This window comes from Pinus tabuliformis, chromosome 3_1 (assembly GCF_031772625.1).
Source record: "Pinus tabuliformis cultivar Carrire ecotype Pingquan chromosome 3_1, CPIR1, whole genome shotgun sequence".
In the NCBI taxonomy this organism is placed as follows: domain Eukaryota; kingdom Viridiplantae; phylum Streptophyta; class Pinopsida; order Pinales; family Pinaceae; genus Pinus; species Pinus tabuliformis.
In genome coordinates this window covers 352,406,517-352,478,605 of record NC_142301.1, presented here as the reverse complement: position 1 = coordinate 352,478,605, position 72,089 = coordinate 352,406,517, and the positions used below count along the sequence as shown (strand labels likewise).

The following is a 72,089-nucleotide window of genomic DNA, read 5'->3' as shown; positions in this document are numbered from 1 at the left end:
AAATTGTAGAAGACAAGCCAAGACAAAAGGACAGAAGATGTGGTGCTAGCCAGGGACAAACCCCAATGTGGGGAAACCCTTGATCAATTCTTCTTATATGTTCTTCAATAGTTCAGCAGAGAGAGAGAGACAGAGAGGTAGTACATATACAACTGAAGTCAACACTTTGACTTATCTAAATGAGAGCATAGATCATCTCTAAGAAGATGATGCATGAGATCAGTTGAAGACATGTTGCTTCAACTGATTCTCCAATGTCACTCCTTAAGCTATCATCATGCTGCATCTCGTCATCATGCTGCACCCATCATCACAATGTTGGACCTCATGACTACTGCACTTAATGTTGTATTGTTGTCCCATGTGTCATGGTTGAACCATGTTGTCCATGTTTTTTGTCCCATTGCTTGCTTGTTGTCCCTTTCATGCTTGGTGTACTTGTTGCTAAGTACCATACAATTGTCCCAATGTTAGTTTGATGTCCCTTACATGTTGATGTATCATTGCATGCTTGGTGTACTTGCTGCTAAGTACCATACAGTTGTCCCAATGTTAGTTTGTTGTCCCTTGCATGTTGTTGTACCATTGCATGCTTGGTGTACTTACTGTTAAGTACCATACAACTGTCCCAATGTTAGTTTGTTGTCCCTTGCATGCTATTGTACCAATGTGCTATACTTGCAGCACCATGAACTTGCTATATCATACTACTGCACCTCACCATTGTGTTGCCCCTCATTATGCTATGATACACTTCATCACTATACCCATCATGTTGCAGTGTTCATCATCATGTTGCTGCAATATATCATCATCATGTTGCTTCAATGTATCATCATCACTGTTTTGGGGCTTTTCTATTTGCTGCATTGCTGGACTAGTTAGGGCATTCTAACAGCAGTCCTAACAGCCTTCAAAATGTGGCCAGAATAGCCCTCCACAACTGCATCTTCCTTTCTAAGAGGGGAGGAAAGCCTTGACTGCAATGCTCGGCTGTTCCAACCCCTATTCCATCCTTCGGCCTCCTCTTATCTATTGTGGCTTGCTACAACAAGCTGTCCCTTAGTTGTGGTAGCCCTTCTAGGGGATATTCCTTCACCTAACCACCCCAAAACAATCCCCCTACCTCTCAACCTCAAGATGTGGGTTGCGGCCTTCTTCAACAGCTCCTCGATCTCCTGGAATAGCCCTCGAACTCCTCATTGTTCTCTTCTAGGCTTGTTGCGGCTAGGGTAGATCCATACCACCCTTAGGACATCGTATAAGATTCTTCATAGGCTACGTTAGGGCTTCTCCATAGGGCAGTGTTAGGGCTTCTCAATAGGGCAGCGTTAGGGCTTCTCCATCCGGCAGTGTTATTCCTTAGGATCTCTCCTCCTACTAAAACCCAAAGACAAGTAGAGAGGAAGAGATCCCAAGTGTTTGTAGAAATGACTTGAAGGCCACCTCTATTTATACTAAAACATTGGGCACAAGTGGGGTTTATTTGGTTGTTGGCCGACCTTGACAAATTGTCCCATAACACAAATAAATTTAGATCTCCATGAATACTTATCGGAATCGGATGATCTTTAGATCAATCCTACACCTCTCCATGAATACTTATCGGAATCGGATGATCTTTAGATCAATCCTACACCTCTCGATGAGAGGGATCCAAGAAAAATATCAACTACCATTAATAAGATGACCCACATGGAGTTTGGCGCTAGTTTCCAATTTTAACAACATAAAAACAAACACATAAAAACATTATAGGGTGAAATAAATCTAGCATGTGCTAGAATTATGTTTAGCAAAAATAAAAACATGTTTCCAACGACAATATTACAAAGAAAATTAAATGTAGCACATGCTAGATTTATTTTTAGTACAGACAAAAGCACATTGCCAATAACAACATTAGAAGGGGAAAGAAATTTAAGCATAAGAAAAAAAAGAAAAACTCATATCAACATTGGTAGGTGAAAGAAATCTAACATGTGCTAGAAAGTAATAACAACATTAGAAGGGGAAAGAAATTTAAGCATAAGAAAAAAAAAAAAAAACTCATATCAACATTGGTAGGTGAAAGAAATCTAACATGTGCTAGAATTACTTCTAGCACAAACACAAATATGTTGTCAACAACAACATTAAAGCAAGGTAAAAGAAAATCTATCTAACATGTGTTAGATTTCCTGTTAGCGCAAACACAAGTACATAGCAACAATGTAGAGTGAAAAATCTAGCAAGTGCTAGATTTATGTCTACCACAAATACAAGCATGTTGCCAACAACAACATTGTAGAGTATAAGAAATATAGCATGTGCTAAAAAAAATTCCAACACAAACACAAGCACATTTCAATTTGAAAGAAATCTAACGCATGTTATATTTCCTTCTAGCACAAACACAAGCACATAACAAAATTATACGACTAAATAAGTCTAGTGCATACTAGATTCATTTCTATCACAAACACAAGTAGATTGCATGCTGAAGGAAACAAAACACATGCTAGATTCCTTCTAGCCATTGTTTTAAAAAACAACCAAGTCTAGTTTGACTCGGCCGAGTTAGACCGAGCCAATGCCTTGTTGGGTCAGCTCAGCGTCCAAAACGGAATGGCTGGTCGAGTTGTTATCGAGCCAGTCATTGACTCGATCAGCTCGATAACAACTTGGTCAACTCGATAATGACTGGGTCGGCTCGGTAACAACTTGGTCGGCTAGCCTCTTTCACAAAAATCCTGAAGCACATTTGTCAAAAGTTTTTCCGCCTCCTACATATCAATGGTTGGGTTGTTGTTTATTACATATTTATAGCCCTAAAGTAATCTATCATTGTGAGAAAGTTTTGAAAATTACAAGGCCCAAGTATGGTTATCCTAGTGGCATGAATTAGAAAACTGAAACAATGCATTAAGCCATACAATGTTTTTAAAAAGGCAAACGTTCTGGCAATGGACTAATAAATACATATTTACCTCCAATTGTTCTGGAGCTTGACTAGAATTAAATCAAGGGTTTTGGGACTTCATTAGGGGCAGAGAATTGGTATTATTGTTGTTGTATTCTAGTGATTGTCCTTAGGCTGAGGCAGAAAAGAATCCTGTCAGTGGTGGCTAAGTATGAACTTTGTATTGGATAGTGCACTGGGTGCCATTTTGTTATAATGGATACATTCATGAGCCTACTTTGCTCATATGTTGTCTTCTCTCTATATTCTAAAGCTTTGTGTTTGGAAACATGAATGAAAATCTTTTAAATTATGTTTTTTATATAACAAAAAAAAATATTCAATGTATTTTTTACAACTATCGAGTCATTGAAATCAAACCAGTTGAGTCGATACTGAGTCGGAGTCGAAGTCGGAGCTAACCCTCGACTATTTCTGAACCAGAGTCGAAGTCGTATCTAACCCTCGGCTTTTTCTAAACCGGAGTCGGAGTTTTAAAACATTGCTTCTAACACAAGCAACCATATTTCCAAAAACATTGCATTGTGAAATAAATCTAGTGCATGCAAAATTTCCTTCTAGCCCAATGATAAGCACATCGCCAACAACAACATTGCAAGGTGAAAAAAATCAATGTGTTTTAGATTTTCTTCTAGTATAAACACACGCAAACACAAACATTATAAGGTGAAATAATTATAGCTCGCGCTAGATTTACTTCTAGCACAAACACAACCATGTTGACAACAACAACATTACACGGCAAGGAAACCTAGTGCATGCTAGATTTCTTTCTAACACAAACACAAGCACATTATAGGATGAAAGAAATATAACCCGTGCTAGATTTCCTTCTATCACAAACACAAGAACATAACAACATCGTAGGGTTAAAGAAATATAACACACTAAATTTACTTCTAGCACAAACTGAAACATATTGCCAATAACAATATTGCAATAAAAGAAATCTAGCGTGTGCTAAATTTCCTTCTAACACAATCACATGCAAAATTCCAATAACAACATTGCAAGGTCAAAGAATTCTAGCATATTTCGTTCTAGCACAAACAACCAAATTTCCAACCACAACATTACATTATGAAAGAAATCTAATGCATGCTAAATTTCCTTATAGCTCAAACACAAGCACATAAAAACAATGTGAGGTGAAAAAATTCTAACATGTGTTATATTTACATTTAGCAAAAACACAAGCCTATTGCCAACAACAACATTATCAAGCAAAAGAAAGCTAACACATGCTAGATTTCATTCTATCATACACAAGTGTATTGCTAATAACAACATTGTAAGATGAAAGAAATCTAACGAATGTTAGATTTTCTTTAGCACAAATAAGCACATAACAACTTTAACCCTTAGTAGCTCCCACACACATACTTTTATTTGCATGTTTGTTTTTTGACACCTAACACCCCTGAAGTCATTTCATGGAATTTTTTGAGAAGCCAATGCACTTTTATCATAATTATTAAGTTATGTGAAACCCACTTTGTATGCACATGGGGTCTTACCCCCCATACTCTTTTCATCTTATTTGGTCTGCAGTGCTAATGTGTTTATTAGTGTGCATGAAATATCATATTTGCAACACCAGACTTTTAGCCTCAAAACATATAAAAGCATATGCACATCGATACTCTGGTCCCAAAACATATACACATACATACAAATGGGCATGATACCCCCACTAGCCTAATCTTTGCATGTACATATTATTGAGAATCGAGGGGTTGGAATTGGGGTGTTAGAAAAATCATCCAACATAAACAAAATTTTAGAACCTAAAATACACTAGAGGATGTGTTCCACAGTTGGAACAAGGTTATATTTATCTAATGCTTTATTGATATTTTTGAAATCAATTAAAATATCGATTTCTCCATTCTTATTCCTGATAAAAAATATTTTTCCTCTTATATTCATTTTCATTTGTTATTATATTGTTGAATACATATCTAAGAATGTTTGTTGAATAGGATTTATATATTTCTTGAATGATATCACATCCTAAATGATTTTAGTGTCATGGGTCTTTGAATCAGAGTAATTCTAAGAGAAAAAAGTCTTTATAATTCCTTAAGGAAATGAAAAAATGTAGCCCTCTCAATAGGCATGTATCCAATACCTAGATTAATATTTTGTGGGTATTATTTGTTACAGAGATTTGAACTACATATTTAAGAAATAAGTTCTCACTCTTTGGTTTTGCATCTAGAGGCAATATATTAATTTGTTGATCACAATTTCAATTTTCATCAATGGTTGATCCCCTAAAAGTATCTCCCTATGTGAGGAATTCTAAAATAGGGGCATCATCATCAAAAAATATCTAGTTTGTAATATTGTTTGGTATAGAAGGTCTAGAAAATTGTTCATTAGAAAACATGTCCATAAAAAAGTTTCCCAATGGTATAAATATAGGAGTTGTGTTTGAAAGTAAATTTGCATTTCCATTTTGACTTCAATGTACATAATTAATATTGAATGTTTCAAAATTAGAAATAATAAACAATGCCTCATCTCTATAATTCTTAAGGTGATTAAAATACAATGAATTGAATTTCCTAAATGTTTGATAACTACTTGTAAATCCTTATTAGTTGGAGCTATTTAACATCCAAATCTATCACTTTTTTAAGGCATTGTATCAAAGCCTCATACTTAGTGACATTATTTGTGCATGGGAAATACAAGCGACAAGACATCAAATATTTATACCATTTAAGATCTCTACGAGTGCATCTAGACCTTGATCATGAACTCAACTTAGAGCCACCAAAAAATAAAAACCATACATTTTAATTTACATCTAAATTTAGTAATTTTAAAGACCTAAGTTCCTCTTCTCCCCATTGATTACCTTTGTCTTCACTATTCCAGAGCTCTGACGCAGGTGCCACGAATACGGTTAAGATTTTTTCATCATAAGCCTTGGATTCCCAATTTCCCATTACTCTTTTTTAGAATTGCGATTGATAGGTTTAGCAATCTCAGTTTTTGAGCATCTGGGTACTCAACAAACTATTGATTTACTGTGTGAAAAGGAAGTGGGTCTAATCAAGCACATCTTCTACAAGATAGAATTTGGGAGGGTTTTCATCGGATTTGGGCACCTGCGGTTGTTTGGCACGCTGGGGAAAATTGCCCTGTTCTTTTCCTTCAGGGCCCAAATACCTCTTTTGTGATACCATTTTTATTGTTTGGCATGCTGGGAAAAACTGCCCCCATTCTTTTCCTTGAGGGCCCAAATAACCCTTTTGTGATACATTTTCGATCTGGAAAAACAACCTTCTGCCCTTATCAGTATCAGTTCTTTGTTTCTTGAAACCCTCTGCTTCCCATGGTAATCTCTCCTTCTGCTGCTGCAACAATCTCTTCCTCTGATATCAGCTACAGAGGACAACTTACTATGCAATGCTATAATTTTACTACTAGTGTTCGGGATTTAAAAAAGGTTTGGTGCAGCTAGTTTGGTAATAAAAATATGTGTAGAAAGTAGTGCTTTTTCTTTATACGCCAAGTTTGGTCCCTTGGATCCTAATATAACATGCATTGAGTTTCAAACGACCTTGCCTCCAAGGAAACAGGAAGACCAAAGAGTCCTAGATGTTGAAGCCCTAAAGGCCTTATAATTTGTTCCTGAGATGAAGCAGTGTTTGGCTGCGAGGTTTAGTTTGAGATTAGGAATGAGGCCACATGGTGTAAGTTTCCTAGGTAGCGTGAATATAATATAACCCACTGCTAAATTTTCAGCATATAGACAGGTAGATATACACATAATGCAAATCTAAATTGTGTCATATCTTTCCTTCCTGCTGTGAGTCAATTGCATTAAAAGATGCCTTCGTTTCAGCAAATAAATGACACCTTTTCAAGTGCATGTAGCACAAACAGCTGGCTATAGAATTTCCAAGCCTTTCTAGTGTAAAAGTGATGTTACGTTCTGAACTTAGAATACCTGTGTAAACAAAGATAGAAACCCAAATCTAAAGCCCTATGGCCAACATACAAGTATAGACATGAACACTGTTATGTAGATGCAAACCAATTCTTTTAAGCATTTTGTAAAATAGTTTTCATTCAAACACATAACAACTTCAGAGTTATAAATTTTGAGTCATAATTAAGAGAGGATTGTTATTTCCAGGCATTAAGAAAAATTCACAAATGTTTACTTTGCATCTATAGTCATCATCAAAAGAATAAACCAACTTTGTTGTGCATGTACAAGAAAATTCATTCAGAAAATTCATAAAAATTTAAGTCTCTTGTCCAGCCAATTAGGGCCAGTCTGTACTGGTTAGGTACCAGTCTAGTCAGCAGGCTGGTTCAATACCATTCCCAGTCCAATGGGGCGATTTGACTAGTTCTGATTCTAACAGGACCTACATATGAAAAAGCATTCAAACAATTGCATTCCTTTCTGGTGTTGAATAATAAGACCCTAGTGCCTATTTCTACTCAGACAAAGCACTAGAACACTTGCATGATAAAGATAGGATAAACACCCAGGGGGTTCTATCAAAAATTCTCGAGACCTAAAGCTAAATTACTGGCACTTTTCATCGTCTGAGACTGAGAAAGGGAAGCAAAAACATAGACTGAAATTTCAAATTGTAAACAATGAAAAAACATGGAAAGTTTTACTTCTACTATTGTTGGCATTATGTTTCTGGTATGGCTATATGTTACAAATGTTGTACTTGATGGCAACTCCCGTGGAAAGGCCCTCATTTTGTTGAAAATATAGAAGTACGCAGGAAATCAGATCATAAGGTGCGTACCCACAGGTACACCATGCAGGGACCGCATCCAGATACGCAGGCCAGCCGTTCAGGAGGTGCGTCCCCCCAGTGCACACATTTCAAGGCAGAGAAAAGCACACCTAGGGTTTCTTATGTTTTACTCTTGGTATTTAGCCGACGGTTTTGGGTTATTATGGTGTCGGCTCGTGGTATTGTTCCATGATTTTAGGAGGAGCTTGCATATATAAAGCAAAGGAGATCATTTGGCTTGAACATGTTTGGGTTGAATATCTTATGAGGGCTAGATCTGGTCTGGATCTAAACAAGGCAAATCTACTGATGGACCGAGATCTCTTCGGCGCATGTTCGGATCTGTAGATCGGACTGTCTGGGTTATTTCTAAAGTCTTGAAATCATCTATGCCCGAAGGTACGCAGGTACAGTGAAAGAAAAGTGCGTACGGACGCAGGAGCGAAGCGTTTCAGGTGCGCCGGTACGCAGGCACAGAAGGGGTGCAGGTGCGGGGTACGCAGGCACAGAAGGGCTGCAGGTGCGTACATACGCAGGCAGTTCAATAGACTCAGAGCGAGGTACGCAGGCTAGCAGTTGAGCAGGATGTGTCCGGGACGCAGGCTAGCAGTTGAGCAGGGTGCGTCCGGGACTCAGGCTAGCAGTTGAGCAGGGTGAGTACAGTAAGCAAGCCAGCAGTTGAGCAGGGTGCTTACGTAAGCAGGCAAGCAGTTGAGCAGGGTGCTTACTTCTCTTAATATCTTTGTTTATCATTGTTGTGTTCTGGGTTTGGTCCTATTATTGTTGATCTGGTTACTATAGTTGATTGGGTGATTCTCTTACACTTGATGATCAATTGATGCTTATGGATCCAGTTTGAAAATTTATGAAAAGTGGTCCTTGTATGAAAAGAAGTAGGGGGTTGTAGCTCCCTTCCAGGAGAGACTGGAAAACGAGAGAGAGTTGTAGCTCTCTGCAGGTTGCAGCTTGCGTACTGGTAAAGGACTGCACCAGTACAAAACCATTGTAAAAGGAGTTTCTAATTTGAAAGAAGATAGAGATATATTGCAGCAGGTGGTTTTCACCCACATTGGGTTTCCACCTTACATCTTGTGTTCTTTGGTGTGACTATCTGTTTTCTTTTGTTCATGCTCATTATTTTATGGTACTGACATGCAAAAATAATTCAAAGAACAAATAAAGAAGATTTATTAAAATAATTATATAATACTGATTCACCCCCCCTCTCAGTATTATTTCCAACAATTGGTATCAGAGCAGGTCCTTCAGAGAAGCTTGATCGCTTGAAGGTAGATCGTTCATCATGAGCATCTACGAGAGAGAAGCATCAATCAGGCCACCGGTTTTTGATGGGACAAACTTCAATTATTGGAAGGTAAGAGTTACTGCCTATCTTCAATCTCTTGGTACAGAAGTTTGGGACATCGTAGAGACAGGCTATGCTTTTCCTTCAGCTACTCCTACAGATGCAGCCGAGAAAAAGAAGTATGAAACAAATGCGAAAGCAGTCAGTACTCTATTAGGATGTATATCTCAATCAGAATTCATGAAGGTAATGCACTATAAATCCGCAAAAGAGATATGGGACAAAATTGTCACAAGCTATGAAGGAGATGAACAGGTAAAGCGTGCTAAACTTCAAACTCTCAGAATTCAGTATGAGACTCTCAAAATGTATAATGATGAAAGCGTGGCTAACTATTTTCTTCGAGTAGATGAGGTTGTTAATTGTATGAAAAATTTGGGTGAAGAAATAAAAGAGGCTATTGTGGTTGAAAAGGTTCTAAGATCATTGTCCCCCAAGTTTGAATCTAAAGTATCTGCAATAGAAGAAAAGGAAAATCTACGAATTCTTACTATGTCTCAGCTACATGGAATTCTAACTGCTTATGAAATGAGAAAGGGAGGTCCATCAGACAGAAGAGAAGCTGCTTTCAAGGCATCAGGCAAAGGAGATTATTATGAAGCAAGTCATGTCCCAGAAGAAGAGGAAGAAGAATCAAATTTTGTCAGAAATATTCAAAGGGGTTCTGGAAGTTTCAGAGGTAAGTTACCTTTTAAATTCTTTGCTTGTGGAAGAGTAGGTCATTATGCTGCAAAATTTCCTTATAAGGATAAAGGAAAGGAACCTGCTAGATGGAACAAGAAACAGAACGCAAATAAGAAAAGCTACTACACTCATGAAGATAGTGATGGTCTATCAAACAGTGATGAAGATGAACAAGGTAATGAATATAAGTTGTTAATGGCATTTGAAGATGATGATTATATGGATGCTGTAGATGTGGATAACCTTTATGATGAAATTACTAGACTCAAGAGATGTATAGAAGAAAAGAACATGATCATTGATACTCTACAATTTCAAATTGATGAAAAGGAAAAACATCTTGAAAAATTAGAAGGTGAAATTGTTGGTCTTAGAAAAGAGATTGAGAAAACAAAAGCTATTAATCTCAAGTTTGTCAAAGGATCTGAAACTTTGGATGAGATTATCAATGTGCAGCGGTCTCCTCTAAACAAGACATGTCTGGGCTATAATGGAGAAACTTCTCAAGCATCCACCTCAAAAAGTTATCTTGATGCAGCAAGAAGAAATGAGCAAAAGAACAATGAAGATCAACAGGTAAAGCAGGAACGAATTACAAACAGAAACTATCAAGGGCAATCCATCTTAAGGGTGAACAAAAGCTACAACCAGTCACAGGTAAAATCTTCTCAATTTGGTTCAAGAATAGATGAAAATAGAAACTACAATCAGTTGGCTGGTAGATTCAATAACCGCAGAAGTTTCTTCAATGGACAATGTTTTTCTTGCCATAACTTTGGTCACAAAGCAGCTCAATGTGTTGCATATAAAACGATCATGACTAGAGAAGCTCAAAAGCAAAGAAGTATGACAGGGATTACAAAGAGGACCTATAACAACTTTTCGGTTCTTGAAAATGAAGTTGAATGTTCTATTTGCAATAACTTTGGTCATGAAGACTCTGAATGCAGGAGCAGGTTTCAGCAGAAAAAGGAACAAGCCTCAAGCACCAAAACATGGAGAATAAAGGAACCTCAAACAGAAAGATGTGGGATAGCATTTTATGCAGAGGGACAGGAAAATCTATGGTACATTGACAGTGGATGTTCGAAGCATATGACAGGTGATAAAGAAAAACTTGAGTCTTATTCTGCTCTAGAAAAGGGAAAGAAAGTCTCTTTTGGAAATGATACTCCTGCAACTATAAAAGGAAAGGGCATTGCTCAGTTAAAAGAAAAGGTCAAGGCTGGAAATGTTTTGTATGTTGATGGATTGAAGCATAATCTTCTAAGTGTCAGCCAGATGTGTGATCAAAGAACCGAGGTTATATTCAGATCAAATGGATGTCTTGTTCGTGATCTTGATACAGGTAAAACAGTGATCAAAGGCAAAAGAACTCCAAATAATCTGTACATATTTGAAGAAGGACAACAACAATGCTATCTGAGCAAGGATGATGAGCACTGGTTATGGCATCGGAGGTTGGGGCATCTAAGCTTTTCACAAATAAGGAAAGCATGCAAATATCAGGCAGTTCGTGATCTTCCAGATATCAAAATTCTTGACAACACCATATGCAAATCATGTCAGTTTGGAAAACAAACCAGAACTAACTTTCCAGAGAAGGAAGGATCAGCTAGCATGCCTCTTGAGCTAGTTCATACAGATACATGCGGTCCATTCAGGAAAAGAACACTTAGAGGAGAAGAATACTTGATATTATTCATTGACGATTTCTCCAGGTTTGTCTGGCTAGGACTTATGAAGCACAAAGATGAAGCATTCGAAAAATTCAAATCCTTCAAAGCCTTGGTTGAAAATGAATCAGGTCACAAAATTAAGTGCCTCAGATCCGACAGAGGTGGGGAGTTTACCTCAAATGAATTTTTCGATTTCTGTGAAGAACATGGGATAAGAAGAGAATTCTCTACAGCTAGAACTCCTCAGCAAAATGGAGTTGTGGAAAGAATGAACAGAACAGTCCAACAAATGGCTCGTGCTATGCTTGATGAATCAAGAACTCCCGCAACTTTCTGGGGTGAAGCTGCACATGCTGCGGTTGTTATTCTCAACAAAAAAAATGTCCGGGTGAACAACACTCAAACTCCTCATGAGCTCTGGAGTGGTAAGACTCCTTCGGTAAAGCACTTCAAAATCTTTGGGAGAAAATGCTATATCAAGAATACTGATGAGAAGCTTGGCAAACTTGAACCTAGAGCAGATGAAGGCATTCTTCTTGGTTACTCTCCACATAGCAAAGCATACAAATGCTACAATAAAAGACTTGGCAGAATTGTTGACAGCATTGATGTAGTGGTTGATGAGAAGGGATACATTCCTAGGCAAGTACATCATGAAGACATCGAAGAAGATGAAGGCTACCCTCAAAGACAGAATGATGAAGAAGAAGAATCCCAAGAAGAACCTCAAGAAGAGCCAGAGGAGCAGACAAGAATAGAAGAAAAGACTCCATCCAGATATGTTCAGAAGAATCATCCAGAATCTCAGATTATGGGGCAGAAAGAAGCAGGTGTACAAACAAGAAGAACAGTTGCAGAAGCTTCAAGCTATTTGGCATTACTCTCCTCTACTGAACCACAAAGTGTGAAAGAGGCATGCAAAGATGAATGTTGGGTGAAAGCAATGGATGAAGAACTTGAGCAAATCGAAAAGAACAACACTTGGGAGCTGGTTCCTAGACCAAAGGATAAGAATGTTATCGGAACAAAATGGGTCTTCAAAAACAAATTGAATGAAAATGGAGAAGTAATTAGAAACAAGGCCAGACTTGTTTGTAAAGGGTATGCACAGCAAGAAGGAATAGACTTTGAAGAAACCTTTGCTCCTGTTGCAAGACTTGAGGCCATCCGAATGTTCCTTGCTCTCTCAAGTTTTCAAAACTTCAAAGTATTTCAAATGGACGTGAAATCAGCCTTTCTGAATGGAGACTTGGAAGAAGAAGTGTACATTGAACAGCCAGATGGGTTCATTCTTGGAAATGATCCAAATCTTGTATGCAGATTGAAAAAGGCTCTCTATGGTCTCAAACAAGCTCCAAGGGCTTGGTACTACCGTTTGGACAAATATCTTCATCAACAAGGTTTTTCAAAAGGATCAGCAGATAGCAATCTTTATATAAAAGTTGAAAATGACAAATTGCTAATACTTGTTGTGTATGTAGATGACATTATTTTTGGGAGCAATGAAGAAGCTATGAGTCAAATCTTTGCCTCGGTCATGCAGAAAGAATTTGAAATGTCTTTGCTAGGAGAACTGACATATTTCCTTGGTTTGCAAATCCAACAAAAAGAAGGAGGAATCTTTTTATCTCAAACCAAGTATCTCAAACAGATTTTGAAGAAATATGGTATGGAAGATGCAAAACCAGTATGTACACCCATGGTCACAGGATGTAGCCTCAGTGAAAATGATGAATCTGCAGCAGTACATCAACCAACCTACAGATCTATGATTGGAAGTCTACTTTATTTGACAGGTACCCGACCGGACATCATGCATGCAGTTGGAATAGTTGGAAGATTTCAGGCAAATCCGAAGGAGACTCATCTTCAGGCAGTGAAGAGAATTTTCAAATATCTTCAAGGGACTCAAAATTATGGCTTATGGTATCCTAGAGATACAGATCTTACACTTCATGCTTATACAGATGCAGATTGGGCCGGAAGCGTGGATGACAGGAAAAGCACAAGTGGTGGTGCGTTCTTTATGGGTTCCAGACTGGTATCTTGGTTCAGCAAGAAACATAGTTCGATTGCCTTGTCTACAGCTGAAGCGGAATATGTTGCTGCTGCATCTTGTTGCACTCAACTCCTTTGGATGATGCAGACTTTGCAGGATTTTCAAATCACTTGTACACCACCTATCCCCATCTTATGTGATAACACAAGTGCAATCAGCATCTCAAAGAATCTGGTTATGCATTCAAAAACCAAGCACATACCAATCAAGTACCATTTTCTCCGGGAACAAGTACTTGAACAGAAGGTCAAGTTGGAGTATGTTCCTTCTAAGGAACAAGTTGCTGATATTCTCACCAAACCATTGCCCGGGGACACTTTTGAATACCTCAGGCAAAAGCTGGGGGTTATTGATGCATCATCTTATTGTTGAACCTTTCTGATTGATGGTACAGGTTCAGGGGGAGCATATATAATGCATTGTTGGCATTATGGAGGATGGTCAGAAGGAGATCTTGGAAATAGCTGCAATATGTCTCTATCTCTTTCATGGTGGATTATGGTTCTTTGCTGCAGATCTGGTTCATTTTAAGGGGGAGCATGATCGTAGGGGGAGCATACCCCTTTGCCCTTGATGTCAAAGGGGGAGAATGAAGCTGAGGTTTGTGAGGTTGCCATCAAGTCCAAATGAGAAGATTGTTGGCATTATGTTTCTGGTATGGCTATATGTTACAAATGTTGTACTTGATGGAAACTCCCGTGGCAAGGCCCTCATTTTGTTGAAAATATAGAAGTATGCAGGAAATCAGATCATAAGGTGCGTACCCGCAGGTACACCATGCAGGGACCACGTCCAGATACGTAGGCCAGCCGTTCAGGAGGTGCGTCCCCCCAGTGCACACATTTCAAGGCAGAGAAAAGCACACCTGGGGTTTCTTATGTTTTACTCTTGGTATTTAGCCGACGGTTTTGTGTTATTATGGTGTCGGCTCGTGGTATTGTTCCATGATTTTAGGAGGAGCTTGCCTATATAAAGCAAAGGAGATCATTTGGCTTGAGCATGTTTGGGTTGAATATCTTATGAGGGCTAGATCTGGTCTGGATCTAAACAAGGCGAATCTACTGATGGACCGAGATCTCTTCGGCGCATGTTCGGATTTGTAGATTTGACTGTTTGGGTTATTTCTAAAGTCTTGAAATCATCTATGCCCGAAGGTACGCAGGTACAGTGAAAGAAAAGTGCGTATGGACGCAGGAGCGAAGCGTTTCAGGTGCGCCGGTACGCAGGCACAGAAGGGGTGCAGGTGCGGGGTACGCAGGCACAGAAGGGTTGCAGGTGCGTACATACGCAGGCAGTTCAATAGACTCAGAGCGAGGTACGTAGGCTATCAGTTGAGCAGGATGCGTTCGGGACGCAGGCTAGCAGTTGAGCAGGGTGCGTCCGGGACTCAGGCTAGCAGCTGAGTAGGGTGAGTACAGTAAGCAGGCCAGCAGTTGAGCATGGTGCTTACGTAAGCAGGCAAGCAGTTGAGCAGGGTACTTACTTCTCTTAAAATCTTTGTTTATCATTGTTGTGTTCTGGGTTTGGTCCTATTATTGTTGATCTGGTTACTATAGTTGATTGGGTTATTCTCTTACACTTGATGATCAATTGATGCTTATGGATCCAGTTTGAAAATTTATGAAAAGTGGTCCTTGTATGAAAAGAAGTAGGGGGTTGTAGCTCCCTTCCAAGAGAGACTGGAAAACGAGAGAGAGTTGTAGCTCTCTGCAGGTTGCAGCCTGCGTACTGGTAAAGGACTGCACCAGTACAAAACCATTGTAAAAGGAGTTTCTAATTTGAAAGAAGATAGAGACATATTGCAGCAGGTGGTTTTCACCCACATTGGGTTTCCACCTTACATCTTGTGTTCTTTGGTGTGACTATCTGTTTTCTTTTGTTCATGCTCATTATTTTATGGTACTGACATGCAAAAATAATTCAAAGAACAAATAAAGAAGATTTATTAAAAGAATTATATAATACTGATTCACCCCCCCTCTCAGTATTATTTCCAACAACTATCACTTCAGTGATCAATAAACAGCCTCCTCCAGTCTCTTAAGAAGACCCTCAAGTCTGTCCAAGATTTGTTAGTGATTGTCCTTCCATATCTCTCAACGTGGCTCTCAAAGGTAGAGAGTGCAATATTGATATGGAAATATGCATGGGTAATGAAATTTCTTGAAATAAAGATGCACATTTAGCACCTAGAAACATCGGAACCCACAATGGAAAGCTCACATATAGGGCATATATTTCTTTGTATGACTGGAAGAAAGCATGTTGTACAATATGGATAGGACACATCCTTCTGATTGACCATGGTATATAGGTGTAAAAGTTGCTGCACCACCAACAAAAGGATTTCTGAAGTCAAAATCATAATTCAATTTTTTGGCATCCTGCAGCTGCCTTTCACATGCCTACAGAACTTGTTGTACCTTTGTTGAATGGTTGCAGGGGTTCACTTTCCAATAGTCATCAAGCAAAGTTAGCTGTTGTACTAAAGCTCCATCCCTTATAACAAACACCCATGGTATTCAGCAAAGCCAACCTCAAATGGAATTTTTGAAGGTTGCTATGACTAAAATAAACTGCAAGCTCTTTCTGTTGAACAGTATCATCCTTAACTTCCTTTGTCTTGAACTGCATCTAAAGACCCATAACACAACCGCAAGATCACATATAGCACATAGATTTCCCTTTATGATTGGAATAAAGTGTGGTGTACAATGTGGACAGGACACATACTTCTAACCACGGAATAGAGGTGTAAAAGTTGCTCCAAAAAAAACAAAAGGATTTCTAAAGTCATAATTCAGTGTTTTTAGCATCCTGCAACTGCCTCCCACATGCCTGCAGAACTTGCTGGGCCTTTGTTGCATGGTTTGCAGCAAGCTCATTTGCCAGCAGTTATCAAGCCAAGTTAGTGGCCCTGTAGAGTTTCGTGCAGGGGGGGCGACAGCGTGAACTTGCTACAGCAAGGCGGTTGAGGACTAAACGAGCGGTTGAGGACTAAACGAGTAGGCCAAGGCTTTGAAGTCTGCTACAGGAGGACTGAGGAAGCAGACCATGGCCTACAGGACGTAGCTGAAGAACTGCAAGATGGGTAGATTGCTGATTGAGTGTATAGGGGGCATGCCAGGAGGGCTGCCAAGTCCCTAGGAGCAGTCCAAAGTGTCCAAGGATTTGGTTGTTGGAGCTACTAAAGGAACAACAGCTATTGCATGTTGGGACTTCAGTTTATAGTTTATACAAAGCTAGCAGTTGTAAGTATTGTTTCGTATTTGGCATTCTGTGCAGGGATTGTAAAGGGCCATTATCCCTAGTGAATAGAAAAGAAATTATCACTGGTGTTTTATTTCCAACTGGAATGATGATATGGTGAAGACCTTGTTGTTGTAGTTAAAACTTAAATGTACTGAAAAACCAAGCTTTTATGTTTTGGAAAACTTGAATTTCCCTAGAAAACACCTATGGTGTTCAGCAAAGCCAACCTCAAATGGACTTTTTGAATGTTCCAATGAGTAGAATAGGCTGCAAGCTCTTGTTGTTCGACAGTATGATCCTTAACTTCCTCTTGACCACCATTTGAAGACCCAAAACACATTCTTTAGCAATTCCAATCAATTTCTTCACCTTCTCAACCTCCTAAAAGAAATCTACATCAATAACTGGAATTGCGTGCAACATTGTAAGAAATAACCTTAATGCTTCACTAAACTTCCCATCTGTTGTGGCTTTGTAAGCTAACTTCCCATCTGCTGTGGCTTTGTAAGCTAGTCTAAGTTTCTCATCTAATAGAAAAATCTTAAATACCAAAGCTCATGGACCTCTGACATTTGAGCTAACAGTCTCACTCTAGCCTCCCTCTATTGCTAAGAAGACCACAGTGTAGAAACAAATGTAGGGAGGTATGTATGGTTGCCCATGTAAAGATCTAAAAACAAAGGTTTTAACTTTTAATGGAGTGAAATTCTTAATACCAAGTTGTTGACTTTAGAGCTGCATCGCCATATTAATGTTACTAGCAGCTGCATTCTCACCTGCAAGAAAAGATTTTCTATATCAATATTTGAATTACTGGCATACGTGGTGATGGCGTAACTAATGACATTATGAGTTGTACCTGCAACATTTGCAGCTTAGACATCTGTAGGGAGGTTCAAAGCTTCTACATCCCATCCTACCTCATCGTCATTGTCTCCTCTCACTTCTCTATCATCAACCACTACAACCTCGCCATTTTGTTTTTCAACTCCAAAAGTGTCAAGGTCTTAACCCTTATTGGCTGCAGCTCCTTCATCCTCTTCTTCATGGACTGCACCCCCTGCATTATCCAACCCACCAGAAGTGTCAAGGTCTTAACCCCTATTGGCTGCAGCTCCTTCATCCTCTTCTTCATGGACTGAAACCCTTGCATTATGCAACCCACCCTCAAAAAGGCCTTTGGTAACCCTCAATAACAACCATTCACGATTGCAACAAATTGATGGAGGAGGCACAATAAGTGATGATTTCTTTCCAGATGGCAGAGAGGGCAGATTGCTACCTAACAATTAAGTACAAGCATATCAGCAATATCTGTAAGCCCATGAACTGCTGCACAAACATATGAGCATTGTGAAACTAACCCATAACATCAATTTATATTTATGCAATCCCCAACATCTTCAAAAACTTATCAATATTGTCCATGACAAGATACAAAATGAAAGCCTTTCAAAATTCTTTAATCTTTGGTAAGCATATTCAACAATGGCAGCATTTCCTTACCAAAGGGCCTCAGTTCCAAGTGTATACCAGTGACCTTAACATCTCTCTGTTTTGCAGAAGCAACATCAATTTGAATAGTTTCACCCTACACTGCTAAGTTAAATCATGCCTTCTCATCTTTGAAAAGGTGAAGAGCCGCTTCTGGGAAGCCCTTCAGATGCAGCTAAGCAATCACTGCCTGTCCACAAATCAGTTCCTAATCATGCTCATAACATTGTCATACTTCCTTTTTATCACTGCCAGCTTGAATATATACTCATGCATCAATCTGTATGACACAGTTATTTCCAAATCATTCATGCAATTGACAGAATTCTCAGACACCTTCATTATACATACTTGAACATCAAGTGTTCCAATAAGGCCACCATTTCTGTTTGGAAGACAACAAAGCACAATTGTCACCCCGAGCACCACTCTTAAGTTTTAACACAAATAATCTTATGCAGAGAACAATGTACAAGCTCCTTTCTTCCAATGATGATTGCATGCTTGCTCAGCAAGGCTACATTTTCCATGTCATCTGACTAAATGTATTTAACAAATGGAATATGGAGGTCCCCAGGTACAATCCTCTGTTGCAAACCAAGGTTGCTGTCTTTTCTTCCTGCATTGTGTCACTCTTCTGTCCCAACACTATCTTCTGGCCCAAGAAGAAGGTTTTATGTGCCTGCACAGAAAATTGTATCCACAGTTACTGGACAACTAGACTTCTTGATCACCTTATTTCTGCGATTTTTATCACTTGGTTATGACTCATGTCAGTGACTGCCAATTGATTGCAAGCAAAAAAGGCATCAGGTCCTCCAAGTCGCTGTCTTTTCTTCTTGCATTGCGTCACTTCTCCCAAGTCCCAACACTATCCTCTGGCCCAGGAATAAGTTCATATCACCCACCATCAACATCCAAACGTATTAGGACAACATTCTCCATGGGGCTAAACAACAATGATCATCATCCTTGATCCAATTCATGGATCCAACCCTTCTTATCTGTATAAGTTGAGAGTATTTTTGAGTTGCAAATTGATGAGCAAACAAAAAATGTTCATTGTTGCAGTATAGGGTGCCCTCATAAACAAAAAAAGCAGATCTTTCTCTTTCTAACTTGAAAACAATCATCCCACGGTCATGCCCAACATCAAGAAGATTCATATCAAGATGTGCTACAAAGATCCAGAAGCAATCATGGTCTCTACGAAATGTTTGGACACCTCTAAAATACTTGGATACATCTCAAACTCAGATACTTTTATCTTCTAAATGTTAACAAAAATGTCATGGCGTGGATGGAACATCACATGAGACATATAGTTCACATGCCCTCTTAAAAGTTAAAATGTCCAACTTCTCAAGCTTGGTACCTGAGAATAAAAAACATACTAGCTTTTCACAAGTGAATTATCTACAAATTTTTCACGTGCCCTCCTAAAGTATTCAACTTCCCAGGCCTTGATCTCTGAGAACAAAACTAACTTTTCACAAATGAATTATCTACAAACTTTTCACATGCCCTCTTAAATTATCCAGCTTGCCAGGCCTTGGTATTCGAGAACAAAACAAACTAACTTTTCACAAATGAATTACATGCAAACTGAGATGCTACTCAAGAAAGAGGAGTAACAGACAAAGAAGGAAAAAAAAGAAAAAAAAAAAGGTTAATATATCTCTAATGAAATAGATATAACTTCACCAAGCAATTGAATCTGCATGCCATTCAATCTGCTTGGTGACCATCTGCTCCTGACACAATCAATGGCAAGCTGGGATGAAAAGCAGCAGCCCAGTTCACTCCATGGTCACGACATTCCTAAACATATTTGACAATAGCATCACCCTCTCCAAAAATATCTGTGTTCATTTGTGTTAACCTTAATATCATTAGCAGATGGTTTTCCTCCTCGGAGCACAAATATCCCATACACAATCAGTCTGATCCAAGGGGCTTGAAATGACCAAATCTTCCTTATGATGAAAAGAAACACACATTACACAAAAAAATGTCGCCAGTAAGGTCAGATACAAGTTCAAGATTACCAGTTCCATATCATTATTGTTTGTTCATCATTGGCACTGACAATCTAAGGATACTCATTGTGGAACTTAACTCTCCGGATATAGGCAGCGGTGCATATTGTAGTTCCATATATTGATCTTAAAGACATTCCCTGTAACATTAACAAGTAAATTGGAGTTATAACAACTTTTCATAATTGTATTTTTGACTGTTATGTCAGATGACTTGCAGTTAATATCATTTACAATCGAAGGTGCTACTCTTTAGATGTCATAAATATACACGTACAATGTCTACATAGGAAGCTACATGGCTGGGAAGCTTCGCTAAACCTACCAATTCTAAAATAACTTTGTTCCTTGGATGGGAGAGGGTGGGATTTTTTCTTGCAGCTCTCCTTTGGCTAAGTGGTTGCACTATGAGAGGCATTTCTAAGTCTACTAAAATCACCAAGGACTTATCATCTGGCCCAATCTCTGCCCATTCAGAAGGTTTTAAACTAGGTATAAGAGTTTGATTACCTTGCGACCTTTTTCCTTGCATGTAATTTCTCACCCCACCCTCCATCCGGTAGTGTGACTGAGATATTCCTCATAGCTCCAAACAACAATTGACTCTATTCCTCATAGCTCATGAAGAAGAGCTCCAAACAACAATTGACTCACAAACAGGGAAAGATAACATTTTCTTCCTAGCCACCCAAGCTAGACCCAATTGACACCACTACAAAACTTGCCACTAGACATGTGTAATTTCCAGACATTTTACAATACAGAGCAAGTAAAGGTAATCTCCTAGTTGATCCATGAAATTTTTTTCAAAATACATGAGGGACTCGCACACCACCAATGTGTTCAAGACCCTCTCCATGTCACCAAGGTGTTAGACACCCACCATTCCAGGATATAAAAATGTATCCATTGAAACCCATATCAATCGTCCAATTGATGGAACTACTGAAAAATGAACCTTGGTGAGTAGTTTCAAAACGCTTCTCAATCTCTAAAATACAAAAAAAAAGAGGTTCACATGGACCACAAAACATGCAATAAATATCCAAGCCAGTTGGCTTACCTACAGACACAAACACGACTGAGCCTTGTGAAAATGTACTCCTCTAACCGACCCATCATGCTCATCAAATCTATCAATGTTCCCACCTGATAATGCCATTGTTAGTGTCAGTGTTTGCAGTCTTCTACCAATGATCAAATATGCTCTTATAAAGTGGTCTTGGGGTGTCGAAATCAAATTTTTGTCATTTTAGTGAGTCTTCAAGTGAAATTTGGTCACTAGGTATTAGGTCTAGGATTGTTTTCACTCCTTCCAAAGTTTTCCAAGTACTGGTCCATGTCATCATTCGACCGAGTGTGCCATCATTCAAAGAGTTGTCATCATTATTTCAAGTTCCAATGGGTCATTTTACACCTTGTTTGTGCTTCAGTTGTGCTTAAGGCTCATTTCCCTCTCCTAGGGTTTTGAAGGTAATTTTTCTTGGATGGTCAAATCATCAAAAAAAATTGTATCCTAATGTTCATACACCTTCCCCTATCCTTAATATACCTTCTTAAACACCTCTCATCACTTATATCCCTCAAATTCATCATTTTCCCACAAACCCTAGCTTACTGCTACAATTTAACACTTTTCTAGGTTAGGCCTATGTTTTGCCCTTTTAGACCCCTTTCCCTCACTCAATCTTTGAAATTCTACTTTCCCCTACTTCCTAACATCCCTCCCTACTTCCCAAAATTTTCTCAAGAAATTAGAAGCCCCCATCCCCTTCATTTCTACAAATGCCCTGTTTCACACATCAGGATAGGTTTTATTCAAATGATGTTTCTGAGCAAGAAAAAATGAATTTGAAAAAAGTGAGAGAGGTTTTTTCCCATAATAGACTCGAGAAAAAAATCCTCATTCAGTTTTTACAAAGGTCTCATGGTTTTGGAGAAATGTCCAAAACATCATTTGCTTCGGGAGAGTTGCTGCATTTCTTAAGTGACTTTGGGAAAATCAAGATTTCTCCTAGCTGGATTGACCAAATGACTTGCTTGATGAGTAAAATAGTAATTATACACAGAGATATTTCCATTGAGCTATCATGAGCTCAATGTGGAGTTGAGGAAGACCTCCAAAAGTTGATTGAAACAGCACTCTGCATTTTGGCAGCCTCATTCTACACATTTTGACCAGTCTTGGGAGATTGGGCGTTTGATAGGGCAAATAAGCTCCAAATTGAAAAATTAAAAATTTTCTGGAAAGTAGACTCGACAAGATTTCCAATGACCTATCCCACGTCTAATTTTGACATCGGGAAGGCACTCAAAAGTTGATTTGAAGTCAGTGCTATGCGTTTATCCAGGAGAGGCGTTGCGCGTTTCCTTAAGGTGCTGCACACTTGACAGGCAGCCCAATTTTTCAGTGTTTCTTTGGTTTTTCGCTTTTCACCTATGGGATTTTAATATTTTCACTAATGTAATGTAAAATCATGATGTAATTAAAGTGTATTTATGTTACCTAGGGTAGATACATTAGATGAAAAGCTTAAATGAGATGAATGAATCAGTTTGCTTCATAGTAGGAATGTTTCAGTTTCAACATCCTAGTCTTCAGCTGTCTGCTCAACTTTTTTTGCAACTGACTCCTCCTCTCATGGAATTCGACCCCTGATGCTAGGATTAGTTGTTTTGAGTCTATATCATGTATTTTCTCAGTCATTGTGTGGGTTGGACTCATTTGGATGCTCAGAGCTTGATTGTACATCATTGTAAGTAGTTTGACAAGGAGATTAATAAGATTTGCAGCTATTTTTATGGGATCCCTGTGGTATGGATTTTAAGCATAGTTTCTTCTTTTGTAAACATTTGTTTACATGTTTTATGTATGCCATCATTCATTTCATTGCTTCTTATTGAATGTTATCAAGTTTGATGGGTAGAATCCATTGTAACAATGCTCTGCCTTGGGAAATAATTCAATATTTCATGTTTTCTACTATTTGAGAAGGATCCATGATTGTCACATGCCCTCCTCAGCTCCTCATCAGTCTTAAACACCTCACACCATTAAGCCTAAAGTGCTAAAGCCTATGCCTACCTTGCCCCATAGAACACCCTGCATTTCTGACCTAATTTCCCAGACCTAAACTACCCAACTCCATCTGATCCAGCAAAACACCAACAAATTCAATCAAAACCTTTCGTGCTACTATACCTAGCCTAAAATCCTTTACCTGATCCAGTCATCTTGACTGAGATCCTTATGGAGAGAGCCCTCTCCCGGCCTAGTAGGGCTAGCTACTAGGCTAAGCTTGGTTTGTGGTTACCCTAGAATTGCCTCCCTTCAGCCTGAGGTCAATCTAGGTGATAACAGCCATAACTGAATAACCCCACCGTGAAGACTGGCCAGGATCCATGGCCTTTTCATATAAAAGCTCAACCCCTTTACCCAGTTACTCTGGCACTCGAATTTGGTCGACATTGCAAATGATCTTCTAGCCTATATACCATAAAAGGGGTTGAATCAGCATACAGAACCAGTAAAAACCTTAGACCAAACCCCACATGTAATGGCATGAACGATCCAAACCATTTTCCCCATATTTATGTGGTATTGTATTGATGCATTATTATTTCTCCTTTAAGATTCTTATTTATAACAAACGTTTTGAGGCATTCCCCTCCTTTATGGGGAGAAATTGCTTAATGTGAATTTTATAGATGGCCTTGTTCTCACTACAAAGCTCATTCAATCGTTTAATGGAGGGAATAAAAAAATGTCTTGATATCGTCACTACATCAACAAGCATCATGGTTAATCAAGAAAAGATAGAGGCCTTTATTATTTGGGCAGGAATACTTTCTAGATTGGCTTGTCAATTACGGGATTATTGTTTCTTAAGAGAACTTAAGGTTGGGTTCCCTCACTTGCCTTGATATTTCCTCTTCATAGAAACTCGAGGTAAGTGAATTCAAAGAAACTCTTCAAGTTATGATCATTTATGTGTTATTTATGTTGAAGATGCATATGCTGGTAATGCAATCAGCGTTGATAAGGAAAATTCTATAGCTCTCTCAATAAAGGAAATCATTTTCCTTTTCTACAGGGAAATCCCTTAAATAGTGAGGGAAGGATATTCCTTTACTCTAACTCAAGGAATCACCTTGCCAGTATAAAATGAAAGTCATTTCTTACAAAAGATTAGAGAAGTATAAATCTCAAAAATAATTAAAAAGTAATTTGAAGAACGAACTTGAGAATTGGTTGAAACATGTTCCTGAGAGGAGATCCTAGAAAGAAGCAAAGCATAGTTAATCATTAAAAAATAATGCGTTATGGAGACAAAAATGATAACTACTAGTACTACAAAAATACTTTTGGGGGGGTCGTATGTTGCCTCCAAAAGTGGGAATTAGAAGCGGTTTTAACATTAGTTGCAGTTTTTTTAACCCTCACTCACCCCCCCCCCCCTCCGGCGACCCCTAAAAGCATCACCTCTAAAATTCAAGCCTTTTAGGGGCGGTTTTTTAAGAGAGATGAATTGCCCCCAAATGTGTCACTTTTCAAAGGGGGTTCCAAACTTGAAAAGTGACTTTTGGATGCAATTTTTTAGACCCCCCCAGCCCTCCCTTCAAAGCATCACCTCTAAATGTCAAGCCTTTTAGGGAAGGTATTTGAACAGATAGTGTTGATGGGTAGCCCAAATGGTTGGTTGAAGCCCCCCTGCCAAGTCTTTGGCCCTCTGTTATGAGGCGTTGGTTCAATTCTCCTTGGCGTCGTCAGGTTCAAGCCCCAAAAGTTGGGTCAATTAGGTGTGAGGGTCCTTCAGGTGGGCTAGCCTAAGGCATTGTGGGGACAAACAAAAAGGCCTTTCAAGAGATATGAACCAACCCCAAAAAGTGACTTTTAGGGGTGATTGCAATATCCCTCAAAAGTCATCTTTCAAGGTTGGTTGTAAATCGCCTACAAAAATTTACTTTGGGGGGCTATTTGAAACCCCCTTGAAAATTGACCTATGGGGGCAATTTAAAACCCCCCTCGTAGCAACCTACAAGGGCAACTTACAACCCCCCTTGTAGCAACTTATTAGGGTGGTCTAAAACCGCCTTGTAGCAATGTTTGGGGACGTTGGGAGCCCCCCTCATACTAACTTTTGGGGGCGTTAAGAGCCCCTGCCGTGGCAACTTGTGGGGGCATTAGAAGCCCCCCTTATAGCAGACTATACATACTTTCAAATTTTTAGATTGTGATAATTTCACACTATTATGTTGGGCACGAGTGAAGAGGTTCAAAAAGTTGGGTAGTAGTATCCAATTGAGGTTAGCTTACACGACGCGTCATTGAATTCACCAAATCAAGGAGAGTTTGCAAATGGAATTGAATCAGCTTTGCGCAAACCTTCATTCGAGCATGCGATCATCTCTTCACATTCACTCCATAATGAAAGAACTGAAGAAAATTGATGATGTCATTAAATATAGTGTTGATCCCGATGTATTCTATGGGAATCTTAGGAGGTGTTTGGGAATGTTCTTTCTGTTGTTGTTGATTTGCGCTAAAGGGCATGGAATTATCAAATCATGAAGGCGAAAAAGCTTTGCATATTGCCCAATAACAACCAAGCAAGTTGAAGGACCAATCCATCCTAGCCTAGTCCCTTTACCTCTTTGCATTATGTTTCCTCGCCAACAAACTCCTTCCCTTTATTTCGATAGCCTTTGGTAGGGCATCACTCGTAATAGAGTTTGTTTAATTCTCAAGGAGCTTTCTCCCCTTAACACAAAGACTTTTAGGTATATTGCCATATAATGATTTTTCATTTAGTATCTTGCAGTTCGTTTGGTCTCTAACTCTTTGAGTCTGTAGTCTGTTGGGTTGTTGGTGCATCTACCATATTTACTTTCCCTCCAAAGTGCATCCCTCAAGTCCAATATTTTCCCTAATGTTCTTTCTCCTCACTCTTTCGTCCCAAGGGAGAAATGTAAGGGGTGGTCAAGGTCGTAGCCAAGGCCAGGGTTGTGGTTGTGGAAGAACTCAAGCTCAACCTCAAACTACCCAAAATTGCGGTCGTAGAAATAACAATGATTTAGGCTTGGAAGCAACTCGGCCTTATCGGACTAACGCACACCCACGGGCTCATTATATTATTTCGAGTTGGGACAATGAATTGAAGCAACAGGCAACAGATAATGAACTGGAGCTAAATGAATGGCAGGATCTCATCCCTGACCTCGATACCAAAGGTTGATAAAACTAGGTCCACTAGACCCTTTACCTTTTCTGGATGATGAAAAATCTCTTGGCAAAAGCTTTAATGTCCACCTTTGCAGGACTTTTGGAGTTGGCAACAAAAATACTGGAAATCCACAAGGAATTCTAGCTCATTCAGCGCCATATTCAATAGAAAAACGCTCATTTAAGTCGTATTGAGAATCATATTCCCTACCTTCCACAAACTGAATAAGGACACAATATCCCTTTTATAAAGTCATAAGGAAAAAAATGGAAATTATTTTTTATTATTAAATTGATAATTAATTGATTTTGTCTTGAATAATTGGAAAATTTTTGTCTTAATGACTTGGAACCTTGTTATTAAATCTAAACATAAACATTCTCAATATACATGATAAAATTTCTACGGTTTTGAATTATAAATCTATTTTTTCTGCACAACCAAAAAGGTGCATCTTTCCTACATTAATGTTCATAATGATAAACTTTGTGACCTATTTAGCTGAATGTCTAAGATATTGCCTAGGTAACCTACTCCCAACAACTAATTTTTCTTTGTTGATCATAACGTGATTATTTTTCATTAATTATCACTTCCCAGTTTTCTTTGGACATTGAACAAATATAAATGAAATATAAGACCATAGCAATCTCAATTTTGGATTTGAACATTTAGAACTCACTCTTTTTATTTGTTTCTCACCAATTATTCCAAAGCAATTAGATTTCTATGATGAAGTTTTAAATATCCCATAGCTTCCATGAGAGAAAATAGATTTATGTACTGAATTTGCCTATGGATTTTGAAAATTGAAGTTGCCTCCACTTATTAGGCAACCTAGTCATATTCTTTGTTGACCTCCAAGACGATAATAATTCCATTAACTGCTGATCACATAAAAAAAATTTCTCACCCCCATCATCTACCGCATTCTCGACGATTTTGAAAAAATGATTCTCAAAAGAATCCCCGAGAGGCCCTCAAAATAGAATCAAAAGATCCTCCATGCACAAAGATCAAGTTGACCTACATGAAGGGGAAAGTCAGCCTAAAGAGAGCAATTTGTACCCCTCACAAGCCTATAAATAAGAAGGAACTCAACCTCATTGTGACTCACCAAAAAAAAGTTCGATCTTCTCAAGATAGAAGTTGGTAAAAGGACGAAAAGGAAGGCGAAGAACTAGATCTAAGTTTCTGGGCCTCTCTCTCTCTCGTGTTAGGGTTTCTACATTTGATAGGCAGAAGAATTTGTTGGGGAAGTCGAAGTTGCAGAAGAATTCGTTGGGCAAGTCATAGTTGCAGAATAGTTTGCTAGGCATATCGAAATTGCAGAAGAATGTGTTGGGCAGGTCGAAGGTCCAAAAAAATTTAGTGGTCAAGTCGAAATTGCAGAAGTTGCTGGAATCAATTTCTTGTCATTTTCATTGTTTCATGCAGTTTCATAAAAAGTATACCCCAAGTTTCTGACACTTTCTGGACTGTTACCCTACCCATTTACAAAAATTCATTTCTTAACATTTCCTGATTCTGATTTCCTTTAGTTCCTTGATTATTTTGATTTTGACTTATTTGGGGTATAGTGATGGGATTTTTAACTTTCACATTAACAGTAAACCCTTAAAAATAATCCAAATCCTGTTACAATCCTTCATGCTAGTTTATCATTTGGTTTCTCATTATTTTTTTGCTAAGATGGAACACTTGAAGAAAGAAACTAACAATCAATTCCTTGGTGAGAGCATACAATGATCTCTTTGATTTCGGTGGGAACAAGTGTCAAATAATACACAAACTCCTCAACATTTTTGCTATAAGATAAGTGTTGACGAATGTACAGGAATGTTTCAAAATAACTAACAGCACAGTTAAAACCTCAAATTCGTTTACAACCCTATGGAAACAAAATGTTGTTCAGAAATGCATCTGGATAACTAGCAACAGAAGGTAAAACATAATGTATTTTTGATAGCCCTCTGGATAACAAAAAGCTAAAACCTACTATATTTTTGGCAACCCTTCAAAGTTTGGACCATACTGATCCTACCAGCCATTCATGTCTTGATAACGCTCTTAAGCCACTTTGGAAATGAAACAGAAGAAACCCCTGCTAAAATTGAAAATACAAACTTAATAAAAAATTTGCAAACACTAGTTATGGTTGTTTTATACTCTAAGGAAATTTTAAGATTATTTCAAATAGTGTCATTTGAATTAGCAAAATGAGATAGGTTTCCTATAAGAAACCATCCATTTTGCATGATGTTATGTAATTTTCGTCTTAATTCCCGCAAATTTTATTATTCTCTTAAAATAGCTCCCAAGGTTCTTTAAGAAAATCATTACCCTTGAAGTCGCTCCCCGAGGTTTTTTAAGAAAATTATTTACCCTTGCAAACCCCCAAGTTCAAGGGCCGGTTGCCAAGTTATTCAATCTAATTAAAGTACCACTACAAAATGGCAGTTAAGCGACCCTATCTACTCAACGTGGAAACTTATTCTTCATCATGGGGTTGCATACAGAGCAACATTGTCATTGTCGAAGCTTAAAATAAACCAAAAAACTACAAACCCTAAATTTATCAGACCCTGATGATTTTAATGAGAACTCCGAAAAAGACACATGAAAAACTACAGTCTATTCCAGAATAGTCATTTTACTTAGAAAATAAGATTGAAGACCCAATACATTGTTCGATGACTGAAATGCATAGCCAGAAATGGCTCACTTAAGACAACTTCATGAAAAATATTGGGTATGAAACCTCAAACTAAGAAGAAAACATGAAGATACGAACCTCGCGTCTAGAGAAATATTTTGGACCAGAAGGATAGTGGGCAGAGTGGAGCGCATGTCTCTGAACCTATCTCGCTCTCTGTATTTATCGCTCTCCCTGCAATCCTAGCAACGTCTTCTATGAGGAGGGCTTCGGCTCCTCCTGGGGATGTCGCTTCTACTGCGTTTCCGGTTTCCTCCCATTTCGCCTCGAACTGTTTGATACGAATCAAATGTGAGAGAATCTATTAACAAGTATTTACACAGATAGCTTTTGCTCTGTCCCTCCTTGTGGCTATCTAGCTGATGTGTCAAATGTTTTCCTGCAAGTATTGTGACAGTCCCCGACTTCGCAAATGGAGAGAGGGCAAAGAAATGAACGTGTGTGGGATAATAATGGCTTATCTCAATTCTTTAGCTTACATTAAGTGATATAGATTAAGATTATACTTAAATCATTTATAAATTAGGTAATTATTTATTATTAAATTGGGATTTTATATAAATTATTTATTAATGTTAATTTATAGTGATTTTTAATATATTTTTGTTAAATAGAATTATTTGAATTATTATACTATGAAGATTTTTTTTTTCTATTATTATATTTTAATTCGCTTTAAACATGTTTAAAATATGCTTTCATCTTCATATGTGGAGGTTATCTACTTGCATATTCAAAGAGTTGTTTTTACCTTTATACGTGGAGGTTATCTATTTGCATATTCAAAAAGTTTTGATGTAGCTTTTGCTTTAAAAATTGACTATTGTGACTCTATGGTGAGAAAGTAATCTATAAATAGAGTTAAAGAGTTATTTAGAATAAATAGGAGATTCTTTCTCATTATCTATAACTAATCTTTGACAGATTGGGTATGCATTCCCTAACTATCACATAAACAAGAGTTTAATCTTGCATTTAGTGTTTTATCTCCATGGAGGTTCACTAAACAAAGGGAATACCTCCTCCTATGTGACATTGATGATCTCTCCCTCTTAAAGGATTGCTAAACATTAAGAATTGAATCTTCATTACTTTAAAAACGCAGTCTTGTTGAATATATCAAAAACATAGTAGGATTCTTTCATTGTGGACAAACTCAAGTACATGTTAGAGGGAAGTATTCCTCTATGGATGGTTAACAAGTTGATCAATAGATACAATCAAATGCTTCAATCTATATATTTAATGATCTCTAGTCATCATCTAAAGAGTTCAAGAATCAAATAAATTCCAACCTAACTTCTAAGTATATAGTAAGCTTGTACTTTAGAGGTTCTATTATTGTAAAATTTGACAATTATGGAAGTTGTGGCAAGGTCTTGGAGGAGGGACTGTCATTTTGGAGCAAAGCTAGCCTCTTTTTAAAGGATAGTTTCTAAAATTGAATCCATCTTCAATGTTTGTCTCTTCAACCCCACTCTAGATTTGAATTTTCAATATCCCCCTACTTATTTTGGGATGAGACAATCTTTCAAAAGCCAACATAAATATATTGGGGATGTATAACAAGATACAAACCAATCAAGGAAGGTTATACACACATGTGCTAAAATTTGCATTGAAGTTGACTTGAGCAAAGGTATAGCAGTGCATATTTAATTAAATATTCATGATTTTAACAACCCATCCATTTGATTACAATAATGATACTTTATGTGTATCTGTGTGCAAAGAGAATATACTCGAAAAACACCATCCCAACAGCAAAATGATTATAAGAAAAATTGAAAAATAACAGCTAATTGGTGGTAGGATTGAATGAAGTATCAAAGATCATGAAAGAAGAGGTGTCCAAGTTTAGTCCCAATAAAATATTCTATGACACCCTCCAAGGAGTGTGTTATTAAGAATGACACAAACATGATCATGGATTACATGCCAAAATCTTATGGGAAAAACAGGAAGCAACATGAATGAGATATTATGGATTTCAAAGAGAGAATTTTATTCAATCCAATAGAAGCAAGGTAGTTGGTGCTACTTGAGCCTCCCTAAGCTCTAAATAAATTGGTTGAAAGCAAGAAATCTAAAAGAGAAATGCAAAGAAAGGAATATTGAGTTGTTAATATGTTGAGAAGTATTTTTAATCATTGGAATTTAGTCTTCAAATCAAAGGTGCCATATAAGAGTTCTACCTTTTTCTATTGCACATGTTTAAAGATATTGAATTCTATAGGAATTGAAAATTTTTGAGATTTGTGTCCAAGAGACCTTCAAATAAAATAAAATGATCTAGTTGCTTTGTAATATGAGCATTTCTTCGTATATCATTAGGCAAGTTGGCATATGCTTTGTAGGGAGGATATCACAAAGGCCAATGTCATCAAAAAGGTCTATAAAGAACTTCAAGAGAGGGTCTTCCTAACCATATGGATCCCAAACTTAAACACCCCACAAAGGGAAATTTAAATATCCCTTGGCAGTAATGTAACCTGTTACCGCTCAAACTAGCGAGGGTCCTAAAAGGGGATCCTTGAAGGGTTACTACTAGCCTAAGGGCAACAATGGACCGATAGCCCTTTGTCACCTTGGCTAAGGCTCCTTTCTCTCTACAAATTTTCACTGATGGGAGGAGACCCATTATGATAAGGACCACGAAATGGATGGACCAATGATAGGGTGAGGGGTGATCCTAGAAACCTATTCACAAGAGAGGCTCAAATATGTGCTTGCTTCTCTTGGAAAACAATATGTAAGGCTATTTGTGAAGGGCTTGGGGAAAATTTATAGGGTTAGGTTTTAAGTATGTGCCTTATAAAGGAGATCCCTAAGCCCTATAATTCTTGTCAAAACTTGTGTTCCATGTGATCTTTGAAGAATTAACCTTGATAGTGCATGGGACCACACCGGACCAAGTGGACTCAAGGTTCAATCAAGGGGATAGGATTTAGCAACCAATGATATGCTTGACGTAATTAGAGAGGGGAAAGGGATCAATGAATGAATTTTCAATGAAAGACAATGCAAGGATACCAACAATGTTTCTAGTTTAAGGGAAACGAAGGGAAATAATTGGTCTTCGAGCTATGGCTTATGATATGTCAAGATCCCACCATCAAAACCTCGTGAAATTTTGGAGGGCTTATTGAGGAAACAAATGTATGTGTATGTATTGATTGTATGCATATGGTGTCACAATCTCAAAGATATGTATGGTGAACTCTTATCTAGTGGGTATTTGATCTAACCTTGTGAAGGCAGAGGAGCATTAGTCATTATGGTTGATCACATGACTTAGAGGCTTCAAATGTACCTAAATCACTTCGTACCTTATATGAGTCATCTACAAATTTGTGAGCATACTTTTCAGATTTATGCATAAACCATGTGAGGGACATTGGTTTGCTGCAAAAAGAGTCATGAGATACTTAAAGGGGACTCAAGATTACGGGCTTAAGTACACCAAGGTGGATGACTTTTGTCTTATTGCACATTCTAATTCATACTTCAATGAGGACAAGGAAAACATAGTATCAACTTCAGGATATCTCATGAGTCTTGGATCAACAATGGTCTCCTGCACAGGGCTTCACTTAATGAACCTCTCACATTTCATGTGCACTCGTGGCATACTAAACGATACCCCTAATTTGATTACATATTGAAAAACACATGTATAAATCACAATATATAACCCCATTATGAATGAATGTGGTTTGGTATTGCTCCCCAAATGAAGCCCTCGTGGTCTCCTAGAGGTCACACAAACAATCAGTTTCGATAGATTCAACAACAAAAGCAGAATATGTGGCATTCGCAGAAGCGACAAAGGAAATTGCATAGCTCAGGAAAATAATTGAAGGCTTGCAAGAGAAACAAGTGAACTCAACTCCTTTACGTTTAGATAATATTTCTACAATCAAGTTGGCCAAGAACCCAAGATTTTGATCGAACCAAGCACATCAATATGAAATATCATTTGATTTGATATCATGTAGAGGCCAAAACTATTCATCCAATACATTGTTCTACGACTAAGAAAATTGTAGACATCTTCATCAAAGCTCTAGGAATAGAAAAATTTGAAAAGTTCAAAATGATGCTTGGGCTAACAAAAACTCCTTCAAATTAAAGGAGAGAATGTTAGACATTGCAATCCTTCAAGATTATAGTTTAAAATAATTAGATGTAAAATTAGGTGAGGTAATGAATAATGGGTTGGGTTTTAATAACTATCTTTTAATGTGATAAACTTGTTTTCATTTCTCAATGAATGACCATTAGAACTACTCGATCCTCAAAGAGTACAACCTTTCAAACCCATTTCCCTTTTATCTTTCCTAAAAAAATATCATTGCTTAAATGATAATGAGCTTGAAAATAAATAAATAAAAAATAAAGCACTCTTTAATAGTCAAAAACTTCAAAAAATAAATAAAAAATACACAAAATTTTTCCAAAATTCAAATTTTAAAATTTTACATCCTCTTGCACCTTCCTTGTGTGACCACAATATCTCCACAATTTGAGTAAAAGAAAAATAAAATCTATTTATGCAAAATAGAGATTATAATTATTCTCAATTATTTCCTCCAAATTTACTAATTTGAATTATTGCCTCCAAATTTATGAATTTGTTCAAATTTTCACAAATCACTAAACCACTGTGCAATCTGAATTAAACCATGTGAAGAGTTTTAGATTTTTCCCCAATGAGGGAGAGCATTCTATAGTAATTGGATCCCCTTTTCCCCCTCCCCCATTGATTCTTGTATAATGGCAATATGAGGGTAGTGAACTTGATTAATCTGTTTATAGCTAAGTTTTTTATAGGGTTGGCTAAGGACTTGCAATTCAAGGATTCGATTTTCATTTTGAAAGAGATTCAACGCTTGAAGCTCTAAGGTGCAAAATGATATATATATATATATATAGATATATATATATATATATATGTGGAGCAAATTTCAAAATTTTCATATTTATGTTTCATTGACAAAAAGGATTTTCCCCCTCCCTTGGGGACATTTAGATGATCATTGCTATGAGGCCCCAATCCTCTACCAGAGTCTAAAAAGGCGATGTTTGATGAGTCAAAGAAGGGGGAAACAAAAAGGCGAGCAGAGCATCATAAATTATAACAAGGAGGGAGGCTAAAGAGGAGGAGGGTAGCAGGGAAACAAGAGTAATAGGGAGAGAAGGGGGAATAGAGGGGAGGGAAGGGACGAGGGAGAACATCAAGGAGGAAAGAGAAAAAGAGAGCCTTTGGAAAAAAATTAGGTTGTCCCTAAGATCCAAGGGGGAGGAAGTGATTCATGAAAGGACACTAAAGCACAAAAACACAATAAGAGATAGGCAAGGAACTAGGAAAAGGAGGTTGTTACTTGGGGAGGGAGGACCCCACTATGAGGTTGGAGGAGCTTATCTGATAGTGTCTAGCAAACTTGATTAAATTTGAAGATCAGGAGCACTCTTTCGTGCTTGACACAAGGGAGAAAAAGAGGCTCTAGATTATGATATTCAAGGAGACACTTGAATGCGTGGAGTTTTGAGAGTTTTGCCATTGATGCCAAAGAAAGTGTCATTGCTGAATTGGAGGTAACCCTTAATATGTTTCATGTCTCATGAGTCTTATTGAGAAATGTTCAAGCCTTCTTAAAAGACTGCCACCAAGGAATTCACTATCCCCTGAAGTTGACTATAATCCCTTGCCTAAAAGAATTCAGGATCACACAGTGTGCTAAGCAAAAGCTTCAAGGCTCTCATAATGCGAGGAAGCAATTGCATAGTAAAAATGCAATAGAGTATGAATAGTGTAAACATGTGTGTAGATCAATAAATAATAAACATATGTATGTCTATGTGTTGATTGTATGCATATGGTATCACAATCTCAAAGATGTGTATGGTGAACTCTTATCTAGTGGGTATTTGATCCGACCTAGTGAAGGCAGAGGAGCATTACTCATCATGGTTGATCACATGATTTAGAGGCTTCAAGTGTCCTTGAAACACTTTGTATCTTACACGAGTCATCTACATTCCTTGCATAGAAGATGACAATTGAGGTAGTGAACACATTATCTGATGATGGTTGGATGTCATTGTCCAAACATGGTTTGGGGGATGTCACTATTTGTATAAAGTCTTTGTCAAATTACATAAACCATATATCATCGTTAGATAGCCTATGTTCAATAGACATGAGCATCTTGAGTGTAAAATATTCCCTACTTTTACAAGAGGTTTATATGGTAGACATCTTGAAGGAATGATTTTGAAGTATTTTAATAAAATGTGTTTTTGTTTTTTTAAGTATAGTTAAAGGCTTCAACCTAAGAGGATTGGTGTCCTCATATTGACCAGGTTGGTGCATGGATTGGCCTAAGAGGCTTTTTATCCTCATTCAAGGTTGGCGCCTTGAAGAATTAAAGAACTTATATTACAAGCTAGAGACCATATTTATAAGTGAGAATCGAAGTCCTCACTATATTTAATAAAATTATTATTTTTGTTCTACTTCTTAAGTTTTGGCTTAACCTTTTAACTAACATAATATAACAATTGTAAGAAGTATCAATTCACCCCCCCAGTATTACTAACAAGGGTTGAGACATATTTGGACATACCAAAGCCCATGATTATGTTGTTTATGTGATAGATAAGTATTTTCCACCTGCATGTCTGCTGAGACCCTTCTCTGGCATTGTAATTCTATAATGGTTAGTAATGGCAACAAAACTACATGTACAAACTACTTGTAATATGTTTCAACATATATTTTTCTAAGTTGATAGTCAGATCTGTCATTAGGTAATGGAGAGATTTTTCACTGATTTTTCAAACTATTTATCATTCATAATTTCAAACCCTCATCATATAGCCTATATCAACAAGCTCATCTGCTCTCCAAGGTCACCTTCAAATAATTAGGAGGTTGAGAATAAGGGAGTGTTCTCCAAATAGATTTCTTGACCTCAGAGTGCAACGTACCAACTGTGCTTCCCACATACTCTCGAGGTGGGACATTCCTTCGACCAATCTAACAAACTCTTCAAAATAGAAACATGTGCCAAGATGGTAGCTCTCATTTAATAAACCCATATCTATTTATAATGAGGTCATGATAAGCTCATTAGATTCTACTTATAGTGGTTTTTACAGCTTACACCTCAAGCCTTGAAAATGCTCTTTCTAAATTCAACTCAGCTCGTAATCCTCTCAACATTGCCTCAAATATGGTGGATGTTTAAGGGTTTAAAATAGGGCTAGATTGGTGCATTTCTATTCTCAAACCGCTTGATTCATCTTCCAACTTACGCTGAATCCAATGATAATTATGAGCATAAATGATTCCCTCCAACAGACTCCCATAAAAGCACTTAAAGCTGGGCTAGTGCTTTCATTCCCTCAAAAAATCTAACCATTTTGAAAATACATCTCAATTTTTTAATTTATATATTTTACTAAAAATATATTTATATTATTAAGATATATTTAAAATATATATATATATATATATATATATATATATATATATATATATATTGAATCAATAATTTTGATTAACCCGTTAAATTAAACAAAATAAAATAATTAATAAATATTAAATCAATAGATCCTAATTAACCGATTAAAATCATGTAATTATTACGTAAATCAAAAATCGATCGAGCACTTTTCAAACAATTTGGTGGGAAATTTTCAAATTTCAAGTGCTTCTGGAACAATTTGGTGTTGAAGCATTTTGGGACACTTTTCAACGAACAGATAAACCGTTCGAAGAGCATTAGCTGGTGCACACATTTACAGATAGATGATTAACTCCACTATCTTCGGGGAGTATCGTGGAGCATTAACAGGTGTGGTGCTTCTGGCAATAACCCTTTCACACCATAAGACATGTTTACAAGCTATGCAGTTACATCCATTCCTTCTGCGAGGCCCGATCTTCCGTGGATTTTGCAAGGCCCGATCTTCCATGGTTTTTGCCTAAAACAGGTATATTTTTCTTCTTCTCAAAAATTATCTCTTTGAATAAAATATCATCTCTAGTAGGTGAAAATGGAAAACGTTTCTCCAGCCTGTCCTTGATAAGGATTACGTTTTTCCCTGCAGAAAAGATAGGTGGTAGAACTGCAGGGCACTTCAATCGAAATTTTTTTCGTTAAGTTAGATTGAATACACAATCAATTTCTCCCAGTAATGGGAAATGTAATGCTCGAGACAATAACAAGGGTCAAACTAATTGACCCGAAGTTTAACCTTCAAAACTAGGACACCAGATAACCTGAACTTTAACCCTACTTTGAGAACAGGACACCACACAGAAGGCACACTGGTCTAGATATCCTCTTTAGTAGTCCATGCCACCCATACCGTCTCTCATACCTGGGACTTCCCTCTTATCCTTCAGAATCACAAAAATGATGCACTCTGTTGTGGTTAACAAGGAAGACACACTTGCAGCATCAACCAAAACAGCTCTGATCACTTTCAGGGGATCAATAATCCTTGCATTCACCTTATCAATGTATTCACCTTAGTCAGCATCGTAGCTAAGGTCAAGATTATATTGCTCAGTAATTTCCCAACAACCACTACACCTTCCATACCAGCATTTGCAACAATTGTACATGAAAACATCTTCAATCATATATGCAGTTTGACCTTCTTGAGGCAGAGTTCGTCATTTTTTCTTGAGGCAGGATTTGGACCCTTTCCTGAAGTAATTTGGGCCTTCAATTCCTTATTTTTATGTGATGCCAATTCATGCAGATATGGAGACTGAATTATAACATTCTTGACAATATCTTAGAGATCATTTTCTTTCAAAAACAATGTTACCTTGGCTTTTGATGACACCTATATGGAGGCACCATCTAAGTTTCCTCAAATTTGAGACTTGATGCTGCCATCTCTGAGATCTATTTTACAAACCTTTCAGATATGAAAATAAAACAACAAAAATATACCTGCAAGAGTGGTTAGTCCTTCAAGCAACAATAATGAAACCCTCTAACTGCTGGTCTTTGATTCTGGTAGTTGATCTATTGTTGTAAACCCTTGAGGATCTCAATTAGAGATGATCCTCTTATACCATGTGAAATTTTTATTATTCAAGAGGACAACTGTCTTGTGTTTCTTTCTAAAATAACTCAGATCTTGAATTACTTTAATAACTGAATGAAATTATGAACATGCAATAGTCTCACATATAACTGGAAAACCTAAACAATGGACTCATAATAGCTTTTCAAGTACACACATAATTCTGTCCTTCAAATTAGCTTATCATTAATGATCAAAACTTACAAGGACATGTCAAAACTGAGGTTTTCAGCTTCCTGGACACTCAGATCTGCTCTATCTCCTTGCTAGATACTCAAACCCACACTTTACTAAATTGTTGTACAACACTGTTCAATATGGATTCTGATCTGACCTTGGCTCCTCTCCTCTGCTTCGAATCTGCTCAGCTGATCTTTCTCTGATCTCTTGTATTTTTGATGTCCAAAAATGTTTGCATACAACTTCTCTCATCTTGTTCTATTTATGCTCTCAGACTCTCATATTGTTCTATTAGTTAGTTATTATTAAGTATTATTATTATTATTAATTTTTAATTTTTATTAATTAATTTATTAATTAATTTATTATTACTTATTTTATTATTTTATTTTTACTATTGTTATTCTTTTTATTTTATTTATTTATTTTTAATTTTATTTATTCACGTTTTAACTCTTAGTCGTATCTAGTTATAATTTATTTTTATTATTTTAATTATTATTATCTGATTTCATTTTTTATTTTTATTTTATTTGTTTGTGTATTTATTTTATTTTTATTTCAGGGTTTTTTTATATCTATTTATTTATTTATTTAATTTGTTATTTTTATTATTTTTTTCATTCTCACTTAATTTACTCTTAGAAGCGGTCCGTTGCAACTAATTTTTCTTTTAATAATAATTGACCTTTATTTTTTGGTTATTTACTGATAAACTATTATTTTGATCCTGGTCCTTTGGTCAATATTAGCGGTTGGTCAAACTAGCCGTTGGAGGCTCTGCTCGGTCTATATAACATGCTAAGCTGGATCTGTTTCTTCAACTTGTCCTGACGATGAACCACACTGGTTGGTTCGAAACGCGTCGACAAATGACATTCCATGTGATTTTCGCCGAAATCTTTCTCTAATCTAATTGAGAAAATTAATCTCCCCTGTCTTAGCAACTAATCTCTTTAATCCGAGAAACCACCTTTTCTCAACAATTATGTGTACAACTAAGTTAGATCAAGTACAAATCACTAATATTCCAAAAATATCTAGAATATTTCATTTAGATTTTGAAGAGTTAGGAGATCTAGTGAAATTGATCTTTCACTTTTATTTACTAAGTGAAATTACAATATGGTATTATTTCACAGTTTTACTAGGTGGTCACCAAAAGTTGTCTAGAACCACTTCTCACACTTTGACACCTTCTATGTTGCAGGAAACGTGGTATAGAGGTCCGTTTCCGTACGGAAACGGGTACGAAACGCGGAAACGCGTTTGGTACGGCCGTGAAACGCGTTTCTGGCCGTACTGCCACGTTTCCCGAAACAGAAACGTGGCCAGTACGGCCGTAAACGCGTTTCAGGGCCGTACGACCCACGTTTCCTCATTAACTTGTGTTTTTTTTAATTTACTTTTAGGGTATGTTAGTGACTTCTTGTTGCTTCTAGATGTGTGTCTAAAGTTATAAAAGTGAATTTTTGCCCTAGTGTTGATATGGAGTTCATCAGGGAGTTTGAGGGATATGTAGTTCATGGTAATGTTAAATTCTTAAAGTAAAAGTGACATTCTCCTTTATTTTTCATTTTCATCCTTTTACTTAAATTTTTAACATTACCATGAAATGACTCAGGATGTTTGAGAGTGGTTTCGCCCTCATTGCATTTCATATGGAGAAAGTAGAATTTTAGATCTCACTCAAAATCCAACAGACTTATTTGTTTTTTAGGATTTCAGGATTGGAGGGATTGCAATGTTTCCATTAGATTTTATCATGTACTAGGGTATGGAACTTGTGTTTAATCAAGAGAACCAAGCCCTCTATGCAGGGGAAACTCCCAATAATCAAGATCATGTAGGGTACTAGGGTATGAAACGTGTATTTAATCAAGAGCACTAAGGTCGTTCGACTATGTACAAGGAGACTCCCAATACAACAGTGGTCCTTCTAAAGAATGGGATGTGGATGCAGAAAATCCTGATTTGGATCTCTCTCTTGCAGCCTTATAGTCTTTATTGTACTTGCAACCTCATATATTAATATAAATAAAGGCTGATTTCGAGATTTGGATATCTAATAAAGGTTGCTTTGGATATTCCGATATTTTTATTTTCATTATGTGATCATTCATGAGTAAATGTGATGTAAATTATATCTTAATGTTTAAGTGTAATAAATTATAATCATTTATTCTTTATGATTGCACACACACACACACACACACACATATATATATATTTTCAATATATATATATATATATATATATATATATATATATATATATATATATATTCGTGTTTCCCCGTTTCCAAAATTTGGGGAGGTCGTGTTTCGTATCACTTCCCGTTTCAGAAACTCGTACCCATTTCCCTGTTTCGTGCAACTTAGGACACCTTACATGTGTAAGAAGTTCCTACATGAGTTACCCTTATCGACATAACCTGTATACCTTGCACCTAGTTCCAAATCAAAGCATATGTCTTAGCAGAATGCCATTTCTCACATGCTGCTAGTCACACTGGCTTCTTTAAGACATATAACAACAAGAGTAATTTCTTTTAGAATGGACTCTAATAAGAGGTGAAAAATATTTGTTGCTTCATGTGAGACTTATTAGAGGAATAAAACAGAGACTGTGAGAAGTCCAGGACTAATGTATGCCTTGCCCATTCCAAATAAAAGGTGAGAATCCATTAACATTGTCTTTAGAAGTTTGCCTCAGGCCGGAGGGAAAATCTCCATCTTTGTTATTTCTAGGGTGCTACTGAAAAATTCTCACACGTTGTTGAACTATTCATGCCACATGTTTATAGGCTTCATGGATTTAAGAAAAATCAGTTTGGAGTTAGAAGAGCCAACTAGGTTTAAAGAAAAATTTAAGGCTAAATGACAGCTTTAGGGTAACAAAAATTAGTGGTATTAATTTGAAATTTTAACAAAATTAAGTTTATTGTGTAAAATTGGTTATCCCACATGCATGAGATAAGTGAGCCTGCCTGAAGGCTTTAGACGGGCTCTTAAGCCTGATACAAAAGTATATTTGGGAATGTTTTCATGTGGGTAATCTCTGAGAAATAGATTCCTAGGTCAAGTGCAGTGTCGATATTCCTCTTGTACAAGCATGGATTCACATCTAAACCTATCTAAGAAAGCATTTTGGGGTAATGATTCAAAAAATACGCCTCGAGTGGCTGCACCATGGAGCAAACTTTCATTGGTGTAAGGTGTGAATTTTGAGGGTTATTTATTGGCGTAAGGTGTGAAATCTAAGGGGTATTTATTCTGTAAACTCTGAGGTGTATTTATTCTGCCAAAATTGCTCAGGACATGCACCATGGAGCAGAGTTTCATTGGCATAAGGTGTGAATTTGACGGGTATTTATTTTGCCAAAATTTCTCAGGACATACACCCAATCTAATTTAATTAAGATCAAAGTAAGAATGGAACCCTAGTGGACAACAAAACACTTGTTCACCTCACCAGTGAGTCAATCGCCCATTGGCAGGAAAAGCCATTTTATCATATATATCGTTGAAGCATTTTCTTTTTCATATTAATAAAAGCTTTGTTTTGAGGGTTGTCCACAAATATTTAAATGTTGTTCTTCTTTATTGTCAAATATTCAACGTTTTATTCCAAAATTCAGAATTTTGTTTCAGATTTTAGGTATTTCAAAATATTTTTTTCCCGGGGAAAAGTATCGTAATTTTCATTATCAAGGAAAATTACATGTTGTAAATGCCATAGGCATATGCAGAAAAGTGACCGTGGTCATTTGAGAACTGTTTTGTACTGTAGAAATCTATACAAAAAACCCAAAGAAGGGTGTGCTGATAGTATCTGATCATATACATTATTATTTACATATTCAAATTTTTTCAAAATTTCACCCATGGTGATTACTGTTCTGTAGACAAAACCTAAATAACAGAAATAGATAAGTTAGGGCTTGTCAACCCTCTGCAGTTCCTGATCCATGTATGGTCTATGGAAATACTGGTAGATCTGTTTTGGTGTGTGCTCCCTGATCAACCATTCCCCTCTAGGATGCGTTGCCGCTTTTGAAAGCTGGTCTGCAGGTTCATTGCACTCCCTGTAGATATGAGCACATGAAACATGATCAAAATGTGTTTTTAAAAACAAAAAATCATCCAATATGGTTATGAGTGTATATGCATTGCATGTAGAAATGCAGTTGAACCAGTTAATAACAATCTTGGAGTCCCCATAAACTTGTAAATATCTACAGTTTTTGTTTATAGCAAAATATAAAAGATGACGAAGTGTAAGGAGCTCTGAAAAGTTATTTGTGCCATCTCCTAACCCCATAAAAATATGGAAATAATGTGTCTCAGATATATGGAGGATAATGCCACCGCCACAACCCTGTTCCTGTGCTGATCCATTGAAATAGGCCCAAGGGTGTGCTTTGTCTATGACCTCCAGGGTGATGGTTTGAATCTTGGCAACCTGTTCATCATCCAGAATTTCCATATAACTGTTACAAATCTTAGGAATAATCAAAGGCCAAACTATATGCTTCCCACGAAATAAGTTGTTGTTCTTGCTCATCCATATGTGCCAGCACACCATTAATGGAAGATTTTAGGATCTTGGGTTTGGAGCTTCAGCCCACCATCGGTTCCAGGCATTTAGTATACCATTGCCACAACAAGTAAGTGATAAATTAGGAGTATATAACACCTGCGCCTAGACTTGTTGTGTTGTAGGGAAGGAGAGAAAGAGATGGTGATTTGATTCCTCCTCGTCACGGCATAATACACACCATGTAGGTCCCTGAAAAGATTGTTTTCTGAGATTATTTCCAGTCGGGGTTTTGTCCATAATGATGTTCCACATCAAAAGACGAGTGCCCGACAGGCTTTTTAGCTTCCATATGCTGCTCCACCAACTATCCAAAGAATTAGGTTTATGGCTAGCATGGATAATAGGATATCCATCCTTTGGAGTATAGATCCCCTTCTGTGCAAAACCCCAAATTAGTTCGTCATCCTCATCCCTTAGTCTCACATGGGATTCAATTAAAGCCGCCAAATATCTCCTCCACTCCATATGCCATTGATCTGGTATATCCAGGGCCTCCACTGGTATATGTAGTGGTGTTGTATATGTCCCACAGATCTGTGTGATGTTTGCCACTCCATTATGATTTAGGAAGGAAATCAAGCCAAGAGGGAGATGGTGTGAGTTGCCGCAACCAATCCATGGATCAGTCCCAATGCGGATAGACATATCGTTGCCGATCTACCAAGTAAGATCCCTTCTTATGATGGGAATGGTATTTATAACAAATCTCCAAATCGCTGATATTCCTTTCCTGTTCCAAGCAGGTAACCTTAACCAGTCCATGACTGTGCGCAACCATATGTATTTATAGGTAACCACCTCTGACCAAAGGCTCTTGTGCTTCAAGAGAAGCCATCCTAATTTCGCTGCAAGTGCTTGAGGAAAGGCAGAGAGGTTCTTGAGGCCCCAACCTCCCCATTTTTTGGGAGTTGCAATTCTACTCCATTTGACCCACGCATAGGGTTTTCCCTCCTTGTGACCCTTCCATAAGAAGTGGCAGCAAACTCGTTGAATCCTTTGTAATATACCTTGGGGGATCCAGGCCAGAGACATCCAGAAGACTGGTGTTGGTTCCAGAACCGATTTAATGAGCACTAGTCTACTTGCTCTGGGTAATAGATGATGGCTCCAAATATTTAATATTCTTTCTACTTTCGCAATCAACCAGGTCTAATCTACAATTTTGTATCCATCTTCTTTTATCCTAAAACCCAAGTACTTCAATCCATCCTCCATTGTCAAGTTTTGGAAGGGGAAGTTTTGGAGTGCATGATAGGTCTCCTGTTGAGTACAAGATGAGAGAGATACAGTGGATTTGGCCCCATTTATTTCCATCCCTGTTGCGCCACAAAAAAGATTCAACACTTCAGAGAGAGTCTTGTTGTCTTGAATGCCTCCATCTAAGAAGATGAGCATGTCATCCACAATAAACAAATGTGTTAGAGTGCATTGCTCCATGATCTTGAGACCCTTGAGCCTCCCGACTCTTTTTTCTAATGTAATCAGCCTGCTTAAGCCTTCCATCATAATAAGACAAAGCAATGGGGGGAGAGGACACTCCTGCCTGATTCCTCGCTCCGTCTGAAAGGAATGGGAGACTGATCCATTGATTAAGGTTCCAAAGGATACATATGTAATGCAGCACATTATCCATCTGATAAAAACTAGTGGAAAGCCCAGGTGAGTAAGGATCATCCTTAAGAATAACCAACTGACCCTGTCAAAGGCCTTTGAGAGGTCAATCTTGAGCATCACCCCTTTAAGCTTATTTTGTTTGATGGAGTGTAAGGCCTCTTGTGCTGTGCCGATGGCCTCATGGATTTGTCGATTGTGTAGGAAGGCAAATTGTTCCTACGAGATGTTGCTCAATAGGATCAGCTTGATGCGGTTAGCAATGATCTTCGCAATAATTTTGTATAGGCAGTTACATAGGGATATAGGCTTGAAGTCATTGAAGGATGGCGGGGAGTCCATCTTGGGAATGAGGGCTATATAGGTGGAATTTATAGATTCATACATTTTGCCGATGTACAACATTCCTCAATCACATCGGGTAGATTTGGTCCAATAATGTCAAAGAATGTAAGATAGAATTCCACGGACATAACATCTGGCCCCGAACTTTTGTCCTTCTTAAACCACTTCAGGGTGCCCTCCAGTTCCCCCATAGTAACAGGTTTTATGAGATCCTCCACCAAGTCAAGTTCCACAAATCTGGAAAAATGCCCTGCAATGCGAATGATATCAATTAGAGGTGTGCCTAGTGGGGCTTTGAACAACTGCTTGAAGTGAGTGTTACCCATCCGTGCCAGTTGATTATAAGTTTTAGCAATCAGACCCTGTTCCGTAGGCATCTGCTAGATAGTATTGCTGGCTTTCCTTCCATTTGCAAATTTATGGAAGAATTTTGTATTGCCATCCCCTGCTTGTAACCAAATTGCCTTTCTTTTGGGTCTCCAAGTTTCTTCCCAATCCAGTAGAATCCTTCATCTCTGGGTTTCCAAGTCCACAAGGTGTCGTTTTGCTGCTATATAGGTGTACCCTCTTCGTTGTTCATCCATTAGAGTGGCCAGCCGATTTTCAATGTCACCAAGGGTATGCTCCTCCTTGGCCTTTTTCCTTTTGGTCCAATCTATGGATAATCGCTTGAGTTTGATCAGGTTACTATAGAAACCCTCAGCCTTCCTCTAGACATTTGGTAAGGGATGGGCCTTCCAAAATTCCGAAACCAACCTGAGATATTCAGGGTCCTTTAACCAGGTTGAATTAAACTTAAAAGGAGCCCTAGGTTTTTTGAAGGAGCTTGCCACTTCCAGATAAATAGGGGAATGATTTGATATTCCTCTAGTGCCCACCCACTGTCTGTAATTTGTGAGGGAAGTAAGCAGATCTTCATGAATGAGATACCTGTCTAGTCTCCTCCCCAAAGTTGCATCTCTAGTCCTTCTGTTGTGCCAGGTTGGCAACTTCTTGTTCATAGGGACATCAATAAGGCCATGTTGCTCCAAGAGGATGCTGAGCCGATCCGAGAGTGGATCCAGCTGTGAGTGGTGTCCCCAGAACTCTTCATGTCCGATGGAGAAATTAAGATCTCCCCCTAGAATAGTGGATTGGTCTATTAGGGGATTCTCAAGGAGCTGCTGCAAGAAATCCAATATACTGTGATTGGGTGCATAAATGTTCATAATACAAAGATTTCTACCCAATTCAGCTGAAAATATATCGATACCCAAGAAACCCTGACCTCCCCAAGCCGATGTAACCTTGATGGTTCGAGGGTTTATCCCGAGAGCTAGACCCCCGGATCTCCCAACAACATCCAAGGCTTGAAAGTGCCACCCTGGCATGATAGTTAGAAGGGTCGTAACAATCAGCTCAAAGCTACTTAGGGTTTCTTGAAGAAAAATAATGTCATAAGGCTCACAGCTCAAGAGTCTCTTAAGGGCCAATTTTTTAGAGGGACTAGCTAATCCCCTACAGTTGAAGAAGAGCCACTTCATGCCAGAACATTGCCAAGGGTGTCTGGTGCTCTAAGTACCCTTTCAATGGTGTTCTGTCTGCCCTAAGCTACATCATTCCCAACAATCTTAATGGCTTTGGAAATCTTGGAAGGCCTCCCCCGGGTGGGTTTATGCTCAACATTAGAGGGTGTGATGCCCAATCCAAGCGAGTTAGGGATTTCTCAGTGGCGGGAACGGAGGTTGTAGGAATGTGAACCCGAAGCAAATGGGGAAATAGGATTTTGTTGGAGCCCCTGTCTAAAGACAGCCAGGGGGTGGTGGAAACGATAGGCAATGGGTGATCACGTGCACAGGTAATGGGAGAGGTAATCAAACGAGGTGAAGATGCATATGATGCCAATGAGAAAAAAATATTGATTAAAATTCAGTGCAGAGGATAAGGGAGAAGAAACTGTACCCAATGTAGGAGCGGCCTTCGTAGTAGACTGGGATCTAGTCATAGGAGGGGAGATTGGCGGCATCTGGGAAGCACTGGATGGATGAGCAGTGACCCCAGCCACATTCTTTGGACTATTCGGACCTGTGAGCTACTCATCCACAATTGGGTCTTTTGTCTTGTGATGTTTGGTTCCCTTCGTAGCAGTCGGAGTAGTAGGCATGAGCAGTGGGCATTCTTTAAAAAGATGTCCAACCTTATGGCATCGTCTACACCTGAATGGAACGCTTTTGTAATCAAGATTTTATCAGCGAGAGAAATGCCTCCAATGTAGGGTCATCTTTTCCTCCAAGCCTTCTCTGGTGTCCAAATGAACCAGGATGCGAGCCATAGTCATATTCCTTGACGTTTCATAGGACTGATCATGTTCCAAATAGGTATCTAGTGCGTTGCCTATGCGCTTAAAAACGACTGGAGTCCAGTATTGCATCGGAAGGCTTGGTAATCGAACCCAAATCGGCCCAACTCCCATCTGTTCCCTCTCAGGATCAAATAAGGGATCCCATCTTTTCAGCAGAACAGGGGCTAATTCGATATGCCAGAATCTAGAGAGTATCCAGTCCGTGTACTCTTCCCTGTGGAAACAAAGGGCAAACCATCCTCGCACAAGCACCTGAATGGTGGGTAATTCTTTGAGTAAAGAACCCCAAATCTCCGAGGTCCAGAGACGAAGTCTCTCCACAATATAGTTCTGCCCCCGAACTCGGCCCACCAAGACCTTCTTGGCTGTATCAACAACTTCCCCCATCGAGAGGCCTTCGCCCAAGGATAGGTTGATGTCCCTGTCGACAGCTTTTAGGCACCTTCCTTTCTTTAGCTTGTCAGATCTGCGAGCCGTTGGATAGTCCCAAATATGTCCCCGTATGCCCTGGTTAACTGTCTGTGGGGTGGATGGGGTCGATTTATGGTTTGAGACTAGGGAGCTGAAGCATCCAAAATGGATAGGGGTGCTGGGAGATGGGCCACCAAGGTTAAGGGTGCTACCGGATAGTGCAGGGACAGGGTAGGTAGCAGTCCCAGGAGGGGGGATGCCAGAGGAGGAAGGGTTGTAGGGTGGGGCGGAGATGTGGGGTAGACAGGGCAGTGGCGGGTTGAAAGTGGGCGATGGTTGTAGGCAGGTACCGAGGAGATTCAAGTTAGTCGGAGAAAGTGGTGGGCAGTCCAAGTCGGAGGCGTCTTCGATGTTGACAGAGGGCAGAAGATGGGGCATAGATGGCCCAGGTTGGTCCAGTGCAGAGCTAGTCACTAACAAAGGTCATAGAGATGCGGCAAAATGACCAGATCCCGACACGGCGTGATGGAGAGACCAAATGACCTCATGGGGATTGGGGTCCTCGGTATAGTCCACCTCGTCCAGGTCCATTGCAACCAACAAGAAAACGGTCGATGGTGGTTACAGACTGCGAGGAAGGCAGGAGGACCATAGGAACGGAAAATGCTAGAGAGCCTGCGGGAAGGAGGTAAGGTTCAACGGAGTTTGGCGAGCTGTGGAGGTTAACCCTTACAGTAAGGCGCTTGGCAGCAGTGCCACAGTAACTCCATTATCACTGACCATCAGAGCTCTGCTAGGGTTTCTTTTCCTCTTTGTTTTCCACCATTTTCAAAACAATTATTTGTTTGTGTTCTTGTCTATAATTTTTTTTGGAATAATTTATAAAGATGTAATAGTCAGGTGGTTTCAGATTTTAGATCTTTCATCAAGTAAATTCCAGTATAATATTGTATTCCATCTTTGTTTATAAGATGTTATTTGTTGAGGAACCTAACATGTCATATTTGGCCATGATATAACTGTTTACTGTTTTAGTATTATAGTGAATTGATCAATGGACATAGGGTGCTTGTAAGAGATTAACTACATACATGAGATACATTTTGGGCCTGTTTGGGTACACCAAACTTTATTTATAAGATATTCAATACCTGTTCAGGTACACCAAACTTTGTGTATAAGATCAACAATAAAGAGAGTTACTTTACTTCATTCTTACTCCAGAATGAAGTCTTTTCTCTTAACCTGTCATTAACTCTGTCAATATTAACTATTTAACATGTTCTTTAATTTGTTTAAACCATCAGCAGATTGTTGTTGTAGTGGGTGCATTTTTAGTGGGAAGATACCATTTTGTTTGAACGCTTTATTTAGATTATTTTTTACACAAATGTTCTTGTGAACAATATTTCTATGGATGTCACGGTTTGTTAAAAGTAAGGACTCATAAATAGTGAGCACCTTATTCACATCCACCTACTCATTCTTTAAACTTTATATTGAATCACAATGCAGGAAATTCCAGGGATGCTCCTCGCTTTAGTGCTCTGTTCTGATTACCGAAAGAACAGGGATCTTGGCAATGATACAAAATTTCCTGTTACGTGGGGCTGCAAGTATTTTTGGCATGCACTTTCAGGATATACGACTGGTTTGATTGCTGCTCTTGCTGCAGGAATCTTGACACGATTACCACAGCCTGCACTTCTGTATTTGGTATTGATTAGCATCATGCACTTTAAACTGGATAACTTACAAGTTAAAAATATATTTCTATGGCATCTTCATTATGCTCTGGTATTCCTCAGTTACAAACTAGAAAGTTTTCATGTCATTGTCTACTTTGAGAATATGAATGAACTTGTATATATTCCTTTTGAGAATATCTTATTGGGGACCTGTTTTAATTTTTTTTTTGTCAGTTCACTAACTTATTTCTTCCATTTTCTTTTTAGTATCCTTAGATGAAATGGCATTTTTTAATTTTTGGAATGGGTTATAGTTGTCAGGAAGTATTGAATAGTTCAGAGAATTCCTTCTTTCATGTATGAAGGTAGTTGTTTACCTTTGGACACATATTAATGGAAAGTGTATTCTGTCTCCAATTAAGAGATTTTTGGAATTTCCTTGTACTATATTATAATCAGTATTTTGACCTTTAATCAAAATGAACGAGTACGTTTTCCACAATTTTCTAGGGTTCTAACATTAGAAAATACTCTGACTGAATTTAATTTCGTGTATAAAATGTATTTTCCCATTGGATGTTACATGGTATTTCTGATGCCTGCCTCTAGTATTGTTGTCGTTTGGAGTCAATGAGTTTACACCAGATTCTTTGTTTAGAGACTTGAGGTGTTTGGATGTTTCTAGTATTGTGTAATTGCAGTGATGAATGGACTGATTTTGACCTAAGTAATGGTACAAAACTTTTGTTTAAGGTCCATTTTTGTCGATTTAACTTCATCCTATTGCCATTGAAAAATTAGAGCCTTCAAGGTCATACACATTTGATCCAGAAGACCAATAATACCCACAAATGGTCGTTTCTCATTAAAAAATTGAACACACAGTGAGGGGAATTAGAAAGATGGAACCTGATTGTTTTATAGTGGTCCACTCACTATAAGTAACGTCTTAGTCTCTTAGAGTTTGTTTATGAAATATAATGCCCAGAAATTGATACACAGACACAACACTTCATAACGGTGCTTGTATCACCATCAAACCCTAAACCCCATAATCTGAGTGGTCAGAGCAGCCAGATCTTATTTATGACTAGGTTGAGGAAACATCCTCTTGCTGGTTTCGACATCATTTTCACCTATATCATCGATCATTCCAGAGTGCACCTTTTCCATGCCCCAAAATTTTCCCTCAGCGTTGACTTCATGTGGATTTGTTAGAGGTTTGTTGTCTACATTTCCTTTTAAAAATCTAGTGCATGAATGATTGTCCACATGTTCATGAGGAAGAGAACATCTTTGCATTTGATGTGGTCTAGAGAAATTTTTTATTTGGTCAAGCCTGTATTCTTCATCAATTATTTTCTTGACATCATTTTCATTCTTGGCACTGTAGTTGTACATGTCATCGAGGGTTTCATTACAGGTTTCATCAATATTCTGGGTTGTCCAACTTTATTATTGTCAACAATAGAGCCATCTAGAGGTGGAAATGGATCTGTATGACTGAAAGCTTCAATAATTGTGTGTTTATAACATACCCTTTTTTCGTATACCAAGGAATATCCATCACATATGTCAATAACATTTTCTTCTAGATGAGTATTGACAGTAAAAGGAAGAGACTTCCCTATCCCATCAGGCTTGAGGAATAAATTCAGATTGTAGGCATAAAAAATAGCAGGACTGTCGGATTCCATGATATAGGATCTTTGAGGATTGAACTATAATATTAATTGTTTCTTCATTCAGATAATAATAATGGTCACATTATTACTTTGTTGGCTTTGAAAAACATTTTGAGTTTATTGACCTCAAACTGTAGGAAATCATGATTTCTTCCATTTATTTCTTACATGATCGTGATTAACATCAAAGTGCAACGTGGGGGTTACATTACTCCTCAAACTCACAATGAAATATTGAGGTGCCAAGTATATTACCATGAAAGTCTACAGCTCCCTTAATTTCAGTGTCTATGAAAATAGGATTAGTGTGATTGAACTATATTTCTGTGACCTCAAAAGTGTTTTCAGGATTTAAATTATCAGCAAGGGAAGCATGATCTTCATCATCATTTTCATATGGTTGATCTTTTGGGGTAGAAACATGGTTTCTACCTGTCTGGAACTTCATTTGGGTTGTATCATTGGTGGAAATATTAAAAAAATCTTCATTTCCTCTGTTTATCACTTTGTCATGTAGGAAATCATGATTGGCATCCTCACAATGGTGAAAATTATTATCATGCTCCTTGTTTTCTTGCAAATCATTTATAGAATCTAGGACATCAACACATAGTTGTTCTTTGATGAGGATGGGGTTTAATGTGGGGCCACGTTGGTCACAAGTAGCCTGTCCATCAAGAATTAATCTTGTGAATTTGGAGGGTCTTTTTCAGTGATACTGTTATCATCTTCAAGAGAGGTGGGAACTTCTTCTTCTTGTACGTCTACTACAAGGTCTTGAAAGGTATTTTCATATCATCGGAACCCAAGGCCCCAACACTTGAAAAATCCCTCAATTAGACTAGCAATAGAAGATATTCCCTTTGGACTACTGGATCTAACCCAAGCCTTTTGTTTTTCCTCAAGATAGTATAGAATTAACCTCATGCATAACGTATATATATTCTTTTGAGAAGAGTATATATATTCTTTTCAATCCATGTCCTTGCCTTGCAGGACCTTGAGAGGGGTATATAGATTCTTCTCAATGGAAAACAGTTTCTATTTGTATGATTATTTATGATCTAATCATCTGCAGAATATCATAGTGCAAGGATTGTTAGGGGATCTATATTCAAAAGAAGGCTTGAGATAATATCCACTATCAAATCAACCAAGGGTAGGCTTAAAATATGAAATTGAAAAACATTTTACTTCCTAATTCTCCCTACAAAAGAATTTTCAATTGCAAAGACTAAGCACAAAGAATATTGTGTGACTAGTCTTTGACCTTGGGTAAGCTAGCTGCTACCCTCTCAAACATGATCAATGATGATGGTAAGTCTTGGGATTACACAAATTCCAGTGCGAATTCTATAATGCTACCTAGTACTTTGTCAATCTAAACATTTTGTATAGGTTTACAAAGAATCCATCACAAGAGCAATCATTGAGAACCAGCTTAAACAAAGGTATTATCAAGTTTATACCCAAACCCAATTATTCCAAAGTGACTATGAGCTCGAAGCCTATCACTCTGTTGAATGTCGCATGTAATAGTCTTACCAAAGCTCAATGCTCATAATCAAGCATATTCTCATGATTATTATCAAACTTGGGCAAACTTGTTTCATCAAAGGGCGATTCATCATCGCCAATATTATTGCAATCTGTGAAGGCATGGAATGGCCCAGTCATTATGGCCATAACATCCTTGTCATCAAAACCAGCTTTGAAAAAACTTACGCAATAGCGTGGTATCCCTTTATTCTACCTCTTGCATTTGAGCCAATTTCTCTAAAGGATTTTAAGATATTATTCACCAAGACCTAACCTTGCCTCTCTCTTAAAGAGTGTAAACCAGAGTTAATCCTTTTCCGATCAAGTTGTCAAACAGAGGCCAGTGTATGTCTGATATCTCATAGGGTCAAGAAAGGTGTCATTAAAATGGATTCATCTGCACAAACCATATCCAAATAATCTTTTGAATGGGCTAAAACTCATTGTTCAAGATTGGAGTCAATTGATAATGTGTTATAGATTACTTAGGCATTTTCTGCAAGGCCCTTAGCTCTAAACATTCAATGAGTGAAAACCTATTTCTACAGGTAGAGCTCACAAAACATGCCCGATTGACTTAAAGGTAGAGCTCACAGAAGATGCCAGATTTACTTAAAACACAAGGGTGGGTTTGGGTCAAGTCAAGCCAGATTTTTAAATTCCTAGGAATTCCTTTTCTTTTCAAGAAACACGTGAGGAAAATGGGATATGCTTATCCAAATGTGCGAAAATAATTTTGGTAAATGGATTTATAAGCCCAAGACCTTAGCAGCATGATTTCAGATCTGTGCTAAGTGTTGGCTTCTAGGCATGTTATTCTTTATTGTGGGTGCCCTTGGTTGATTCTTTGTGCCAATTTTGACGGGGGGATGGGTTTCAACTTTTCATAGATTCAGGAACCTTTAATATAGATGGAGGGAATGGAGTGGCTTTGGTATTCCCAGGACATCTATAGAACTGTGGTTGTGTGTACCTTTAATGTATTTGATGACCACTGTAAATTTTTGCAAGAAGTCAATCCAGTTGAAATGATGTCTTTGGTGCACCTTGGAGTGGATTTGAAGGAATTAGAAAGGCATATGATATAAAATGATAATTGTCTCTTGTCCCAATAATTTAAGTTATTGATGTTATGCATAACAATTGTTGTTATATTCGATATTCTGCCAACATGCCATGCAGATTTTGTTTTTCAATGTGTATTCATGTATTAATTCAACTGTTTTAAAACTATTTTATGTGATCAATGATATGCAGAGGCTCTTTCATGGGTGCTTCAGATCCTAAAAGGCTAAACTTGCATACACGGGAGTTTATATATAAAAGTGAATATATGACAGGAAGTAAATTTTATCATGCTCTAATAACCAACTAGGGTTTTGGTGAACAGCCTTTTGAAAATATGGTCTAATGGTTCTTATGTGTATTTGTATTTTTGTAGCAGGATAGTTCCAACAGGATTTGATTTAGACAACTTCCAAAAAAGCCATTAAGGTAATTTTTACATGTGTTAGCTACAACTGCAGATTATTTTAGCACACTTTGTCTTGATGCTCTTTGTTTGTCACTAAGGATTAATGAGGATCACTGTTTCATTGATAGCTTTGTGCACAAACATTAATGATTAAATAGGTTATTTTAATGATACCACAGTTGTGCATATTTGTTGTGATTACCCTTTTGTTCCCAAAATTGGTTAGATCTCACAAAAATCATCCTACGCCTTTTTCATCTTTCCACTTTATTTTCCCCGGCAAACAATTCCCTATCTAATGCATAAGGTTTATGGTGGGTCACACCATCTTTAATGACGTGAATGTGTGTCATACATTATGACAATCCTGTTTCTTGTGTCACTTTATTATAGGTGACATATCTGTCAGAGGTTGACTACAACCAGGAAAAGCCATTTTGGGATCTTGTGTTTTGATGTGAGCTATTATAGGAAAGGTCCTGAAAGGCTTGCCTTGGTTCTGTTGTTAAAATCTTAGGTCATTAAAGTAATGGTCAAATTTTGAAATTAGTGTACATGAAACAATCATGTGTGGTGCAATTTGAGGGTCTGTAAAATGGAAAGTCAATAAGAGGACAAAATTGGCTACATATGTGGTGAGAGAGAGATTATAGGAAGTGAAAGGTTATTGGGCAAATAAAGAGTCATAGGAATTGGAATGTTTAGTGTTAAAAGCTCTATTATGTGTTCATGTGCTTCCAAATCCATTTCCTTTTGCTCTATCTTTGTAATAAAATTGTCAGTGTCTCATTTCATAGTATTTTTGTCTTATTGAATGATCTATGTGATCCAGTTTCAGTGATAACATGATGCTAATTTGCTTCAATTTTGACCTGGCGTCAGAGCTGAAGCATGTGTTTTTGGAAAGCAGGAGATGGATAGCTTTGAAATATCTAAATTGAGAGCAACACAAATCACGAGTTAATTCATAGTGACATTTGTGGTCCTATCTTAACAAAATCACTTTGAGGAGCAATCTACTTAAGCATCTCTGCCATGTGAGCCCTGAAACTCTTGTTTCTAGGAAAAAACAAACTGTAAAAAATAACAGTTTCTGGGAATCTATTGAAACTGACTCTGTGGCAATCCCTAATCACTATAAAGACCTAGATACACCTGTCATCAAATATAGACCCTAAGATATATTAACTGCTCAACAGATTATGAATCTCAACAATAGATTTTATTCAAGGTTGAATATGCCAGATGAAGGTATTGTACTTCTAGAAAACTGAAGCCCATACATCATCAAGATGTACCCTGACTGTCATACATAATCATACTAATAGTAACATATGCTGACTTCCCAGGATATCAAAGAAACTGCTTTAATATTCTATTCAGTTGTAGACATATGACAAATACTTTGAAACCTTGGTAGCTTTGCTTAAGATATTAAGCAGGCCTTCAAACTTCTGATCAGCAAGTCTTCCATCTTTCATCTTCTCCCACATGCATCTTGTCATATGAGTTATCAATACTGTACATCAGTTATACAGAATTTTGACAAATCTCACTCAAAGACAAACCCTAGGCACCACCAAAAACATCGACTCTCAATCTTGATGTGCATTATACTACCCTACAATCGTTATTTCATAATTGTGTATGCAGTAGTACTAACTCATGTATAGTGATCTCAATGTCAAGACCTTCACAATTCTCAGCCTTTGCAAAATGCATACAACACCTACTCTCAACAAATGTAACTATCTGAAATTATTGTCAATAGAATATCTGGAGAATCAATTGAAGTGGCCTTTTGAGCTATTGCTTTAGAGACAATGACTTGATATTTCAATCTCTAGAAGGGATATAGCAATATTCAATAGTAGTAAGCCACCAATCAACTATGGATGATCAAGTGAACAAGGTAATCATCATAGTGTTCCAAGGGTGATCTTCACAAGATGAAAAGCTTAGGACATACTACCTGAAATTATATTCTTCAGATTTGAGCCACAGAGGTATTTCAACTAATAAAATTAGATATTCAAAGATTGACACAATACAAGGTTGTGATCAACTTGAACCCCATATGATGCTTTTTTCATTTATCTTCATCCTCAGGATTGTGCCATTTATATTTATATGATATACCAGCAGCTACAGGGTTTACTGTGCTAAAGACTTAACCTTGTCAATGTTACTTATATGCAAGGTTCTTGTCAATTTATAACCCAGATCTAAGGAGATATGTCATAGATACTGATTTCAGGGCACTGAGATAAGGTCGTATTACAGGAGCAAGCTATCTCTGGCTAGATTATAGTTTAGACAGCTTCAAATAATAATCACAGGTGCAAGCTTGATTAGTACGAGTTTGATGAATGCAAATCATAAAATGTGAGTCATAGAAACAATGCAGGTCAAGGATCTTAAAGGGCTGAAACACTTCTGTAATGATGAACTCAGATAATGCCAATTATTGAGAGGGTTTGATGGCAAACTGTTACAACCTTCTTTCTTTGCTCCTGGACCCCTACCTGACTGTGGCCTTCCTCCAAACACCTCTGTTCCAATTTGCTGATGGTTTGGACTATTATTCAAACAAAAGATAAGAGTCATAGTCTCCCATCCAAGAGATCCAAGGCCTGCAGCCTCCTGCCAGCATTTCAACCTCCTGTCAAGGGCTGTCAAGGTCTGCGATCTACTTGTAACACACAGCTAGGGCTGTGGCCTGCTGTAGAGAGAAAAATCCAACTATGACATGCCCAAAGATCATGCAGAACTCCCTTTCGGATGCATCTTCCTCCTTGCTGCAGTTTGGACCTATGAGAGATTACAAAGCAGTCCCAAACACATGGAAGAGTTCTTAACCTAGCTGCGCTCTGGCCTGGGCATATGTGGCCTAGAGAGAAGGATTTTACACCCTCCAAATTGCTTACCAATAAGTTGTTGTAGCAGCCCTCTTTCCGTGGCTTGTAATATAGATGCAACACACCAAATGGCACAGAAAAATACCCAATGAGCATACCTCTAACTGCGGCCCTATCCAATTAGAAACTCACTCTCATAATCAAGAGTTAAACCTCCCAGACAATCCTCTAGCCTCCACCCATGGTGCCTCAGACCTGCGACTCTCTCCCAAGGAAACTGCACCCTAAATAGAGATAAACATCTTCATAAACTTGACTCTTGGCACCTACATCCTTGCCTTACATGTCCACCTTTTTCAGAGGCGTGGATGATGCACTTGGATGTGTCGAATTGTGGTGAGAGGACACCACTATATATACAATTCGATGGGGGCTCATAGGACATGACCATTAGGCTTGATGAGTCGACATAAGGATGAGGCTGACCTTATAAATTTACTTGAGAGAACATACATTCAAAAACTCATTTTCCTTATCCAAGTTTGGCGATCTTTAGATAGATTTTGGTCTTATCGAAGAGAGGAATTTAATGTTGCAATAATCTTTCCCATAGGAGCTGTCCAAAGTGGAATTTGGCCCTATTTGCCAATTTTAACAAACCAACGTGATGGAGTCTAGCTAGATTAACCCTCCAGTTGTCCAAAGAAATTTTGGGTTGAAAGACTTACCTTTTATAGGACCTAGTTCATTCTAACAAATGAGAAATGCTTGAGAATCAGTGCCCTGTGTCATTTTCAAATGCTGCAATGGATTATGAGTTTTCCGACAATGTTCTCGAGGCAACTGTTACAAAAATAACAAAAAATTATCTTTGGTCATTTCACAGAGATTGTTTTCCTTTAGAAACAGAGAGAGATTGTTTTTACAATACCTTCTTTTTTTGTCGCATGTAAGTAGATCTTGAGAGTAATATAGAATAGGAAAACTAGTTGGTCAGCTTGTGATAAAGGTGAGTAACTGCTTGGACACCAACCTCTAACCCTACCACATTCTTCTAAGAACGCTGGATCCAAAAATATCCAAGGCTTCAACTACACTGATTATGTCATAGAAGTTGGAAGAACCAAAGATGCCATGGATGTGTAACTGTTAACATTCTGAAGATGATAGCGCATGTGTCTTTCAAGGTTCATCGCCAATCATAGTGAAAACAACAAATTTTACTGCTAATATAGTTCCTCAGTCATGGATATCAATCAAGCCTAGTTAGCCTTACTTGCTTGGTAAGGAGATGAGGCTTCATGTTTTCCATCTTGCTTTCCCCAAAGAAAGTTATTTTGCCAGTTTAAATTATTCATTACTTTCCCCTTTTACAAGCAAACACTTGGCAAAAAAAGGATTTCACACCTGGGAGTGTTTTGTAGGATAAAGGGAAAGGTGAGTGGGTATCCTAGTAGTAGTTGCATTGGTCTTATCATCATTACAACACTTTTCATATGGGTATTCACAACAAAGAATCACTATTACACTTTGTTGATTTATAAGCAATGATTTGGCTGAGTGACTTGGTGCAAAGTCACTACGATATATGTCATTTATATATCAAGAAATGTCAAAAGATTTGCCTTGTATGGATCATACTAGAATAACTGAATTGTTTCAGAGATATGGGAATGACGACCTTATATTGTTTGACCTGTCAGAGATAGCAGACCAATGCCAAAGAAAGAAATTACACATTATATATGATAAGTGGGATCACCCATGACAATATTTACTTCAACCTAATCTAGATGAATTCAAGGGGCCTGCTCTCATAATTACTTTTGAAGAGACTGTACTAAGTATGGAGGAAATATGCATTCTCCATCTTAATCCTCCATGGAAACTTCGAGGTCAAACCCTTAGCTATGGTTCAGGCTTACTGAGTTGTTACCTGCTATGTGACCTTCCATTGATAGTTTATGATGGATTTCTTTATTTATTTGATCCTTAATACGTCTTCGAACCCTGGTCATTTTATACCTTCAAGATCACCAAGTGAAAAAATGTATTATTTACGAGGTAAAAATTTGCCTGGGAGGTTCCAAGATCAATTTCTTCCACTTTCTGTTAGCAAAACTCTTTCTTGGGGATCACCTGATTCTACAATTATTTGTATGCCTTCGAAGTCTAACTCTACAAAATAAACTGTTGAAAGTGGTGATCAGATAATCAAATGATTATTTAACAAATTTAAAGATCATGGTTTTGTTGTATTGTTGGTTTTTATGTCAGTTGAACAGGTGTTATTGTCAACTCGGGAAACAGGATTATCATTTCCATGCTAGAAATATGTTGTCTCTGTGGGTACCACATTTTCCATTCTAAGGAGTTTATTTCCTGAAAAAAGTGGAGAAAATTTCAAATATCAAATCTATTTAGTAGCTCAAGTGTTGCGACAAAATTGCATACTATAGATGTATGCATAGTAGAAGATGGGAGCGAAATTACTGACAAATGGCTTGTTGCCATTACCCTTGGCTCCGGACAGACAAGTGTGGCATTGCTGGTGTTGCTACAAATGTGTCCCAAAATGGAAAAACTACGAGGGTTTGTTTAGATAATTGCATCTTATCCCCCCTTCCATTGAATTGCTCAGTCAGCATGCTAGTGATGATCATTGTATGTTTTCTTATATGCCACATTGCGGGGCGATATCTATTTGAAAATGAAGCCTTCGTAACTGCTTTTAAAAATAAACATGACACACACAATCAAATTATTGCCTCTTGGAATAAGGAATTGATGGCTTTTGTTCACCATTCCTATGTGGAATTAATGGTGGAATTTCAAAGACTTAGAAAGGATCCTTTAACTTCACGTGTGGACTTATTTGTTGCTCAAGTTGTGAGTGGGATCTTGCAGATCTCTACTGATAAAGTTTATTCATTTTGGCCACAGGAAGCCTAAAAGACTATCTCTTAATCAACTTCCATCTATTGAAGGTTTTATGAGTACTTCGAAAATTCCAGATGTTGAGTGGCAATGTCTGATAAAGGGAGTTATAAGGCCTTTTTACTCACATCTTGTTGAACTACTTGTTTGGCAAAAATGTTGTTGTTTGCTTGTGTTTGTGCTATGCGTAAATCTAACACGTGTTAGATTTTCTTCACCTTGCAATGTTGTTGTTGACAACATGCTTCTATTCTGGCTCGAAGAAATCTAGCATGCACTAGATTTTTTTTTCACTACAATGTGGTTGTTGACAATATGCTTTTGTTTGTGCTAGAAGTAAATATTACCACGTGCTAGATTTCTTTTATCTAGAAATGTTATAATGTGTTTGTGATGGTGCTAGAAGGAAATCCAGCATACATTAGATTCCTTTCACCCTTCTATGAGTTTATTGACAATGTGGTTGTATATGCATTACAAGGAAATCTAGTGCGCACTAGATTTCTTTCGCATTGCAATGTTGTTGTTCGCAATTCAATTGTTTGTGCTAGAAGGAAATCTAGTATGCGTCACATTTCCCTCACCTTACAATGATGTTATTGGCAATGTGCTTGTGATTGTGCTAAAAGGAAATCTAGTATGTGCTAGATTTCTTTTGCCCTAGAATGTTGTTGGTAATATGTTTGTGTTCTTGCTATAACAAAATCTAGCATATGCTAGATTCTTTAGCCCTACAATGCTGTGTGTTTGTGTTTGTGCTAGAAGGAAATCTATCACACACCGGATTTCTTTTGTCTTGCAATGGTGTTTTTGGCAAGATGCTTGTTTGAGCTAGAAGTAAGTATAATATGCGGTATGTTTCTTTCACCATACAATATTGTTATGTGCTTGTGTTTGCGAGAGAAGGAAATCTAGCATGTGTTAGTTTTCATTCACCTTGCAATGTTGTTATTGGTGACATGTTTGTGTTTGAGATATAAGTACAAATAGCATGTTAGATCTAATTCACCTTTCTATATTGTTATTTGAAATATGCTTATGTTTGTGATAGAAGAAAATATAGCATGAGATAAATTTCTTTTACCCTACAATATTGATGTTGGCAATATGTTTGTGTATGGTGGAAGGAATTCTAACATGCACTAAATTTATTTTGCAATGCACTATTGGTGTTAGAAACGTACTTGTGTTTGTACTAGAATAAAATCTAGTATGCAATAGATTTCTTTCGCAATGCAATATTATTGTTGGCAACGTGCTTGTATTTGTGCTAGAATGAAATATAACTTGCATTGGATTTCTTTTTCAATGCAATATTGTTGGAAATGTACTTGTGTTTGTGCTAGAAGGAATTCTATTACATGTTGGATTTCGTTTGCAAGGTATCACTCAACCACATTTGATTGATGAGGATGTTAATGAAGGGGACATACATCCATGGAAGATCATAGATTTGAGACACAACATAGGTAAGTCAAAATATTGAGGCATGTGTTAAATATTATTGATAGTATAGTAAATGTTTTATTGAATAAATACTAACCTTATTTACATTCGTTTATAGGTGCAAATGTTTCTTCTACATTTTCTATTGGAGACAAGGTAGATCTTTTGCAACATGGATTGAAGTTGGGTGAGGGCTCCATATTCAATACAAAGCTTGGGCATAAAGTGCATAGAAATATGGTAAATAAAGAATGCATAGTGGTTAAAATTGAGAAGGTGTTAAAACATGATGCTCCTCTACCACATCCAACAGGATTTGAGCATACATTAGGGGGTGCTTTGGAATCTTATGAGATTTGGCTAGAATCAGATTTGGAGCCTCACTATCATGATCATTCCATAAATATTCCCCAAGACAGGGTTAGATTCAAATGTACAAAGGTTTCTCTTACACATGAATGCATGGGAACATGCATGTGCATTGGCAGCAGGTGTATGTTGTAGAAAAGATTGTCTTCAACATGTGGATAGGAAGGCCATTGCAGGTGCTAGGAAGGGGATGAGACAAATAATTGAAAAGAGGGAATTTGTCTTGAATTCACTCATGTCAAACGCAGTCATGTGAAAGAGCCATGGCCATGGCCTACCACCTATTGCTAGAAATGTAAAGGACATGATATTTAATGGGAATATTATTTGTAAGAAAGCCTGGTATAAGATACAAAAGATTCCTCAAAGCACATTCTATAACTACCAACATTATTTCCAACATGAATAGATCAAAGTTATTCATGGTAACACCAACACATGCAAAGCATGAGCTCACACAAAGGCATCCATATAAATATTGCACAAAATTGTAATGGATAATTCAAAATTTTCACCAAACCAAACACGTCAAGTTGAAGAAGATGGAACATATTCTCCTTTAAGATTTCTTTCTTTGACTTACACACAAAATTTTTTGTTAAAAGAGATCAATGAGGCTCTTCAAAAGCTCAATCACCCATAAATATCACAATCAATAATGAGCAAGCTCTAGAATATGAAGTTTCGAGATGTGGCATTTTCAAAGAACCCCAACTTTAGTAAACACAGTGACTGTATTGTGTTGAAAGCACAAATGAAGTCAGAAACTACAAAAGAGTTGGAAGAAAAAGCACAAGGTAGGTTGAACAAACATAACAAGATTGTTATGTGTGGAAGATAATGCTACTATGCCCACATAATTATGTTAGAGCGGTTTCCAAAGGAGTATTTGAGCATTATCCATGATCAAATGGACGAAACAAAGGCTTCAATCCCAAGACTACGTGTCAAATCAAAATCTATTGTAGGAAGAAATTTAGGTTTGTCATTGATAGGTATGCTTACACATGGGCATAAGACAAGAGGTTTTGGTCATTTCTCTTTACCATTTGTACATATGGGATCACAATTTACTATTACATCCCTTGCAAAGTGCTTAAGGGATCTTGAAGACCCACAAATGGATATGTATGGTGATCCACTTTATGAAAGTGGAAGTTCAAGAATCCCACTTACAAATGCATTACTTGACACCTCTATTTACTCAAAATGTCAAGTGTACAAGGATGATTTTATATCTCATGGAAGATCAACAAGTCAAAATGTTGATTTTGAACCTCTTCCTTGACATTTGTTGTTACATTTGGACAATGCAGCAAGTGATAATAAGAATCGCTATCTTTTCATGTTTCTATCACTTTTAACTACACTTGGTGTCTTCATCACTATTGAGGTTGGGTTCTTGCTTGTGGGGCACACCCATGAATACATAGATGGAACCTACAGAAGAATGTCTTCCAACCTAAAAATTAAAGATATATATTCTTAACCTGAAATGATGGATACATATCGCATAATTGAAGAAAATCGAGTGTTTCCACCTATACTTATTGACAAGGTCTATGACTTCAAAAGTTTCCTTAGCGGATACGCCGAGGGAAAAAATGCACTAGTTGGACATCTTAATGTCCAATACTTCCAATTTCTTGTACTCAATGATGTTTCAATACTAAGGTACAAAGAATCAATTAGAGATACTAAGTGGTAAGAACAAGTTGAGATATGGAGATGATGAAGGTCGACCTATAATTCCCATAGGGAAGACATCTTTCTGAGCTTCCAAACAGAATGATGTCTATTTAAAAGAACCAAACAAAGGGATAACATCATACATAAAAATGTGGAAAGACACTATCGGGAATGAGGATTCACCAACTGTTATAAAGGAATGGAAAAATAAAGTAGTGTATTGGGAAAGAGTTCTTGATACATTAGAAGGAACCTATGATGATCATAGAATAATAGATGGAAGTGATTCATCTTTTGAGGAATCTGGCCCAAGAGAAGGCAAAGCATTGATGTTGATTGTAATGCACTCCATGTAATCTCAAGTATTATGGATGGAGATTTTGATAATGCAATAGATGAACCAATATATGTTGGATCCAAATGAAACAAGCCAAAGCCAACATTCAATCCGATGATTGATGTTGAGAAAGGAAGGATGTTGCTAGTTAGATCAGGAAATGAGGATGCAGGAGAGATGATTTGGATGGCAAAATCCATCTCAGATATATTTAGGTATAATGAAATTGAGAATCTTCATGTAAAGGTTGACTAGTGGAAGCCTATGTCAATGAAATACATTGGAAAATTTTTAGAGCAATATTGGATACCAAATCGTGATGACACAGAGCTTGGTTCTATTCTAATTAATACCATAGTGTGGGCATGGATACCAAAGAAAGAACATTGCAAGAACAAATATCTTAAGATTAGGTTTATATGATTCATGAATGTCATTTTTTTTGAAGGATCTATTAATATACATTCAGACGCACTTTTCAATGTTTGTTGTATATAAAATATTATCTTCATATTATTTTTGGAGTTTTATATTATCCAGTATTTCAATGTAATCATGTGTTGATACAAATTACATGACATTGCCATAAAATATTTAAGTTTTCAAAGCTTTATATGACCAACATGACTTCTCACCATGTCAAATATGCATAATCAAATTCAATAATACACTTAAAAACATCTTCTAAACTTGGTCTATTAAAACAATAGTGGGGTACCTAATTAGTATTCTATTTAATATAAATCATTTAAACACTTAATGAATAGATGCTAGACACTTGTAATAATGTTTGAAGTGAGCTTTCCTTAATATTCCTTATTATAATTGATATAAATCCAATTTGCTATTTTGTTGCACTCTAATTTATAAGAAAAATATTTTGATCATTGAACAACACAACTAGACTTATAAAATATTCCCTCTTATAGATTTTGAAGTGGTGCCCACATTGTACCATTATAATAATTTTGTACTCAAGTTAGGAAAAGTAGTTAGTGTCAATTTAAAATGGTCAATAATAGTAAGAAAAACAATATTAATATATTGTTAAAAAACTTTATAGGTAAGAATTCTTTTACAAAATCTACTATTCATGAGTCAAATTTAATACATAAATATAAATATTAATGATAATAGAAATAATTTAAGGAATCTAAGTTTTAGACGAATGTCAATATGTTCTTTTCAATACAATATCCTTAAACACAACAGGAACAAAAACTAAACATTTGTAATAAATAGTTTAGTCAGTTTTCTCTCTTTCCTCTTGTATTTGAAAATAATCAAATTGTACTACTTTGTTACTATTCTAATTCATGATTGATTTTAATCATTAAAATGATTAGTAATTGAGTTGAGAGGCTCATCCTACAACCCAATATGAGGAGATGTGTAAGTTTGTCTGTCCGTTTGTGCCCCTTTAAAATAAAAATTATGTTCTAAATATAAAAATAAAAAAATTAATATGTTGTAAAGTAATTAGAAGAAAAAAAATGTGTGAATTAGATGTTTAAATACTATACTTTTCAAAAATATTTCAGCTAGAGATTCAAATAAACTATTTGAAGATCTATATTAACTAATTTATGTCAATATCAACTTCAGATATATCTATATATATAAAAAAGAAGTTTTTATGGTTAAAATTTTTATTGGTCTTATGTATACTCTATTTAGCATTCAAAAATATAGTTTCAACAATGAAAAATAACGCATTGTATTTTACACTCTAAAAATGTTTGCACGTGAAGAAATTTGATCCCTACATTCACACTTAAGATGGATCTATGTTGGTATATATTGCGACACATTACTATGATCATTTGTCATTAAATAATTTTAAAATTAATATGTATATTGCATATTAATCTATTATTCATTAAGTAAGCCTCAATCAACTTAGTTTTTAACACAAAAGTACAAATAATAAATAAAAATAAATTATGCTACTACTCACATTCAACATTTAATTTGATCCTAAAAAAATATTTTCTCCTCAACTCTAAAATGGTGCAAATTTCCTACAATAGTATGAAATGATAATGGTGATAATGATGATTATCATCCACTAAGACCAAATATGGTATATAAGAAGGCAAAAAGATATTACCCAAAATTATTTCGAATTTTATTGTTATGCTCAAAAAGCATTAAAAGAAGTGTTTCAAGCTCATCATAATTTTGTTTAGTTAAAAGATCAAGAAGGTTGGTAGCGTCACAAATATTTTGAAATTTAAATCCAATATGAGTATAAACTCGATGATCTATGAGATTTTTTAAATCTTCAACGATATTACTAGTGTTGCAAAGGTGATAGACTTTTAAATTGTGCCAACATTGTCTTAGTAATAATTGTAACTTAACACATACATGATATTTACTATATCAGATTATAATTAAATGGGTTAATAATAGTAAAATACACATCATTCTTTTCATAAAATAACCTTAACAAACTTATATTTTAATACAAACCATGAAAATATTAAAATAGATAATGTAAGGAATCCAAGATTAAGACGTGAAAGATTTGTTTTTGCAAGTTTATATGAATTTGTTCAATAAAGTTTATCATGATAATTTTTTCACAAAAAATGATGAATATCTACCTTAAAATTAGTGAACTAAGTGAATTTCTAATTCCCCATTTTGAAAAAACTTAATCTAGTTAAAGTTATATATTCTAGATCCACTGAATACTTCCAAATTTAATGAAATATGTGTTTTTGGATTCTACGGTTTCGCTGCTCCAAATAGGTCATCATGGAATTTTTGCTATAACTTTTTTTCTGCAATGTTTCAGAAGAAAAAAAAAAACCCAGTTGAGAAGAAATCACACTGAACCTCAGGTTCGAATTTCAGAGGTTTTCACGCTATATTTGCAGAGATATAACCTGAGGAAGTTGGTCTTTTTGCAGACTTCTGAATTACATTCCAAATAGGTGACCTGGGGAAAATCATCATAACTTTCTTTCTGAGAATCAGATTGAAAATTTGTAAGCATTTATAGAAAGAGGACGGACTGTAGTTTCTTGTATATAATTTTCAGAGCCAAAGGTCGAAACAGTGACACGTGGCACTTCATACAAGTTCGCTTTTTTCGAAAGGTCTATAATCAGGTCATCTTGGGAGATTGTGCATAACTCTTCCTTGGAGAATCCAATTTGGATCAAACTAGTGGCAGTGGAAAGAGGACGCAGAGGGCTACTATAGGTCACAATTTTAGAACTAGAAGATCCAAAATTACAGAGTTATAGTCGTTTCAAGATCGAGCTCCTAAAATCAAGAAAAAGCAAGATGAGGAAGTTTGATGGCAAGGATCCCGTAAATTGGATACTACAGATGGAGAAATCTTTTGATCTACATGGTGTACCACTGTTACAAAAGGTATGTATTGCATCTTTATATTTAGTGTTATCACTCAAGTTGTCCCTTTTGACTCCCAAAGGGATACGGCCGAGGTAACCACAAACCAACTTTGGACTGCAGGCCCTAGCCTACCTGCAGTCAGAGAAGGCTCTCTCTTTATGATTTAGCTTTGTTAAAGGGGATGATTTTAGGCTAGATATGGTGCACAGGGGTTTTGATTGAGTTTTGGCGGGAAAACTGACACTTTCAGGTAGAGAGGCTGAGTATAGTCTGGATGTTTCAAACCATTGGGCGTGGAGTCGAGGAGGGGAACTGCTGGTGTCTTTCCTTAATAACAGTGAGGGGAAAATGGAGCAAGATAACTGAAGCAGAAGCAAATTTCAGGTTTAAGGGATGGCAAGAATGCTAAAGAAAGAGAGGCAGTTAAGAATCTCTCCAACAGATTAGCAGGGGAAACAACAAGGCGCTACCTAGGAGCAGTTAAGAATTCCTAGATAATTGGCCAGCACAGGTGAACTGGGGTAAACATGAGCCAGAAGGAATTCAATGTTCATAACCAATTCATTTAGAAGAAAACATCAAGAAACAGCAGGAATTGAGCATAGAGAGTATTTAACTAATTCTAGGCTATTCTTTTTTCCTGCTATTTAGATAATGGCAAACACATAAACAGAGATAAGAGGCACTTATTGCTTCAGGCCGCAGCGCATGAATTCCATCTCCAACTCTTTAACACATTCATCAACAATAGACAGTTCGCTATCCAAGCTTTAAGCAATCTTTGAATACAGAAAAATTTAGGTATACACAGCGAGTCTCTAGTGAAAATTATCAATTGACCAACCCTTAGAACTATACAGAGGGTGGTATATATAGGGCAAAACTCTCTGCAGAGTTCCTTTATTACTTCTTGACCTAATTAGGTCATAAAAATGACTACTTGACCTACTCCTATCTAATAATAAATACAAAGAATGTCTCGGGCCGTGCTCAGGGCCGATGTGTCAAAACTGAATAAATGGTGTTGTCCTCGGTGGCTGGCTGCAGTGCTTCCTGCAATAAATGGGTATGGGTTTATGCTTTCTTGCTGTCCTGGTGCCTTAAATGTCTTGACGGTGATTTGAAGGCAAGGATGGGCTGATGCTTGTCGATTTGATTTTCTGGGGGTTTCATCAATGTTCAGGTGCCTCGAGCCCCTAAAAAATCATGACTGATTCTTTCTGGCGTCCTTTCTTCCACTGATACTCTTCTGACAAAATCTGGGCTGCTGATCTGATGTACTTCGTGTCTAATCACCAGTAAATGGCCGCTGTTCGGCCTCTGTATCATCTGGAATTGTCTTCTGATCATTCTGGTATGCTCTGTGAAGAAAACGGATCATTTATGCGCCTTTTCGGGCTGCATGGAGCGAAGATTCCCTAAAGATTCCCTGAAGATTCTCCATTTTGGCCCAAAAAATCCTGCGACAAATCACTCATCAAAAACTGCCTCAGAATTCGATTTCGGGGCTCCGAAGTGCGATTTTCGCGCCTCTGCGTCCAAAAAAGGCTGATGACGTCAGCATTGTACGACGGGTGACGTCAGCATGGCGACGTGGCGGGATAGGGGGTTAACGGGCAAGAATATTCGCAAGAATATTCCATTTTTAATATGCACAGCGGATGGGTAAGGACTTAGGGAAAATGGGTTTACGGGGTTAGATACAGGCGCGGGTTAATATTTATGCGCAGGGACTTTGGGTTATGGGCGGAATGTGGGTTTTTTTTGGGGGGTTTTGGAGTTAAGGGAGAGGTTGCTAGCTGATCAGGTGTCAAACTAGTTCCTCAATGACACGGATGGGCTAAAAACAGTCCCAGATGGACTGTGATTTCCCTAACTTAGTAAAATTATGGCTATAGTGCCAGGGATGGGATATTTACATAGGGGAATTTATATACATGATTTTAATAGGGGAAGGGAAAACTAATAGGGAGCTATATAATAAGGGTGATGAGAAGCAGAGAGATGTTAGTGAACTCCAGCCTGAGTACCTCCAACTGAAAAAACTGCCTCAAACCAAAAATGGATTGCCTAATCAAAATTGGAACACAGTAGTGGCCCTTAGACCAGCCTGCTCTTATGGGTACTTTTTGGCCATCTGTAGCAAATATGGAGCATTGCAGCATGCATAGTACGACATATTTGGCATGTAAAACTGTCGATCATGAAAGATGATTAACCTGCTGCACCAGGAGGCTAACATTTAGAAACGGATCAATTTTTATGGTATAAAGGGCTTTGCTCTCGTAAACCACTTGTTACGTGGTCAATTTTCATGGAGGAAATGATAGCACATTATGAGGATACAAAGAGAAACACCTTATTTAGCCAATTGATAAATCTCAAACAAAAGTGTTCAATGGAAGAACACATTGAGGACTTTCAAAAATTGAATATAAGGGTAAATGATATTCCAGAGAAGCAAAGGATTGATGTCTTCATAGGTACTTTAAAGGATAACATTCAACATGAGCTTCGTATTTGGGAACCTGACTCATTGGAGAAGGCATTCAAGTGGGCAAGAAAAATTGAAAGAGAGATTATGGAAATAACGAATCCAACCACTCATGACTATAATTATGGAATTTTTTCTTCTCCTAGCCTTCCACAACCTACAAGGGTGACACCACAACAATTGGAAGAAAAAAGAGAAAAATGGCTTTGTTACAATTGTGATAGCAACTGCACTAAAGGTCATAAGTGTGCTGAGAAGAAATTATTTTACATAGATTATGAAGAGGAGGAAGAAAAGGATCAAGAAACATCAAAAGAAGAGTATATACACCAGGAACCAACCCCAGAGAAAGAAGAAATGAATCTGACCATATCTTGTAAAGCATTGGCAAGAATTACCACTCCTCAAACTCTCAAGATAGAAGGAAATATCAAGAAGAAAAAGGTTCAAGAAGTGAAAGATCATGTCGAGAAAGAAGACATGAATCCAACCATATCTTGTAATGAATTGGCCGGAATTACCACTCCTCAAATTATCAAGATAGAAGGACATATCAACAAGAAAAATGTTCAAGAAGTGAAAGATCACATCGAGCATCAAGAAATGAATCCGACCATATCTTGTAAAGAATTGGAAGAAACTACCACTCCTCAAACCCTAAAGCTAGAAGGACATATCAAGAAGAAAAAAGTTCAAGCACTGAAAGATCACATCGAGCATCAACAAGAAGTTCTCCAACTTTTAAAGGATAATACCACTTTCGTGCAGAATTGAAAGAAACAACTGGTAGATCAACATCGCAGTGAAAAATGTTTTGGTGTAGGTGATTGGGTATTTTTACGGCTACATCTCAAGCAAGCTATTTACGATAAGGAAATGTTGGCAATACTACATGTACTTAAGAAATGGCAACCTTACGCAATGGGAAGACACTTCAAGGTAAAAATGGATCATGATAGTCTTAAATACTTTTCAGAACAAATATTATCTATAAAAGAACAGAAAAAAATGGGTCAAAAATATATTGGGTTATGAGTTTGACATCATCTATAGAAAAGGGAAGAAAAATTTTGTTGCAAATGCACTCTCAAGAAAGGATGAGGATGTTGAAGCATTGTTTTGTGCTATTTCTATTATCCAACCACATTGGATAAACGACGCAAGGGATGAATGGAAGAAGGACGAAGAAGTGTGGCCACTCTTTCGAAAGTTGCAGAAGATCCCAATTCAAACAATATTTCTAGAACTTCAAGAGGAAGGAAAAATCATATTGGAACCTGGAGCAGTCACAGAAACAAGAACCCGACAGCTACGAAATCGATCAATTTCAGACTATCTCATCAAGTGAAAGAACTTGCCCGTTGAAGATTCCACATGGGAGGACAAGAATATTCTACAAAAGCATCAAGTACTACTCAAGCATTGAGGACAACACTTTTTGAAGGAGAGGGACATGTTAGGCCCCTATACTACTAGTGTAACCCCTTATTCTTATTAGTACAACCCCCTTATTATATTTTTGTACCCATGTAGTCCCCATATTGTTACTATTGTGCCCCATAGAAGCCCACTATTGTTATTATTGTGCCCTTACATTATTATTGTTATGTCGGCTCTGATTATATTATGACCCCTTAGACTCCTATATATAGAAAGGAGGTCTTGTCATTTGTATCATCGAAGAATTATTCATTTGTGTAATGTAAAGGAGGTTGCCCCCTCAAAGAGGCTAAATTCTAAGGCATTGATCTATCTTTTCTATCTTTTTGTGAGCTGGTTTCATAACACACCCATTGCCTCTTCCTTAGGTACATAATGGTTAAAAAAAAATTAATGAGTAAGGATAGAATTTTTATGGATGGAGGTGGACAGTAAACTTGGCCACCTTCAATTAGTAAAATGTAGTCTATTCAGCCACCCATGCAATGTGGAAAGGTCAAAGTAAGGGAAGCTATAACTATGAGGACTGGGGACAATGACTAAAAAAGGAAATATGTTTAGAGACCAAATCACCAATCGTTTCAAGCCGATTACCAAAAAAATAATAGAAGGACACGCCTTTATTTCAATTGTACCAATTCTCATTCTCAAAACAGTTAGAGAGGCTCATTAAGATATCTAAAGTTGATCTAGATGCTACCAAGGGATGAATATGGTGCTATAGCATAGTTATAGAGTTCGTTTGCAGGTGTTAAAGGATTAAACACTACTGCTATAGGAATACCAGGATTGCTATAGGAACGTATAGGAGGTGCTAAAATATTGGGCTGAGAGGTGGAAAAGAGTCCAAGTGACCAATAATTTTCCTCCAAACCCCCATAAAAATAAATAAGACATCCTAGGAATG

The 72,089-nt window shown here is 37.3% G+C and overlaps 1 protein-coding gene and 2 pseudogenes across 1 annotated transcript; all 3 read right to left on the bottom strand.

Moving 5' to 3' along the window:
• Window positions 1–15,713: 15,713 nt before the first annotated feature.
• LOC149187172 (coatomer subunit alpha-1 pseudogene) lies at window positions 15,714–17,630 on the bottom strand (annotated as a pseudogene).
• Window positions 17,631–17,877: 247 nt separating this feature from the next.
• LOC149187171 (coatomer subunit alpha-2-like) lies at window positions 17,878–45,482 on the bottom strand (annotated as a pseudogene).
• A 1,850-nt stretch (window positions 45,483–47,332) lies between these two features.
• LOC149187170 (uncharacterized) lies at window positions 47,333–47,833 on the bottom strand. The gene has a single exon (XM_089409581.1). The coding sequence runs from the start codon at window positions 47,831–47,833 to the stop codon at window positions 47,333–47,335; it is 501 nt and encodes a 166-aa protein (XP_089265707.1).
• Window positions 47,834–72,089: the final 24,256 nt, after the last annotated feature.

What these genes read in the sequence shown, in the direction of transcription:
- LOC149187170 (XM_089409581.1), bottom strand. Translation starts at nt 47,833, where the DNA reads ATGGGGGAAGTTGTTGATACAGCCAAGAAGGTCTTGGTGGGCCGAGTT.